The sequence below is a fragment of the Triticum urartu genome, chromosome 3 (assembly GCF_003073215.2).
Source record: "Triticum urartu cultivar G1812 chromosome 3, Tu2.1, whole genome shotgun sequence".
Lineage (NCBI taxonomy): Eukaryota > Viridiplantae > Streptophyta > Magnoliopsida > Poales > Poaceae > Triticum > Triticum urartu.
Genome location: NC_053024.1, coordinates 4855970 through 4928058, shown reverse-complemented (window position 1 = coordinate 4928058; position 72089 = coordinate 4855970). Strand labels below are relative to the sequence as shown.

The following is a 72089-nucleotide window of genomic DNA, read 5'->3' as shown; positions in this document are numbered from 1 at the left end:
TCGAGAGACAACGTGCTCGCAAGCGGAGCCTTCTAGCCTACCCAAACACCCTCCATTGAACATGATCTAATTTTGCGCATTATTAAAATGGCCTCAACTTTTAAAAGTAGGAATGTCCATTATATGCATTCGTGCTAGGTTTAAATGATTTCTGAATCTGTAGGCAAGTTGCGATACTTCCGACCATTTATCAATCTTTTTTGACCGAGAAACTCTAGAAAATGCAGAAATTATCAAAAACCAAAACAACTTGGCATGTTGCCTTGAATTTATCATCAAAATCAATGAAAAAATTTGGGCCATTTGACGGATGTCGAGAAACAACGTGCTCTCAAATGGATCCTTCTGGCATATTGGGACACCATACGGTGAACATGTTGTCTTTTGGAACATCCATGAAATGACCACAACTTGCAAGAAGGTGGGCATGCCAATGGTAGACATTCACGGTAGATTAAAAATATATTTTAAATCATAATTTAAACCGATACTTAAAATTATTATTTTAAGTTTTTAACATAATTAATAAATACAAAGTGATAAAATTGCAAATTGAAAATGGTTTCTTAAAAAAGCATTTAATAAATGTTTGATGGAAAAAAGAATTTAAAACATTTCCTTAAAAGTGTTATTTTTCTATTCTAAACAATATTTTAAAATTTTGAATTGGTTTCAAAGAATAATAAAGTTCAAAAAGGAGAAAATGAATTAACAAAAAAGTGAATAATAAAAAAAAATAGAAAACATGCTACCTTTTCCCAGCTAGGCGACAGTATCGCACACGTCGGGGCCCTATTAGGAATTTCTAAAAGTGTTTGCATTTTTTGAAAATTGTTCATGTTTTCAAAAAAGGTTTGTAAATTTCAAAAATTGTTCTTGTTATCATTTTTTATTCAAGTTTAATACAATGTTTGTATTTTCCAGAAAAATTGTAATTTCAAAAAATGTTGAGTAAAATAAAAATTCCTGCACTTTTTAATAAAATCTTAAGTTAAAAAATATTATTATATGCAGTTTTTGTTTACAAAATAAAAAATCTGGGTTTTAATGGTTTCTCCCACTTTAAAAAATTCTTCAAAAATCCAAATGGTCGGAGTTTCTATAAATGTTTTCAAAAACTATTCGTGCTTTTGCTTTTTTCGTGTTTTTCTAAAAAGTTTAAAATTTGCATTTTGTTTGCATTTTTATAGAGTGTCTACATTTGTTTTAAAAATGTTTGGAATCCCAAATTTCATCAAAGTTTTAGAAAAGTATTCTAGAATTTCGAAAATTATTCAATTTTTTAAAAGTTTGCTGTTTCATAAATTTTTTGCTTTTTCCAAAAACTATTTAGCATTTTTAAATTGCTCACATTTTTTTCAAGAAAAGTTTCGATTTTTTCGGAAATTGTTTTATATACGAACGACGTTGTGTGGTTCATATATAGTTCGCGTTGTGTGAAATCTCAACAAAGTGCCTAGGTCGAGTGGCAAGCAGCATTTTTCTATAGTGTGAGGTCGTGAGGTCGAGTCCTCACACAGGAAGTCTCAAGTATACATACAAAAGTGGGGTATGATTTGTCAAAGGTCTATATTACTCGAGATTCAGAAAATGAGACCGATTACCTTTTATACGTTTAGTAAGGGGTTTGTATAAAAGCGGGACTCGAGATTCAGAAATATCCTCAGTTGTTTCCAGTTATACACAGAGCACGTTGTTCGGTTCAGACAAGTTACGTGCATGGACTTTGAGGGCGCATTGTATGGAGCTTACTCGCAGAAAGTTACCTGCCACTTATTACTTATCAGCGTCGTAATGCAAATATTCCATGCGTATTGTCCTTCTCCAAGGGATCCGGGGACTTTGCTGCATCCTGGCAAATATGCCACGGTAAAAATATCTAGTGAGCTGCCACGCACCGCCACCTCTACTGCCTCCCACCACACAAGCTGCCCTCTCCTTTCGCCGTCCCTCCCGAGCCCACCCACCACAAACTACTCTATATTGTAAAAGAATTGTCATTTTCCATATTTTATAGTTCACACTGATCGCAACATGTACTTTCTTCAATATCGAAGCCCGGAGCTAGTGGTGTTTTTGTCCGGCGTGGATGGTTTTTTCTATCTAACGGATATCTATATGCGTCTGTGTTCTCGGTTGCAGATTCTGGTTTTTGAGGTTCCCGATCGTCGTCAAGGAGCACAGACCCGGCAGGGCAGCAATAATAGGTACGCTAGTCTTATATTGATTTGTTGTTCCTTGGCACAATAGTCGGTCGTATACATGCATAGACATGGTATAAATACATATAGTATAAGCTAGTGGGCATCAATCGTAGCATTGCCAGAACTCAGAAGTATGGGACAGCCTGCAGTGTCTTGCGGTGCGGCGTAGGCGACCACGTCGGCCGCGGCGGTGGATGCATGTCGAACTCGTCGTGGGTGTGCGGCATCGGCGCAGGTGGCGTAGGAACCCTTGGCCCACGGTTACCTGCGACTGGAATAACTACACATAAGTATCACTTTATCAGTGTGTCTGTGTGTATACATATACAATACACCCTCCGAGTTCGAAAATACATGACGTGATTTTAGTTCACCGTTGGGAAATATATGATGTAGTTTTAGTTCATTTCGAAACCCAGGGCTACATGGGATTACCTTGGACACCTTCGCCGAGCACATGAGGTAATATAATATAACTGCATGCATGCACAGATAATATATTGAGAAAACCTAGGACTATATGGGATTACCTTGGACCTCCGCCGAGCATGCCAAGGAGCAGCACATGAGAACCAGCACTGCCGCAGAAAGCGCAATTGCCAAGGAAGAAGCAGAACAACGCTCCATGATCAATTCTGTCTTGTTTCTCAACTAGGACTATAGGATTATAAATTCTCGATCTCTTTGTGACTTACTTATGGGAGAACTACTGCTGCCCCTGCGGCGACGATTGGTTGGCCAGGATCCCCTCGTGTAATAACTGGCTACTCGGATGGGATCCTTACAACTGGATATAAAAACATCTACAGCTGGATACACCAAATCTGACCTCTCAAACGTTTGTGGACGCGTCCTTCGGCACTGACCGGGCACCTCTCATTTGGCTGCTTCCACATCCGTGTCTCTCATATCCATAACCTTAAATCCATGCAATCCTTACAACACTTTTAAAAGCAACAACTGTACTAAAAGATGCATCTGATACAAAAGGATCATAGTTCACCGCCAGACAAAGGAATCAAAGTTTGATGCTGGACGGTGCAAATTCATACTAAAAGCATAGATAAAACGGAGAAGGGTGGAGGAAATCATTATTTCCGCATTGGCCGCTTCATCTTGCGGTCACCGGTGCGGCTGTGCCCCTCCGCGTAGGCGTCGGCGTGCGGCCGTGCATCGTCGTCGGAGTTGGAGCCGTCTGTGACGTTCGAGTCATCGTCGGAGCAGATATAGCCCGTTAGCCTCCGACGCCGGCGGTCCTGCACCATCGCATGGCAGACCGCCTTTGCATTGGCAGTCGCCTCCTTAGATGCCTCATGTTCTGACAGCTCAATGGCGAGCCGGAGTGCCTTGGTATTCTTGCGGAGGAGCTGCCGCGCATCCGTTTCCTCTGTCGTAAGGGAGTAGCAGAGGACCAAATCGAGGAGCGCGTAATCAGGATCCACCGAGCGCTCGCGCATGCCCGGCTCGCGGCCAGCACCTTCCCCGTCATCGCCCTCTCCCTCGCTCGCTGCCGCTCGCGGTGGCATGGCAATGCTTCAGATTCAAGCATCCTTGTCCTTGCCGGCGCCGGCGCAGGCACGAGGAACCAGCGGTGCCCTGGTACGCCATCCAGAGTAGATCCAACTTGCGGTGGTGGGCGACATATATAGACGAGCGTGGAGCGGCCAGAGCTGCGCGACGGGCGGTATGGCCCGGCGACATCGCTGGCGCTGCATGGCCGGGCGACACAGGAGGGAGCGGAATCGAAGTTGCCGCAGCAGCCCTAGTCCAGTCACGGCCGCTTTAATGCAATGCGGAGGGCGATCTCCACATCGTTCGGCTCCCCTTCGCGCAGCAAGCTCGCCCAGTCGTCGGAGCCGCCGGATCCACCACCAGAGCGAGCGTTGCTGCCGTCGCTGGCCATCGATTGGAAGTGAAGGGGACTGGAAGGGGAGGAGACATAGAGAGAGAGAGAGAGAGAGAGAGAGAGAGAGAAAGATATGACTGGTTGACTCCAGTGCATTGTTTGTTCGCAGGTTGTTGTTTGTGGTGACAGGGTAGGCCAAGGTGGTCAAGCCGACATGATGGGCGCGTTCGAGCGCGTCCGGGCCTTCCCGTACCTGCATCAGATTTGGGTGGGGTATAAGAGGTTTTTGGAAATATGAGCAATTTACCAAATGATTTTATTAACAGAAATACTAGATAAAGCATGACTAATATAATAGAGATAAAACAAGTCAAGCGTTCTGACAGAGAGAAGGTAAATAGCTTCTGCATATATGAACCGTAGCCTAGCATATCTATAGTAGACAGTAGAACTAGTTGCATATATGAAGTAGAACCTAACATATCTAGAACAAGTATTAGTACGATAAACTGTGGCAGGACATCTAACAGAAAGAAGAACACGTACGGGACAATAGCAGCAGTAGCACTGGACTTGGGGTCGGTGTCCTCGCCAGCCATGTCGTCGAGGAGGTTGTCGACGTCGGGGAAGAAATCCTCGTCGGGGAAGTACTCGTCGGAGTCCGGGGCGTCCGTGACGAAGGAGTTAGTCAGTAGTCGCGCAGAGCGCTCCCCAAAAACCTTATCACCCTTCTCCCGTACAGGACTCAAAGAGGTGCGGTTTTGGAGGCCTACTGTCCCGTCCTGCGGTGCACGCCGCAAGCGGGATGGGGAAGATCGTAGCAGCAACGCAGTGCTCAGGAACTTGTGGCGAGAGGAGGAAGAGATTCTGGTGCATCTCTCTGGGAGGAGCGACCTCCCTTTTATAGGCGCAAGAGAAGGAGGCGAGAGGGCAACGACGGGAGGCGAAACGAAGAGACGGAGGCAAAAGGCTGCACCGTTCGCATTCGAACTCCACTTTCGCAAAAATCTTTTCAGCTTCTGTGTGACCTTTCGTATACCCGTAGTGCGTGGCAAAAAATTTAGATATCGGCTCGGCTCATTCCCGCAACCCGCGGCGCGGCGCGGCGAGGCGGGCGGCGGAGGAGGAGCACGCGTGGATATCCCTCTTGTTCTCATGCTCGTACAAGTGGGGAAAGAACCTCCCTTATAAGGAGGTCCAACTCCCACTCAACTAGCAATGTGGGACTAAACTTTAGTAGTATCCCTTGCCTTGCACAAATGGGCTAAGTGGGCCTCTAGGATTTATTAGGAATTTCTGAAATAGTTATTGGGCTGCCCAAAATAGACTAAATTCCAGCAATCCCCCACCAGATCCCAGAGGCACACAGAAATTTGCCTTTGGTTCCAAAACACTGTTTTATATACCTGTACTATAGTGGAGACTGTTAAGTTGAACTTCCACCTAGAACTCTATGCTACACTAGTAAGCAACTTGAACAGTGGACTGAGCCTTGAACTGCAAGTTTTCTGCGAATCTAGCTTCACATAAAGCCTTGACCGATACGTGACTACCGTGGGTCTTCCCCGCGGGTGGAGCTTGTGCGTCATACTCCGTGACCTTTCATGAGGTTACTAGAGAGAACCCTACTCTCATAGATTGCGACGTTTGACAATCAGACTCATATAGGTGTGTTCTTCAAAAGATGTTCTGCAGGATAACATCTCTGCTTAAATAAGCCACTTAGAACACATTAAGATATACATCAACCTGCCATGCAGATTAGGAGAGTATTGCATCTTCATGGAGTGGTATTGTGAACAGTAAGGATACTCTCCTCTCAGTTGACCAACAGCTTGTCTTCCACATCTAATTCACAGGATCTCCGATCACAAAGAATAGGTTACCACTGTGAACAACTCATATTGTGGGTCTCATACCCGTCTCCCTCGATGCATTATCTATCACATTACGTGATAGACCCTTAGTAAAAGGATCTGCCAAATTTTTAGATGTTCGGATATAATCCAACGTAATAACTCCGGAGTTTTTCATTTTCCTGACAGACTTTAACCTTCTCTGAACGTGTCTTGATGACATCATGTTATCCTTTGAGCTGCTCACTTTCGTGATCACAGTTTGATTGTCGCAGTTCATAAGGACACCCGGTACAGGTTTCTCAACAACCGGCAAGTCATTCAAGAGCCGGTGAAGCCAATCTGCTTCAACCATAGCTGTATCTAGTGCTGTGAGTTCTGCTTCCATTGTTGACCGCGTTAAGATGGTCTGCTTGCAAGACTTCCAAGAAACAGCGCCACCTCCATGAGTGAATACATAACCGCTCGTGGCCTTTATCTCTTCAGCATCTGAGATCCAGTTTGAGTCACTATACCCTTCAAGCACCTTTGGATGCCCGGTGTAGTGAATTCCATAATTTCCAGTGCCTTTCAAATAACGCAAAACTCTCTCTAGAGCTTTCCAATGCACATCTCCTGGTTTCGAGACAAACCGACTCAGTTTGCTAACAGTAAAAGAGATGTCAGGTCTTGTAGCACTTGCTAAGTACATAAGCGAGCCAATAATCTGAGAATATTTCAATTGATCTCTAGGAATTCTTCGATTCTTTTGAAGTAACACACTCGCATCATATGGTGTTGGAGAGGGCTTGCAGTCACTATAGCCAAAGCGACTCAAGATCTTTTCCACATAGTGAGATTGAAGCAATGTAATCCCACTATTATCGTCTCTCAACAACTTGATGTTCAGAATGACATCAGCCACTCCTAAATCCTTCATCTCAAAAGAACGAGATAGGAAATCCTTGACCTCCTTAATAACATTCAGATTTGTTCCGAAAATCAGTATGTCATCAACATACAAGCACAGGATAACTCCCTCGCCCCCACCATGGCGATAGTACACACATTTGTCAGCTTCGTTCACAACAAAGCCTGCAGCTGTTAAAGTTCTTTCAAACTTCTCATGCCACTGTTTGGGTGCTTGCTTAAGTCCGTACAAAGACTACAACAACTTGCACACTTTCCCTTCCTGACCATCTAGTACAAACCCACCTGGTTGTTCCATATAAATTTTCTCGTCCAACTCTCCATTTAGGAAAGCAGTCTTAACATCCATTTGATGAACGAGAAGACCATGCGAGGCAGCTAGTGAAAGTAGAACTCGAATAGTGGTCAGTCGAGCCACAAGTGAGTAAGTATCAAAGAAGTCTTCACCTTCCTTTTGGGTATAACCCTTAGCCACGAGCCGAACTTTGTACTTTTCAATAGTACCATCGGGCCTAAGCTTCTTCTTGAATACCCATTTGCATCCTATAGGTTTGCACCCATAAGGACGATCAGTTATCTCCCAGGTTTCATTTGCCAATATGGAATCCATCTCGCTACGAATCGCTTCCTTCCAGTAGTCAGCATCTTCAGATGCATAGGCCTCTGAAATAGAACTGAGAGTGTCATCTATGAGATACACAAGAAAATCATCACCAAAGGACTTTGCAGTCCTCTGTCTCTTGCTCCTAGTAGGAACTTCATTGTTCTCCCCCACAGGACTTTCAAAGTGTTCCATCGAAATGGCAGGTTCGGTAATTGTAACTGGTTCCTGATTCAATGAACTAGGCATCTCCTGATTAGATGAGGTAGCCATATCCTTCATGGGAAAGATATCTTCAAAGAAAGTCGCATCATTCGACTCCATGATCGTACCGACATGTATGTCAGGTACCTCAGATTTTACAACCAAGAATCTATGGCCAATGCTATGAAAAGCATATCCCAGGAAAACACAATCCACAGTCTTTGGTCCAAGCTTCCGCTTCTTTGGAATTGGAACATTGACTTTCGCCAAACAACCCCATGTTCGTAGATAAGAGAGTTTTAACCTTTTCTTCTCCCATTCCTCGAATGGAGTTATCTCTTTGTTCTTTGTGGGAACTCGGTTTAGAACATGACATGCAGTCAATATCGCCTCCCCCCACCATGCCTTGGAGAGACCCGAAGTGTCTAACATGGCGTTAACCAAATCTGTTAGAGTACGATTCTTTCTTTCGGCCACCCCATTTGACTGAGGTGAATAGGGAGGATTCCTCTCATGGATTATACCATGTTCCACACAAAAAGCATCAAATTCATTGGAAAAATACTCTCCACCACGCTCGGACCTAAGCCTCTTGATTTTTCGATCAAGTTGGTTTTCCACTTCAGCTTTATAGATCTTGAAAAAGTTCAAAGCCTCATCCTTAGATTTCAGAAGATACACACGGCAGTATCTAGTGGAGTCATCAATTAACGTCATGAAATATTTCTTTCCACCTTTTGTCAAAACACCATTCATTTCACATAGATCTGAATGTATGAGCTCTAGTGGTGCAAGATTTCTCGTTTCCGCAGTCGTGTGAGACTTACGAGGTTGCTTAGCTTGCACACACACTTGACACTTAGATCCCTTGACAGTGGTGAAACTAGGGATTAAGTTCAACTTCGCTAGTCGCCACATGCAACCAAAGTTAACATGACAAAGATGTGAATGCCACACATTTGATTCACTATTGTTGGAAATATGATTAACAACTTTATTGCAAACGTCTGATAAGGATAAACGAAACAGGCCTCCTGACTCATAGCCTTTACCAACAAAGGTTCCATACTTGGGTATTACAAATTTATTCGACTCAAAGACAAGCTTGTAGCCATCTCTACACAGAAGAGATCCGCTAACAAGATTTTTATTGACGGAGGGGACATAATGCACGTTCTTCAGCCGCACGATCTTCCCCGAAGTAAACTTCAGATCGACCGTGCCAACACCACGAACAGAAGCACTTGAACCGTTGCCCATCAGCACGGTTGAAGTCCCTGCGGTCTGATAAGACGAAAACATTGAAATATCACCACATACATGCACATTAGCACCCGTGTCAATCAACCAGCCAGGAGAATGACATACTGAAAGAATAGTGGGAAATATACCATACCCAACATCCTTCATGTCAGTGTCTCCAATGAAAACATTAGCGGTCTTGCCGCCTTTCCCAGGATGACGCTTGTCATAGGATTAGGGCAACTAGGAGCCCAATGATCAGGATGTCCACACACATGACAAGCACCTTTCTTCTTGTCATTCTTCTTCTTGAAGTTCGTGTGTTGCACAGCCTTGTTCTTCCCATCAAACTTTGCTTTACCATCAAACTTGCCCTTGTTCTTGAACTTGTGGGGCTAGAAGTTCTGCTTCTGTACCACATTGGCACTAGATCCTTCCTCAATACCTCGAGCACGTGTGTCCTTTGCTCTCGCCTTTTCTTCCACATCAAGAGTGCCAATGAGATCCGGGACGGAAAACTCCTGCCTCTTATGCTTCAGCAAGGTAGCAAAGTTCCTCCATGAAGGAGGAAGCTTAGTGATGATACCACCGGCAACAAACTTGTCCGGTAGCATACAACTGAAGTGCTCAAGTTCTCTAGCAAATGACTGTATCTCATGAGCTTGCTCAACCACGGAGCGCTCTTCAGTCATTATATAATCATAGAATTGTTCCATGATGTACAGCTCAGTGCCAGCATCCGAGACCCCAAACTTGGCCTCGAGTGCATCCCACATATCTTTTCCATTATCGATTGACGCATAAGCATCAACTATGTTCTCACCAAGAACACTCAAGAGAGCAGCTTTAAACAGAGTATCCATTTTCTGAAAATCTTGTGCTTGTTGAGCATCAAGCTCTCCTTCAGGTTTGCCGAGAGTGGCGTCATAGTAACTCATGGTTTGAAACCATAAGACTGCTCTCACGCGCCATCTCTTATAGTGGATACCCTCAAACATAGGAGGTCTCATGGAAGCAGCAAAACCACTCGGGGTAAATTGCCTATAATAAGGTTTTTGGATTGTTGGAAATATGAGCAATTTACCAAATGATTTTATTAACAGAAATACTAGATAAAGCATGACTAATATAATAGAGATAAAACAAGTCAAGCGTTCTGACAGAGAGAAGGTAAATAGTTTCTGCATATATGAACCGTAGCCTAGCATATCTATAGCAGACAGTAGAACTAGTTGCATATATGAAGTAGAATCTAACATATCTAGAGCAAGTACTAGTACGATAAACTGTGGCAGGACATCTAACAGAAAGAAGAACACGTACGGGACAGCAGCAGCAGTAGCACTGGACTTGGGGTCGGTGTCCTCGCCAGCCATGTCATCGAGGAGGTTGTCGACGTCGGGGAAGAAGTCGTCGTCGGTGAAGTAGTCGTTGGAGTCCGGGGCGTCCGTGACGAAGGAGTTAGTCAGTAGTCGCGTAGAGCACTCCCCAAAAACCTTATCACCCTTCTCCCGTACAGGACTCAAAGAGGTGCGGTTTCGGAGGCCTACTGTCCCGTCCTGCGGTGCACGCCGCAAGCCGGGATGGGGAAGATCGTAGCAGCAGCGCAGTGCTCAGGAACTTGTGGCGAGAGGAGGAAGAGATTCTGGTGCATCTCTCTGGGAGGAGCGACCTCCCTTTTATAGGCGCAAGAGAAGGAGGCGAGAGGGCAACGACGGGAGGCGAAACGAAGATACGGAGGCGAAGGGCTGCACCGTTCGCATTCGAACTCCACTTTCGCAAAAATCTTTTCAGCTTTCGTGTGACCTTTCGTATACCCGTAGTGCATGGCAAAAAATTTAGGTATCGGCTCGGCTCATTCCCGGAACCCGCAGCGCGGTGCGGCGGGCGGCGGAGGAGTTGCACGCGTGGATATCCCTCTTATTCTCATGCTCGTACAAGTGGGGAAAGAACCTCCCTTATAAGGAGGTCCAACTCCCACTCAACTAGCAATGTGGGACTAAACTTTAGTAGTATTCCTTGCCTTGCACAAATGGGCTAAGTGGGCCTCTAGGATTTATTAGGAATTTCTGAAATAGTTATTGGGCTGCCCAAAATAGACTAAATTCCAGCAGAGGTGCCAGGTCAGCCCGGGCGTATAAGACTGATCTGAGGAGCACATCTGGTTTAGTGATCGGGCACTGACCGGGTCTTCAACCTGATCATTTTGGGAGCCCGGCTATAGATGCTCTTACCTGATAGTGGTCGAAGTCGTCCGCCGGTCAACAGGGACACTTTGGAAAATTTATCCAGTGACGTGACATGTGCTCGATTTTCTTCTTCCTTTTTTGGCTAGTGGCGCTCTTCTACTGATTCATGTTTGTGATTGCAGACCTGCTATGGCCCAGTGTTTTTCACGTCAAGAAAGCTGCGTCGGAAGACGATGGAAGAATCGTTCATTTGAAAACTCTCTTCTATTTTTGAAGGAATTTTGTAAATTCATTTTCTTTGGGGACATTGAAAATTATCTGGAGGCAGAATTACTTTTTTAAGGGTATAATGATTCTTTATTCAAGCAATTTCAACGGAATCTTTATAATGTCATGTGGTTGAAGGAACCACACATGCCTTCCAACATCTGAAGACAAAGCAAATTTAGCTTGAAATCTGAAGACTTCAAAGAAATCTAGCTTGCTAGCACAAATCTCCTAGATAATAGCTACATATCTCCCACCTTGGTTTGCCTGAATATCTTTTATTACTGTAGCACAGTCCAAAAAAATCAAGACCCGGGAGATGTCTAGATCCTTGGCCAAAGCCAAAGCTTCACACCAAGCAAGGGCTTCCAACGTTGGAACGTCGGCAATACCCATAAAATTGACCGCTGATGAACCCACTCTGTATCACAGGATACTCTCCCATGAAAATAAATGTAGATGGCGCGGGGCATGGGTTGAGAGGTGCAGTGGCTGCAATTTGTCGGGCCATCGGATCTCAGATCCAACGGCATCTGAGAAGCTCCTATAGCTATTGTCTTGCGCATATTTTTTTGACCTTTTTGAGGCCTTTTTTGCAAAATGTTTGTCATCTCATGGGTGCTCTTGGATCTGAGATCCAACGGCCGAGCTCGCACGGGAGCATCTGAGCTTTGGTGCTCCCGGAGCACCAGATATTTTCCCTTCTTTTCATAAATCCTTGCGGTGGTCTAATCCACGGCTGCAAAACTGTAACACGAGTAGGTTGTGCCATTGTTCTCTGTGGACGTGCAGTGGCTTTGATCTCCTCCATGAAATGCTTTACAAAAAGATGAGTGGACATTGGGGACTGAAATTCCTGCTCATAGATCGCCTTCCTTCTTGCTTACCAAACCGCCAATAGGATCACCACCATCTCTTTAAAACCATCTTGCTGTAATGACTCATGCATAGTAGCTAGCCAAAGTTTTGCATCCGTGATTGTAGTCATTACCATATGTTCAATCAAATCCTCCTTTGCAAGAGCACATACTGACCTGGCCATCGTGCATTCAACCAGTGTATACATCCACGAATTACACATAACACATAGTGGACAAAGTAGGGTATCAGACATGTTTGTATGATTTAAAATGTCCAGGGTAGGGATTGAATGCCTCGCGAAACACCACAAAAAGACCTGAAGCTTCGTTGGTACCGCAATGCCCCACAAATTAGTCCATTGCTTTGCCACTAACTCCATGTCCGAAGTACCACTGTTACCATCAAGCCAACCCTCTCTCATAATTTTCATGTTTACCAACATGTGAGATGCAGAGCGAACTGAAAAACCATCCATTTGTTTCATGTGCCCAAGACCAGAAGTCCGAAATATTCTTTGTGCACACAGGAAGGCCCAGGATCAAGGCGACATCAAAATGTAAGAAAGAGTTTCTCACAAGTTCTTCCCGCCATCTAGCATTAGTCTCATCGATAAGATCTCAAACCCAAAAGACACTGTTATGTGAAGGACGTATAGGCTCATGGAGTTCTCCCATGGCAACCAGTTATGGTTCCAAATTTCAGTGGTGGTTCCATCTCCAACTCGCCAAATTAGCCCTTGAACAAGGACATCTCTTCCTTCAATTATCGGTCTCCAAATCCGTGAGGTGTGAGAACCCACAGTGGCATGCACACTACTGCAGGAATGCCCAGCAGTGGCGGGCGGGAAAAGCCCAGCAGTGGCAGGGCAGGCTCCCAGGGGCGCCCGCTGTTGGGGAACGTAATAATTTCAAAAAAATTCCTACGCACACGCAAGATCATGGTGATGCATAGCAACGAGAGGGGAGAGTGTTGTCCACATACCCTCGTAGACCGAAAGCGGAAGCGTTAGCACAACGCGGTTTATGTAGTCGTACGTCTTCACGATCCGACCGATCAAGTACCGAACGCACGGCACCTCCGAGTTCAGCACACGTTCAGCCCGATGACGTCCCTCGAACTCCGATCCAGCCGAGTGTTGAGGGAGAGTTTCTTCAGCACGATGGCGTGGTGACGATGTTGATGTTCTACCGACGCAGGGCTTCGCCTAAGCACCGCTACAGTATTGTCGAGGTGGACTATATATATGGTGGAGGGGGGCACCGCACACAGCTAAAAGATCAAATAGATCAATTGTTGTGTCTATGGGGTGCCCCCTGCCCCCGTATGTAAAGGAGCAAGGGGGAGGCCGGCTGGCCCTCTATGGCGCGCCAGGAGGAGTCCTCCTCCTAGTAGCAGTAGGACTCCTCTCTTTCCTACTCCTACTAGGAGGGGGAAAGGAAGGGGGAGAGGGAGAAGGAAAGGGGGGCGCCGCCCCCCTCTCCTAGTCCAATTCGGACCAGAGGGGGAGGGGCGCGCGGCCTGCCCTAGGCCAGCCCTCTCTCTCCACTAAGGCCTATAAGGCCCATTACTTCTCCCGGGGGGTTCCGATAACCCTCTGGCACTCCGGTTTTCTCCGAAATCACCCGGAACACTTCCGGTGTCTGAATATAGTCGTCCAATATATCAATCTTTATGTCCCGACCATTTGGAGACTCCTCGTCATGTCCATGATCACATCCGGGACTCCGAACAACCATTTGTACATCAAAACATATAAACTCATAATATAACTGTCATCGAAACGTTAAGCGTGCGGACCCTACGGGTTCGAGAACTATGTAGACATGACCGAGAAACGTCTCCGGTCAATAACCAATAGCGGAACCTGGATGCTCATATTGGCTCCCACATATTCTACGAAGATCTTTATCGGTCATACCGCATAACAACATACGTTGTTCCCTTTGTCATCGGTATGTTACTTGCCCGAGATTCGATCGTCGGTATCTCAATACCTAGTTCAATCTCGTTACCGGCAAGTCTCTTTACTCGTTCCATAATACATCATCCCGCAACTAACTCATTAGTTGCAATGTTGCAAGGCTTAAGTGATGTGCATTACCGAGAGGGCCCAGAGATACCTCTCCGACAATCGGAGTGACAAATCCTAATCTCGAAATACGCCAACCTAACAAGTACCTTCGGAGACACCTGTAGAGCACCTTTATAGTCACCCAGTTACGTTATGACGTTTGGTAGCACACAAAGTGTTCCTCCGGTAAACGGGAGTTGCATAATCTCAGTCATAGGAACATGTATAAGTCATGAAGAAAGCAATAGCAACATACCAAACGATCGAGTGCTAAGCTAACAGAATGGGTCAAGTCAATCACATCATCCATCTAATGATGTGATCCCGTTAATCAAATGACAACCCATGTCAATGGCTAGGAAACATAACCATCTTTGATCAACGAGCTAGTGAAGTAGAGGCATACTAGTGACATACTGTTTGTCTATGTATTCACACATGTATTATGTTTCCGGTTAATACAATTCTAGCATAAATAATAAACATTAACCATGATATAAGGAAATAAATAATAACTTTATTATTGCCTCTAGGGCATATTTTCTTCACCCGCCACTGACCTTCCACCACTGCTATAATGGCATCAGTCGCGGGCGCGCGCCTGCCATTGGTAAAAACTCTGCAGTGGCGGGCATGTCTTGTCGCCGCCAGTGAAGCATATCGTAGTTGTGGCGGGCAGAAAATATCGCTCGCCACTGATATAATCGTCATCACACAAATAGATTTTTTTTCCCATGAATTTACGGTGCTCGAATTTGTACACATGATTTATAAAGAGGAAACTGAGAAAAGTATATAATTCATAGCATTAACTGAATAAAGCTTAATCCACTATAGGAAAAAATTGATAAAGCTTCACATTTGTAACATTTAACACACCAACATCAATGTACCACATCTATGTTAACAAACACAATAACACGTCATGAGCTTACATAATGTTCATATCTGCAACTTATTTCTAAATGAGGTCAATGATAACTATCATCTGCCACTTGTTGTGGGGCTCTTCCTTAGCGTCATTGCCACTGGTTTCTCAACCATTAGTTTCTTTCCCATCAGAAACTCCCACCAATCGGCCTAATATAAGGCTATGTGCCCGTTTGTTTCAGTCTTGTACTTAATGGTGGCGATAGCCCCTGCTCCAAGGCGTACTCCAGCAGAACCAACCGCAGGGATGTTCAGCCCGGAAACTATCTTCGCGGGTAATTTCTATGATCACCGTGATTAGAAGCACAAACAGCACGCAATGTTAGTGTTACATGAACAAAAAAGAGAGGAAATAATACAAAACATACCATGACGATGTTTGTCTTGGTTAAACGGTGCATAAGGGGCACCCCCATGTAGTTCTCAGTTGGTGGTAGGATCGCCAAGAGATTGTTCCTCTCATTGTTTGCAAGCTTCTTCATTCTTTGAGAAAAAATGGAGAGACTGGAACGTCATCATAATCATCCTGACCATCCTCGTCTTCTTGGTCATTATCATCGTCATGGATATCCTCATCATCATGACTATCTCCATCTTCTTGGTCATCCTCATCGTCCTGGGTATCCTCATCATCCTCATCATATTCACCATCCTCATCATCTTGGTTGCAGAAATAGATAATCCTTAAACTGTTGACCCACTCTTCTATGTAAAATGCTATGTACTCTCCCCCAAGCAGCTTATTTTTTGAAATGTACTTCATTCATCCATCACCGCAGATGATGGTTTTATGCTTTCATTTCTTCATGTCAACTTGAAATGACTGCCCCTTGTCATCCTTGAAGAGCAAAGTAACACCTATTGTATTGTTAAATTTCACCCTTACGTTGGATGGGATACACTATGCAACAGTAAAGTAAAATATGAACCAAGTTAGCCGTAATGACAGTAAATGACTGCAAAGTGGTTATAATTGTATGCTAAAGTTAAAGACCATTACCACCGATTTTTTGAACCCCTCGTTCAAAAAGATCCCAAATTCCTTTGCAGTTTCCAAGCTGTCCGCACAATTGGAAGCACCATGATCCCTATTAATCATATGATGCACTTATTATTATTAACAAAGGTTGAAAATGAACGGAAGAATTTGGCATGACCTTTGCTAAAAAATGAACATATTGAGTGCCAGAAATTTGTCGAAACGGAAATTAATCAACGTTTCCCCAAAACGTTGGCACTCATTTTTGGATCCCTGAAAATAATGTATAATTGTCCAGCTTACTTAGCCCATGCACTTGTCATATTTAAGCTTTCTTTTTCTTAGCAGAAGTTCTAACACGAATGTACGCACTCACGGAAAAATAATAGCACCAAGGGCACGTCTCACACCACTTTTTGCTCTGATTATTTCTCCTTTCTTAACTCATGATACATCAAACACGCAGCCTACTTGACATAGGTTTTGCTATTTTACTACTCAAACTTGTCTTGGAATTGGAGAAGTACTAATCTAAGATAAAGTTATATACACATGAACATGAGAACTATATATAGAAAACATTTGATCACCACCTAATTAAAACTTGCTATTGTTTGGAATAGTCGAAGAGCTGCTGCAGCGACATAACCCTACCGGCGGCGGCACCCTAACCCTATCCCTAGCTAGCGGCGGTAAATACAATAGTAAAAGATCAATTTTATTTCGAGTGTGAATGCGACCTCTTGCTGTAATTTAGTTACATAGAAATCATAATTCATCTGACAAAAAAAGATAGAATCGTAATTCATAGAACTGACATAAATACACACAAGCAGCAAAAACCAATTGCTGATCCATATAATAAATACAATCTTCAATTCATAATATGTTCATTCACATATAAAACAACTCAAACATCATCGGACAAAATTCTATGTAATACACAACGAAAACCACAACTTTTGGGGCTGGGGTAACACAAAACCACAACTCTAGAGGATTTTAACAGGAAACCACAACTTCATGACTAATCGGTAAGAAAAAACACAAATTTGTTGTGATTAGTCAGTTAAGGAGAATTATGACATGTGGGTTAATTCTTAAATGATCAATCTGGGAAGCTTCCGGCCAATTGAGCCCAACCATTTTAAAATTTGGATAACTTCTGTAAGAATCAGTGAGTTTTTCTTCAAAAAAATCGAAGTTTTCAAAAAGATAAAAAAATCAGTGATTCAAAACATATTAAATGACCAATTTGGGGAACTTTCAGCTAATTTAGCCCAGCCATTTAAAACTTGGACAATTTTTGTAAGATAAGATTGGTTCATTTGTGTTTCTTGTTATCGATTAGTCCCGGAGTAGTGGTTTTCTGCCAAAATCCCCTAGAGTTGTGGTTTTGTGTTACCTCAGCTCCAGAAGTTCTATATTTGTGCAATTTCCTCTAAGGAGGTGTTTGGTTTGGAATATTTTGCCCGTCATCTGATTACACTGCAACCTATTACCGTTAAACTTGTTTGGTTGATCGGGCCCGTAAACGGATACCGTGTAAACAAATCCTGCCGCAAGTCACGGCCCATTACGCCCCCCCCCCCCCCCCCCCCCCCCCCCACCGTAATCTGATAATGATACCGCTTTGCTCTGGTCTTCTCTTCCGATGGCTTCGCTCCTTCCCCGATCCCCTCAGCCATGGATCTGTGTTGCAGCCCCCGTTATCTGCCGCTGCGGCAGCAGCTCTCGACGGCGGTTCTCCATGTTGCGCTCGTAGTCCTCACGCGTCTTTCTCCAAACTATGGAGAAACACTGATGTTTGCTGATTCTGGAAAACTAGGTGACAGCTCTGGCGTGGATCCGCACCGCCGTGATGCAAATGATTTTTTTGTTCTTCCCTTTGGTTTATTCTTTAATTTGCTTGCTGAATTTTTTATCGCTATGTGAATCTACTGATGGAATTCTGTGGTAGTCTCACTGTTTCAGTTCGGGACTACGCATCAGCAGACCATATGTCGCAACTGGTTATAGTTCGGTTTTGGAGTTGAGCCAAACATGTTTACAGCTTTGCTCATACTGTTTATAGTGGCGACGTGACCCCATTACGATTATGTATGCGTTACCATTTTCGAACCAACCACCTCCTAAAAAAGTCATACATAACCCTCTCGTAGGTTTTATGACCACTCGGGGTATATTTGTGAATTTAGGTGATTATCAATGGCATATTTGCAATAATGGGAAAAATGGGGTCTTCTTTTCCAAGCAAACAAAGTCTTTCCAAAGTTCCATTGCATCTTAACTTCTCAAGCAAGTAGCACACCCTAATCGATGGCACACACGCTCTATAGGTGGTTCAAGCATAATGGATGCTAAGGAACCTGCAGGGTCTCTTGGTGCGGCACAAGTGCCTACGTCTTGAGCGGTAGTGGTGGCGGCCCCCTTCTTGGAGGTGGCGTGTATGGCTTCCGGCCCGGATTGTATGATGGATGAGGAACCGGCGGGGCAGGAGAGGCCGTTGGTCTAGTGCCATCCAGAGCAACTGCATCTGCATATACGGCCGTAAGTTGCACACGACAAATACCCAATAGTCAGTACGTAAGCATGTAGAGGACGAAGCCGGGCACATGTTATCTGGGATTACTACGCGTCGTAAGTATAGCATACGTACCTTGCCTCGCCACCGAACATGTCAAGGAACAGCTGATGAGAACCAGCACTGCCACAGCGCGTGCGAGGGAAGAGGCTGAAGGAGAACGCTCCATGATCTCTGCCCAGCTTCTGGATGTCCTGGAAGCTCCTTTTGTACTTACTATATATTGCTCCTTCATAAAACGAAGATTTTGGTTGGCTGCTAGGACCATGCCGTTTCTGGCCACTCAGGTAGAAAGATAATCCAATGGCCCAAGTCGTCCCCCGGTCAATGGAGACATCTTCGATGTTTCATCTAATGAATTGACAGGTACTCTTGATTCGATGCTGGCTGCACAAATATATATGGCAGAGAATGAATGCATTTAGTTAAGCTCGTATGAAGGTATACTCCTTATCTCAGTCATCCGTTCACTTGGGGATCTGAGCTTATATCCGGGCATAAAGAACAAACATGCCAAGAAAAATGAGACGAAAAGAAACGAACCAAAGAAATATTGGTATTGATATACTGGTTTAATAGGCAGCGTGTAACGTAGAATACTTGAGCATTTTGGTAGCTATTCGTCAAATCACTATTAAAACATATCCCTTACAAAGGTCACTTCTATCTCTTTTAGTGGTGACAAGTGGTGTACATGTGGTGCGTCACTTATCGTAATTAGATAGTTTTGATGGCACTTTTTTTTTGGGAAAGATGAATGAGTTTATTTGTGCTTTTTTCGTAGATCCAATTTTCAAAATAACATATCTCTCAAAAAAGGTGTTCAAATCACGAAGCGTTCCACGTTGCGTTTCTTACGTCAAGCTCTTCAAAACTAGATCTCTTATTGCTAATTTTGATGAACCTTTTTGAAAGAAACCATGCTTCAAAACTGTACAAACCCGTCCTTTAAAATTGTAGAAAGATATGCTTCAAAAATTGTAGTAATTGTGCTTCGCTTTTAAGAAAGCACAAATTATGATTCTCATGGAAGCATACCTGTATTTCACTTTTCGGGAAAACAAAGTTGTGTTTTGCACACGAGAATCACACTTGTGCTTCTTGCATGGAAAGCGCGCCGTGTTTCACTTTTGGAGGGAGCACATAAGGACAACTGTACTTTCACAGGGAAGCACAATTGTGTTTCAAATGAAAGCACAGATGTGTTTCACTTTTGGGGAAGCCCAACTATGCTTTCAAGATAGCACATTTATGATTTGCTTCATGCTTCTAACAGACCAAAAAAACAAAAAATAACTGATAAATGAAAACAAAAAACAAACAAAAAGATTCAGACGTGAAATGCGCAACACATGTGGCACTAGGACACACTACATGACGCGCTAGCGCTCCCACTCTTGGAGAATGCTCCCCGTGGGATACCCTACAACTAGTTGCTCCCAACTATTTAACGCTACGAAGCCTATATCATTATTCAAAAAAGTCATAAGGTACGTAAGTCTTCTTCTGCACGCGAGCTCAAATAAGCTCGGGATGAACAGTAAATATGAGAAAAATGAATAAAAAACAGAATTCTTTTGTGACAAAGTTTGACAAATGTTTTGAGTGCTTGAAATTTTCATCGCGAAATGATATTCGTGAAAGTCACGGCAAAAAACAAAATCAGCACTCCAAAATTTCAAACATAAAGCATCAATTTTGATTTTTTTTTTCTCCACTACTTTCCTGAATGTCATTTAATGATAAAATTTTGCATGAGCACAAAAAATTTGCCAAAGTTTGCCACAAAAGAATTTCAGAATCTTTTTTATTTTTTACTATTTTTAAAATTTTACTATACACCATGGAGAATTTGACCTCGGGACTAGATAGTACGCTTTCCCTAAAGTAACACGCAAACTGAGCATACTAAGATGGTTATGTTAACATGTGGTGGGACGAGCCCACCAGGGCTTAAGTCATAGACCTGCCACTGGTTCCCGCACTTTCCTAAATTTCTTTCAGCCCTTTTTGCCGATGTTCATTCAGTGGGAGGAGACCTTATCGTCAATTACAAGGCGCCTATGGTGACTTTGTGAATCTTAAGATATTGTGTCAACTTAATAACTCGGAGGTGCTCATACGGTAGGTTGTGTGTACCTATGTTTATATGAATGAGTGTATGTGTATGTTTGTGAGCATCAGCTATTAAAATGTTAGCTATCCACAGACTCTGGAAATAAGACTGTATAGATGAAGAGTTAACCAATTATAAATGTTCAGGTGATGACAGAATTACACATATGAGTTGCATGGTACGTACCTCGTGGTGTCTGGTTCCCACAACAGAGGATGTTGGGTACATATCACCGGTGAGAGGGGATTCCCTCTAATCAGGAGCAGCTGATGGAACAAAGTAGATCCTCGTTGTATGCCGGTAACGTTACAGACACAACCCGAACTTGTCCCAGTCAAAGGGCCGAACCTGGCTAGTATAGTTTGTTGGACTTGATTTGTGCGTCCAGAAAACACTCTGGGTAGACATAGCCCACTTGGTCACCGTATACTTCAACTTTTTCTTTGTATCATACATAGCCCCTATCTGAACTGGGCTGTTCATTTTTTCTGTTCGGCCCATTTATTTCCCATGGTTCTTCGGCCCATTTACTTTCATACTGGGCATCAGTTTTTCTGATAGGCCATTCTTTTTTCCATCCAATTTTGCCGCTGCTTTCGTCTTGAATCACGAGGTAGACTTTCTAGGTTTTTTTTGAAGGTAACATCCAACTGTATTGAAAAAAGGGCTCAACCCTGATCACATTCATTTTAACACACAGAGGTAATATGTGAAGGCACACTCGTGAGGCATAAAACAAATGTGTCAGTGAAAATTCTAGTCCCGTCGGGACACTAGAGCGGGCGAGCAAGCCCACCCAATGATCAGAAAATCCATGCAAGTCTATGTGGGTGCCATTAGTCGACGGACAGACGCCGGTAATAAGTTCGGGTGGATGACTTGTCGCTTGTCATTCTTGTCGTCGACCCTTCTCTTTGTTTCATCATCTTATTTCTTCATCGTCATGCACACATCGGTTCGTCCTCCTGACATGTCAACGATTCGTAGGAGTAGATCTCAGCTTCTTTTTTCACGAAAATTAGACTGTAAAGTTTGACCAGGTTTATTTAAAAAATACATATGCACTATTATCGAACAAAGGTTTGTTCTCTCTTGATTCTAGATCATTAACATCGTGACTAGGATCCCCGAATTGACTGTGTGTCACCATTTACAAAAATAATCTTCTTGTTGAAACGTAAGAAAAAATGAAAATGGCAGAGGCGGCAAATCACAAATTTCAAGGAGGATTCCAACACGTAAATCCATTAATTTGTCCTAAATCAAATGTTTGACTACATATTAAATCCCTTAACTCTTCTACAACATGGTTTTAATTGCAAGGTCAGTACGGAGATGTGAGATTGGCATGTATACTCGAATTTCTCATATCACAAAATAAGCCTTGTAAACACAAATGGAGTGGGCAGCCCGAATGTGCATGCATCGCCATTGATCGTACATCTATAGCATGTGTGCCGGTCACCGGGGTCGCCTCACTAATCGAACTTTCATTTTTTTACATTAATTGCTTATGAAAAATAACAATCTTACAAGCGGCAAAAAACGAGGGATGAGGCAATAGCAAAAATAGTAAGCAGGCTTGCGAGTTGAATCACTAGTAAGAAACCCACTGTGAATGTTTGCTCTTGAACAATCACACTATGGGGGCGAAAACCTACTAAAGATACAAATGTTTATAATACTGGGGATCACCGCACAAATTTCAACCAAAAGCAACACTTGCTCTAGTGATAGTTCCAAGCCAGCTCCGGGAAGACCAGCAGCAATCAGCTTCGAGTAACTGCCCGGCGGCGCCTAATCAAGGCCATGCATGGCAGCAGCTGTCACATCACCTGTGCTTCCACGGCATTTTACCCCGCGGCGGCGGAGGCATTCGTCCTACATGATTTCCTTGTAAGTTCCCTGACCCATCGTCTGACCACTTACCATGCTTTTCTTCTCCCCCCGGCCTTGCCTCCCCATACAGCTGACCAAATTGGTATCCTCCTTGTCCCACTGGCCCACCCCCACCCCCGTCATGGAGATCACTAAATGAATAGCCTCCTGGCGCTTCTCCGCCACCCCCCTGATCTAATTGGTGACCTCCCCTTGGCCCGGCCTCAACAGGGGCGGAGCCAGGATTTTAGTATAGGGGGGCCAAGTCAAGTTCCTAAACTTTTTCTAGACCAAAAAATAGCAATCATCATACTATAATTTATGCTACGCGCTACAAAACATTGATGCAGTTGTATGAGTTCAAATTTACCTTTACAATTGCCAATAAGATGACAAAAAAATAATTTCACTGAAAGAGAACTTACCTGTTGTAAAAAAAACAACGTTTATGATCATGCACAAGCCAAGTAAGTCTCCAGTTTCACAATGTCCGGAATAGCCTGATCATGAGTGTCAATTGGACCAGATTTGTGACTTGCACATCAGCCTCATCAACAATTTCAGTAGTGAACTTGAAGCAACCGGCTTTAAAAATGAATTAATTTTAATAGTGTTTGACAACGATTTTCTCTTCATAGCTGCTTTGCAGTATCACAATTAGCTATATTGGATAAATTTGACATGGGGAAATTTGCATCACAAATAATTACTCATACAAGATAGTCGGCATCACGGTCACACTAATTTTTAAGACATGTACAGGATAGGAATTCTTCATAGAATCGTAGCATTACAAATCAGACAACCAAAACATGTAAACTAGTAAAATCTGATGTATATGTTCAACAATGATACAAGATGAGAATTGAGATTAGTAGATGCCTGCAAAAAAAAAATGCATGGTCTGATGTGCCGATGTGCTAAACCTTGGGTCCTTGGCTAGTTTCCGTTGGTTGGAAATCAATCCTGCGTCGCGCCGTCGCAGTTGTGACGTATGAATGGAATTGGGAGCAGTAGGGCAGGGAAAAGAAGCGGCCGGGCGGGCGAGGGCACGGAACGACGGCGACTAAGCCACGTACAGGTTTTTTTATAAGCCTAATCCACGTAGAAGCTATCCACGCGAGAACGCAGAGCCCAGACCATGGGACTAGAGCGAAACCTGGCCGCTAGTGTGGGCTTCACATGGGCCTTTTCAATTTTTTTCATAAATTCACGCTGTGACATAGGGGGACCAGAAACGTATAAGCCTATGGAATAGGAGCGTTCGTATCGCTGATTGCATAGCACCATTCGATCATTAGGGGGGAGCCAGGCCCCTGCTTGCCCCCCCTTGGCTCCGCCACTGGGCCTCAGCCCCCTGACCAAAGCCGCCAAATGCACGCCCTGATGCCATCGCAACAAATTATATGTCAAAAATGCGCATCAAGTTCCAAAATATAAGAACTATAACTGACGTGTGGTTATGTACCTTTACAAACGGCACAGCATGGGCATGGCAGCAGGGAGCAGCAGCAGGCAATCACCAGGGTGATTGCCATGGCGCATGCGAGCGAGGACGGAGAAGAAGAAGACCGTTTCATGTTCTCCCAGCTTCAGCTCTGAAGAAATGATTCGATCTCTCTTTGTGGCCGGGTTACTCCTCCTAGCTAAATAGTGCCCTAACAGCCACGACAAGTGTGTCAAGTCAACAGATTGTCTGGACATCTAGATTAACCTAATGTAATCACGATCGAGTCTAGCTAAATATATAGCTGCTCGGAGACCCCAGGTCAAGTCAACTGCTCAAAGTCGTCCAGGCCGACACTTAATCTTTGTTGTCAGTGCATCTTAATCATGGTTGCAGGCTCGAAACAGTCAAGCAAAGCTTCTGGCAACTGTAACATACAATTCCTCCGCGTTGTGAGCGATCGAGGCATGGCCATAAAAATGTACGTGCTAGAGATGCTCACTGCATCCGCAACTCTCAACTTAGTCGCACGTTTTGATCTGTGGCATGAATCGGACTCATGGGACCAGCATGCAAGTATACTGCGAGTCTGCGTTGCACTAAGCAGAACAGTGTGGCAGTTCACCGATAGGCAAAATGGGCATCACAATTTCAATAAGAAGATCTGAGTGCCGCAGCGGAAGCGTAGTGGGCCCATAATGCATAGGTCCAAACCTGGCTCTGGTAATATGTTCCCCATTGGGCTGAATTGTTTTTGCTGGGCTGCGATATTTTATGCATTGTTCCGCCAATTTTCAATGTGATGAGTTTTGAACTGGACTTCAGTTTTCCATATTGTCGATTTCGATTTTGCAGGATCGTTTGGCCCGTTTCTTCTATTCATGCATCTTTCGAACTGATTCTTTCCCTGAAAGAAAGGTCTTGGATCAATCCGTTTGACTTTCTTTTTTCCTGGTATTGTAGATTCTTTTTTTTTTTGAACCGGGCAAACCCCCTTTCCATTACTTAGAACGGAAATACAAAGTTCGACAGTAGATTCTTTTTATGGTGACATTGTAGAAATTTTCAAGCCATGCATTTGTCGCTGCGTCCACGAATAAGTATACTTCTATCATATGGTACAACAAATTGCTTTTCTTTCCCCTCTAGTAAGGCGATTAGGAAAAGCCTTTCTCCCCTCGATTTTCGCCGCCAAGCCCATGGATCCACCTCCACTCTACCTGCCGCTCCGACTGCCGGTGGCGGGAAAAGGACCTTGTCCCTCGGCTCCGGCTAGGTAGGGTTTTGGTCCTTCTTTTTCTGTTGCATCCACTTAATTTCAATCAGGTCAAAATAAAAAAGCTGAAGACATTTCTTGACCAAAGAATCAATGGGAGGAAACAAAAATAATATAAGGATAGACTATAGTAAAAAGTAATAGGAAAAAACCAGCAAATCTTTCATGCTTAAATACCCCGTGAGGTGCTTCAGAAGAGCATAGAATCATTCTAAGTATGGGAGCGGTGATATTTAAGCATCGGCGGCTTGTTCTGGCGGCGGCAAAGGTCGTTCGGTGGTCCATGGACCTCGATGTATTTTTTTTATGTTTGTGCTGCTTTGTCCTTCCGATGAATCTTTATTTTAGTATAAACCTTTTCGCATAGAATCATATGTCATGCAATAAAATTATAAATTTACATTTAATTTCCACGTTGACGTGCAAAAGAAGAAGGCTCATTATACTGTGAACAAAATTCAACTTCAAATTTTGTCGAGCTGACTGACTGTTTTTTCCTTTTCTTTTTGAGTCAACTACAGCGGGCAAAAGCCAACCTGAACATATTATTTATCTTTTGAAAAAAAGAGCAGGATCAGACACTGTTGGATCAGTGGATAGGAGATCGGCCGCCAAGAAGATATACAGAAGAAGTCATTGGCTTGCCGAGTCACTGGAATAGCCTTACTGGCTTGCTTGGTTTTACAACCGAGCTAAACCCATTTGCATTAATAGCTTATGAAATCCAGTGAAGGCCAGAAAAAGGCCATTTGCATTAATAGCATTAATTTGCTTGGTCGTACAAGCAGCAAAAAAAGGGAAGGCCGGAAAAACAAAAATATTATAGAGATTGCCAGGTGGAGCACCAGTAAGAAACCCATTCTGAATGTTCGCTCTCGAACAACAACTATGAGAAGGAAAAAAAACTACTAGCACGTGATACAAATGTTTTAAAAATTGGGGAGAATAGCACAAATTACAACCGAAAGGCAGCACCTGTGCCAAAGATATGCATCATCCCAAACCATCGGCCATCAGCTTCCAATTAACCGCCGGAGGCGCCAGATGAACGTCTTGGCAGGAGTCGCCACATCACCTGTGGTTCCTCGGTGTCTTGCCCCGCGGGGCCGGAGGTGTCCGTCCTACTTGCATCCCTCCTCCCCCATTTCCTGCTGCCCCGTTATCTCCTCCCCCTGGCACACCCCCCCTGATCAAATTGGTTTCCCCCTCCCCTTGTCCCGACCCCAGCGCTCTGACCAAAGTCGTCAAATGTGCGCCCTGATGCCATCGCAACAAATTATATGTCAAAATGGGCATCCACCTCCAAAAAATGAGAACTAGAACTGACTCGTCGTTGCGTTTGCATACCTTTGCAAATGGCAGAGCATGGGAATGGGAGCAGGGAGCAGCAGCATACGATCACCAGGAGGATTGCCACGGTGCGTGCGAGCGAGGATGGAGAAGAAGAAGACCGCTTCATGGTCGATCAGACTACCTTGTCCTGCTTTCCCAGTTTCAGTTCTGAATAAATGATTCGATGTCTCTTTGTGATTGTGGCTGGGTCACTCCACTCCTCCTAGTTAAGTACTCTAACTGTAACGACAAGTGTGTCAAGTCAACAGATTCTCTGAACGTCTTGATTAACGTAATTAACTTAATCACGATCAGTCGATGCTGCCATTGAAGAAGTGAATCTAATAGCTGCTCGAAGACCCCAAGTCAAGAGCTCAAAGTCGTCTCTGCCGACACTCAATCTTAGGTGTCAGTGCATCTCAATGGCAGTTGCAGGCTTGAACCAACCAGTCAAGCAAAACTGCTGGCAAGTGCAAGTAAAATAGAATTCGAGGCATGCATGGCCACCAAAACGTACGTGGTACAGTGAATGAAAATATTTACTGCTACCACTCCGCCTCCACTACAAGCTTTTTTTTTTGCCCGAATACACAAAGTTTGCGTTTCATTCATTGATAGATGAAAAATAGCATGAGTACATAAGAGGGTACAAGACATGTCACGAACAAATACAGAGGCGTGAACATGGTGCCCAACATAGAGAGACATGAGGAACTCAACCCAAGCAAAGAAAAACACAGCTAAACTCGCCAACCAAAGAAACAATCTGACCAACAACAAGACAACCGACATCTCCAAAGTCAGCACCGAGGACGCCGCGAGCAAACAAGACAACGCCTTCAAGAAGGAGAACGACACCAAGACGCCGCCACCGCTGTCCGATCTGGAAAACCGGATCTAGGGTTTCCCCTGAAGCTCGAAGAGGGGCACAATCATGGCCATGACAGCGCCTTCAAGAAGGGAACGACACCAACAAGTATCGCCGCTGCCAGCACAGAATGCAGGATTTTGCCCTGGCCAAATTGTAAGCAATCCCAAGCCGTCGGAGCATGAGTCGGAGAAGAGGAAGTCAAGTACAGGCCGGAATTGTGACTGCAGGAAGGGGAGCCACGCCCGACGCCGAAGGAGGCATTGGGCGCCGCCTGACGTACGAGCTCCAAAGGAGGGTAAGGTTGCATGGCTGAGCGGAGTGAATGGCGGCAGGTTGCGTGGCCTCCACTACAAGTTGCCAGTGCACGAACTGCAGTCGGGTGATAGGTGATCCTGAAGCCACAACCCTGAAGTCGGCCGCACGTTTAGTAAGTCTGCATTGCACACTTGACAGTTGGCTGATAAGTAAAGGTGGAAACCGCAACAAGAACAATGTTATCAGTGTAGCACAGCGGTAGAGTGGTGGGCCCATAACCCACGGGTCCCAAGATCGACACCTGGCTCTATGCTTCATTTTCTCGCGTGGTCCACATTTCCCCTTGTAGGATTGTTTTCACTGATTCTTAACCTGAAGAGGAAAGCAGATTCTTGGATCAATCCACTTGACTTTGTATTGTCGATTTTTTTACGGGTACATTGTAGAAATTTACAAGCTGTTCATGTACCATTGTTAGTGGATTGGTGATTGTGACTTTGTGAGTGGCCATCGAGACAATGTAGCACAAGACACACACAAACACACACGCGCGCGCGCGCGCACACACACACACACTCAAAACCCTACCAGTGGTCGAAACGGTAAGGCCTTCGGTTCAGGCTTTTACTGGTCGGACCGCCAGTTCACCAGTTCGATTGCTAGTTTTGCAAACAATGATATATTTAGAGTAATAATATATGCTAATATAGAATTAAAAATAGGGTCAAATAGCAATGATTTCCTCTATTGGAAAACAAAGAAACACAGCTAAGGTGATTATCAGCCCAAGGATAGGTCAATGCCCATGACCTAAGATCGAATCCCTTGAATCCATCTACTTGCAACACTAGTTCAACAACTCGGTTTATTAGCCAGTTTCACGGGAAAAAAAAAGACTTATCGGTTCTCGTCGGTCTAGTTGCATATCGGTCCTTTGTGCTTAAAAAACCATTGGGATTGTTGGTTCTTCTTTTTTCTGGTTCGACTCAAAGTCCGGTCCGGTTTCTTAAACTAAGACACATGCCAGAGATGATCGATGACAGAAGAATAGAACACACATGTGTGCGCACATGCACACACAGTGAGAGAGAGGGGGGGGGGACCAGAAACGAGTTGCGACAAGCAGCCATCAGCAAGAACATAACACTCATCAACACTAGATCAGACTGTGAAGAGCAGGGGCTACCTTTGTTGGACCAATCGAAAATAGATCCTACATCAAGAAGACATAGTGAAGAAGTCATCATCTTGCCTTGCAATCAGTCTGCACTTTGTAGAGTAAGGAGTGCCGTAGCCACTATAGAATGGTCTCCCACCGCCTAGCCACATCGTGACAAGGACAACCGCAAACTGTGCCGTAGGGCAACACATTTCGCTGAGACAGCCCTTGCACCTCCTCTTAGCCTCACCGCAAACCACCATCACTAAAAGAGTGCACCTGAGCACTATGCAAGGTAACAGACCCTCAAATGCCGTAAAGGGCACCGAACACCAAGACCTCGTCATCCCACAAGCACGCATGCGAGTAGGTCGACCAACAGAACCAAGACCAAGGTATCGGCGGTTGCCACAGAGCACTTCCACCGCCACCACCAGATGCCTCCAAGGAGAGCCAACAAACCAAACGCAGCCCAAAAGAGATGCCAAACGACTAACAAGGATCAATGAGTCCAAAACAACTCCCCAAGGGGGCAATGACAATGAAGACATCATTGTTGTCCGGTCCAATATGGAGTTAAGGCTTTTCCATGAAGCATAAATAGAATGAAGTACGGGAGGTTCAAACTGCGCCTGGAAGGAGGGAAATAACACCCGTAGGCCGTCAGAAGCATTGCATCCCAGACCTAACAACATCATGTCGGTTGTCGACACCAGAAAAACACATGAGTGCGGGACCTCATCATTCTTCAGCTAGTCAGCGGCGAGCATCCTTGCCAGCCCCAGTCCCCCCCCCCCACCGATGGCATAGTCACTCATCCCGAGCACCATTGTTGATGAAAGGTCGATCGATCATGCCTGTCGCACGAACCGAAACCAAAACCGCCGACCAAAAATCAGTACCCCCCTCCCCCCGACAACAACCGAGTTGCAGCATTGAGCCCAGGCCGCCACGTCGTCCAGAGCGTGCGCACTCGTGCCACGGGCAAGCCCCCGCGGAATCAAGCGCCCCACGCTACCCCATCCCATGCGAGAGGAGGATCCAATGGCAACGAGGAAGAAGGATGGGGAGGAGTGACGGTGGCAGGTAGGGTTTCCTCCTGGGCCCCGCGCGGGAACAACACGAGGGACAAATATTGAGGTTATTTGCTAGAACCTTGATTGACTATTAGAAATGGCAAATTTTAACATGGTCCCTCTTATCCCTTCTTTTTACAAGTGAGGTAAAAAGGTAAGAGTTAATCAGACCACTAATTAATGAGATCAACAACTCAAATCTATTACATACTCTTACCTCTCATGTGACATGAGGGGGTAAGAGGGAGCATGCTAAAATTGCTCGTTAGAAATAGTATATGTTTCTTGGGTTTTTTCCAAAAAAAGAAGAAGATTTGGATGTGGTTTTATTTTAGTGCGATACACATACAGATATCGTGCTTTCTAGTCCGTACAAAACTTCGCTGCATATTTATGTGTAGTTCCAATTTCACGACATGGCACATCTGCATTGTTGCTATTTCTCTTTCTTGACTGTCTAATGGAAAATAATTGTAAAAACACAAACGAAAAATCACAAAACTATTGCTTTGGCGAAATATGAGAATGTCCATTGGGATTGTTGGTTCTGGTTTTTTCTCGTTCGACCAGCAGTCGGGTTCGGTTACTTAAACTAAGACACACAGCGGAGATGATCGATGATAGAAGTGGCACCAAGCAGAAGAATGGAAAACGCACGCATGCGCGCGCGTGCACACACACACAGAGAGGGGGACCAGAAACGAGTTGCGACAAGCAGCCGTCAACAAGAACATAACACCCATCAACACTAGATCAGACTATGAAGAGCAGGGGCTACCTTTGTTGGACCAACCGAAAATAGATCCTACGTCAAGAAGACATAGAGAAGAAGTCATCATCTTGCCTTGCAATCAATCTGCACCTTGTAGAGCTAGGAGCGTCGTAACCACTATAGGATGGTCTCCCACCGCCTAGCCACGTTCTGACAAGGACAACCGCAAACTGTGCCGTAGAGCAACACATTTCGCCGAGACAGCTCTTGCACCTCCTCTTAGCCTCACCACAAACCACCATCACTTAAAGAGTGCACCTGAGCACTATGCAAGGTAACAGACCCTCAAGTGTCGTCAAAGGACACCAAACACCGAGACCTCATCGTCCCACAAGCACCCATGAGAATAGGTCCACCAACAGAACCAAGACCAAGGTATCAACGGTAGCCACAGAGCACTTCCACCACCACCACCAGATGCCTCCAAGGAGAGCCAACAAACCAAACGCGTCCCAAAAGAGATGCCAAACGACCGACAAGGATCAATGACTCCAATACAACTCCCCGGTGGGCGGGACAATGAAGACATCATCGTTGTCCGATCCAATATGGAGTTGAGGCTTTTGCACGAAGCATAAATAGAATGAAGTACGGGAGGTTCAAACTGCGCCTAGAAGGAGGGAAACAACACGAGTAGGCCGTTGTAAGCATTCATCCCGACCTAACAACAGTTGTCAACACCAGAAAAACACATGAGTGCGGGACATCATCATTCTTCAGCCAGTCAGCGGCGAGCGTCCTCACTAGGTCGATCAGTAGGCATAGTCACTCATCCCGAGCACCGGTGCTGATGAAAGGTCGATCGATCATGGCTGCCGCACGAACCCAAACCACAACCACCGACCACAAAAGCGCAAGCCCCCGCCGAATCAAGCGACCCACGCTACCCCATCCCAAGCGAGAGGAGGATCCAATGGCAACGAGGAAGAAGGATGGTGAGGAGTGTCGGTAGCAGGTAGGGTTTCCTCCTGGGCCGCCCGCGGGAACAACACGGGGGACAAATGTTGAGGTTATTTGCTAGAACCTGCTGAGTGACTATTAGAAATAGTATGTCTTTCTTTTTTTCTCGTTCGGTCTGGGAGACCCCCAGACCGAACAACTCGTTCGCTACCAGAGGGAGATCGACCGAACCCACTCGCTCGGAAGGAAAAAGCCCTAGCCCGAACGCCCCACCCACCGATCCCTACAGGCCTTTTTCCTGCAAAAAAGAAAACCAAAAATAAAGCCCAGATTAAATCACTAGTAAAAGCCCCAGTTTTTATGTGACTAATAAACACTGGTCTTTTGCACGACAAAAAATGCCATGATCTTTTGCCATTATATGGAAATAAAATTAGCATGCTCAAGTTTATGGTTTCAAAAAAATAACGCAAAAAAAGAAGAAAGTCATGGCAATCTGCTTCTTTACACTACAAAAGATGCCATCACTACAAAAGTTTACACTACGAAAAAGTTGCTGTGAAGTTTACATACATATAGATACAAGATGGCAAAAAAAGAGGTTTACAATACGAAATTTGCCATCATGGCAACAATGCGGTGAAAAATGTTTTTTAACATCTTAACTTGCCATGGCAAGTTTGCCATGTTTTTGAACATATTAATTAAAGAAAATTGCCATGGAAATTTTCTGAGAGATGGAAAATGTTGTGACATGGCAAGTTTGCCATGTTTTTTAACATCTTAACTCGCCATGGCAAGTTTGCCATTTTTTGAACATCTTAATTAAAGAAAATTGCCATGGCAAATTTTGATAGATGGAAAAATGTTGAGACATGGCAAGTTTTGAGAAATTTTTCATGGCAAGTTTGACATGTTTTCAACATCTTAACTTGCGATTGCAAGTTTGCCATGTTTTTGAACATCGTAATTAAAGAAAATTTCCATGGCAATTTTTGGGAGATGGAAAAATGTTGAGACATGGCAAATTTTGAGAAATTACCCATGGCAAGTTTGCCATGTTTTTAACATCTTAACTTGCCATGGCAAGATTGCCATGTTTTTATACATCTTAATTAAAGAATTTTGCCATGGCAAATTTTGAGAGATGGAAAATGGTGAAAAATGGCAACTTTTGAGAAAATGACAACAAATAACAAAAAAACAAGTAAATATGTTTATTCCCTACAAAAGAATGGCAAACTTGCCATGGAAAAATCTACACAGCATAATTCCTCTCTCAAATTTGCTATGTGATCAGACCACCAATTTTACAAAAGTTGCCATGTGTTCTAGAAAATGTAGTACTTCTGCCATCGAAAAAAATTAAAAATAGGCATGGCTTCACAAGTATATTTAAAGATGCTACAAAGTAAAATTTGCTATGTTCTAGAAATGTAAAATTTTCCATCATATTTAAATTAAATTTGCCATCCTATTTACAATAAATTTTACATGGCAACTTAACTAAAATTTCTACATCAAGCATCATGTAGTTTGCAATGGTCTCTCCTCCATCAACTACATGATGGCAAATTAAACAAGCTAATTCAACAGGACAACAAAAAAACTGAACATCTGCAGAAAATTCAGTCAGTAGGTGCGTGCTGGACGGATGGAGTAGCAGGTACCGTTGCATTGGCGACCAGCAGCATGAAGAACACAACGGTGTGGTTGCCATCGTCTCCAGCATGAGGTATGCGCCGGCGTGGTCGCCCCATGTAGGCCCGACGAGGTCGCCTCCGGCTTCCTCGGCTCCGCCACCCTTGCCGCCCCGGCCGCCATGACCTCCGCCACGACCTCCGCGATCCTCGCCGGAGCCACCCCAGCACGAGCGCCTAGGAGCGCCGCGCTCGAGCTCCAGGAGCAGCTCCTCTGCCAGTCCGCCGCGGCTTCCGAGTACGTCGCCGGTGCAACCACCCGCACGAGCTGCTCCGCCGTGGTCTCTGAATACGCCGCCGGGGAAGCCCCGCACGAGCTCGAGATGGAGGGGAGAAAAGTGAGCGGCGGAGTGGAGGAGGGAGTGGATAGACTCAGAGACTCGTTGGGGAAAGGGGGAAAAGGATAAGAGAAGGCAGGGCGTTCACGACGACGGGTGTTCTTTCCGTGATTCGTGTCAGAAAATCGTACGATAGAAACAGCGTTCGGGTTGGGCATCTAAAAATCTGACGTTTGGGCGTTATCGATTCTGAAAACATATTTGGATGTGGTTTTATTTTAGTGCGATACAGATACCGTGCTTTCCAGTCCGTACAAAACTTAGCTGCATATTTATGTGTAGTTCCAATTTCACTACACTGCACATGTGCATTGTTCTATTTCTCTTTCTCGGCTGTCTAATGGAAAATAATTGTAAAAATACAAACGAAAAATCAGGAAACATTGCTTTGGCGAAATATGACAATGTCTAGGATGAAAAAAAATGAAATTCCAAACAATTAAAGAAAACTAGTTTGTGATGAGTCCAAAGATACAAGGCCACTAATAATAGCACAAAGCTTGCTGAATCGGGAAATCACTCATCTCCCAGTAGTAGTAGTGTGGCCGCGGGTGTAGGTTCCTGGGACGTTGTTCAGTACCTCATGCCAGGAAGTTTCTTACGCTGTGGCGCCGCAATTGCTACGGCATAGGCATGGTCACACCCCGGGCATTGATGTGGCCTGGGGGCGCTCGTGTTGTACCCGCGGGTGGCGCTAGAGCGTCTGCATAGCCACACCCCGGGCAGTTCGGTTGGTTCGGCGGCCGGGACGCTGAAACTGCCGTACCGGACGACGGTGGTGGTGGAGCGTAGGCATTGCTACACCCGGGGCATTTCTGTTGCTTCGGCGGCCCTGGCGCCACAAGTGCTGTATCAGCCAGCGGCGGTGCTGCATACTCATGGCCAGAACCCGGGTGGCTCATTCCCCTCAGCGGGCCTGGTATCGGTGAATTCCGCCATATTCTTCCTTGACGCACTCCCCTCGGAAAATTCAAGGTTGCACCTGCATGAACACCACCATCGCATACAAATCACACGAATAGCCCCAGTTGCCGCATGCAAGGACATCAATTCCAAAGACAACAAAACACCTGCAGGGCGGGAGGTTCCCGTTGGCCCTGGCGGCAGAGCATGGAAGCAGGAAGCAGCATATGATAATAGCCAGGAGGACCAAATCGTAGGATGAAGAAGATCGCTTCATTATCGATGTCAAACTAGCTTCTTGTTAGCCTTGTGCCTGTAGACAGTTCCCAATGGCTTCTTTTATATGATTATTAGTACTAGTATGTTGACGTATAATGTGCTGCCTAGTCTCTTCCATCAGATCGGTCTTTTGGTTGCATTGGCTAGAGCATGCACTTCTACATAGTATCAGAGACGTATAATATACTGTCTAGTCTCTTACATTAGATTGGTCTTTTGGTTGCATTGGCTAGAGCATGCACTTCTACATACTATACTCCCAAATCGTAGTGACATTAATCAAATTAATTAGAAGCAGATGACTTTAGGTCAAAGTCGTCTCTCGATACGCTTGTACTCGATACTCATCCTGGGTTCGATTCTTTGCCAAAATTGCCAGCCCGATGTCTTGGGAGTCAAGCGATGCTAGTCACCTGCTAGAACAGGTCAAGCAGGAGTGTAAAATAAAGAGGAAGTTCACTCTTGAGCTTTGTGCAATGGATTGTGGCACAGCCATAGTTTGGAATTTTTTTATTACAACCACTGAATATCAGAGCGACTGGATGGTACAAAATGATTATTATTATTGCGGGTATAATATTGTATTACTCATCTCATAATGTTCAAACGACCAGCAAGAACCAACTCTACTGCATCTGACGGGCAGAACCAACCCAAGTCATAGTTCTATATTCTCTATGCGCAAATTTATCTAAACTGTCGCTGGCCTTATTTTGAGTGCGACTAACATGAGTAATACAAGAATCACAAAGACAACATGAGGTGCCTAATATCCTTAACGAGCGAGGAGTAGAAAGATCTTTCCAGTTCACGAACATAAATCAACTTGACTGTAATAATAGAATACATCTCAACCATGATTGGCAAGTCACTCTGGATGGCAATCGACAAACCTTCCATGCAAGCACAGAATTCTGCTTCAAGAGCTTCACGGCAAGAAGAGCTCCTTGTAAGAAGAGAAGATAATGCATCCCTTAATTTTCCCTATATATTAATGTTGATATGTTTTCCAATAGATATAAATTCGTTGTATAATTCTAGTAAGCCCCCTCCGCTTGAAGATGTGTAGCAAGTTTACCAATAGATTGCAAAGGCTTCTCTGACCAAGTTACTGAAGATGCGTAGCAAGTCAAGTGGCCGAAGTCGTCCCTCTGCTTATCAGTGCTGCCCCCTCCATCCCAGCGCATGGCTTGAACCGGTCAAGCAAACCTGCTGGTAAATGGTAATAAGTGTAACATAGAGCTCGTACGTAGACGCTAATCCGGACTGATCCACGGATGCATATGCACGGCCAGCAAAAGTGCATGGTAGAGTAATTGTGCCATGCATGCAACCTACTACTTACCACTCCGTCTCCACTAGCTATTAGCTTTTTTTAGGTAAACCCACGCTCTGTTAATGTTACAGGTATGGTGACTGGATCATAAGGTAGATCAAGCCAAATGTGACGACCAGCACTAACGACGTTGTGTGCTTTGCAAGTATGAGCCTAGAAGTTACAATTCCTACTTCCGTACATGAAATAACAACTGGAAAATGAAGTTTGCCAAGCCTGAGTTTCCTGAATGATTGCGCCATAATGGGCATTCGAGCCCATCTGAATTTCTTTGACCAGTCCCGGGCAATCTGTGCCCATATGAACTCTTGCATTAATCAGATCTTCAGAAAGGGAGAGACCTTCCCGACATGCCAATGCCTCCATGCAAGTCGCATCTGAGATTGCATGTTGTAGGGCAGTGGCGGCGCCAACAAAAAACTCTATGGGTTCATTTGTAAGTTCTGGGGTCAATTTGCTCAACTTGCTAGGAGTGATAAACAAAATTTCAAAAACCAAAGGGGTGTTGTAGAGTTGTGGGGTTGGTTGAGCGCACAGCCTACATGTAGCTTCGCCGGACTCAGCTCCCCTGGCGTGCTGCAGGGTGCAGTTGGGTCACTGACATGTGGGCCAACCGGCAGACGGGCCCACATGTCAGCGACCAAACTGCACACTGCAGTACGTCAGACGATCCCAGTCCAGCTTCGCCACTGTCGTAGGTTCTCCACTACGGGTGGCGCCTTTAGCGCTGGCTAGAGGGACTGGCGCCCACGAACTGGGCCAGCCCAAGTTGCCTTGTTTGCTTGAGTGCGGTTGACCGGTCGACAGTTGACTAGTTGACCGGTCAACCATTGAATTTTGAAAAAAAAACAGAAAAAAGATACAGAAAAATAGAATTTTTCATGAATTCAAAAATGATCATGAATTTGAGAGATAAATAATTTTGTGAATTCAAAACTGAACCAGAAAAATAGAGAAATTTCTTGAATTTAAAAATGATCACAAATTTTGTACGCATCAGGGTCTAGGAAGAGGGAGGAGCTGTCCCTCTTCCTAGGCCCTGATGTGTACAGCTGAGAACGTATTGAAGTAGTGTAGTTTCAAGTTCCAGAATCTCATTTGAGTTTGTGTTTGAGAAAACCTCTTTTGAGTTTTACACAGGTTATAATCGAGAGGCAACAACTCCTCCACACAAAGTGGACCTCTCCGAAGCCATACAGCAGTAGTACTCTCTGTACGGCTATACAATGCCAACCGATGTGCTACCATATTTTGCTCACGCTTAATTTTTGACGGAATAAACTCTGGCTCAACCATGTGATGCCGAATCTCCGATACCAAATGTCCATACGCCGATGTGGTTAAACTCTCCCCAGTCATAGCCGCCAGTGCCACTGACGAGTCGGACTGAACGACGATAGGAAGGGTACAGTGCTGGAGAGCTAACGCCATACCCTGCATATTGCATGTAGTTCGGCCTACAATGCATCATTACATTTAAATATGCATCTGTAGGCTGCGAACATCACACTCCCGTCGTGCCTTCGCAGTATCATACCAGCCGCCGCTGATCCATCGGAGTGCATGAACGCTCCATCCACAAATAAAGCAGCTCGGTCAGCAGGTGGACGCGGCCACGGCAGTGGTCTGCTCAAACCACGCTGCTCGACGGCTGCCTCCTGAATCATTGGCATCTTTCCTTTGATTATTTCTTCTGTAGAGAATCTCCTGCACATATTCAAAGAGTTCATATAGCTCTGGAGAAAGTCAGCCGTTGTCGCCGAGGATGGAACCTCTTTCCCGTGTGCTAAACCTGAACACAAGGACCATATTCTCCAAAGCAGCATAATTGTGCAGTCACGCATGCTGTCATCACAATTCGCAAGGATGTTCAGGAGCCAATCCTTTCCTGTATCCTCAAGCAACTCTTGGTGCGGCAAAGTCCACACACTAGGCATCTGTGTCCAAACCCCTCTTGCATGCTCGCAGGATACCAAGGCATGGAAACTAGTTTCGTTCTCCCTCCCACACACTGGACAGCCATCCCGGATAGAGATATGCCTATATTTTTTGCACGCATTTGTTGCAACGGCACCAGACAAAACTTTCTAAGCCATTATTCTCAATTTAAGAGGAACTTGTGCACTCCAGATCCGCCGCCAAATTGATCTCCGATCAGTCGGATTACTGCTAGTCGAGCCCACACCAAGCGAGTACTGAGCCTCCGTTGCTAGGCGGTACGCGCCCCGGACTGAAAACTGACCGCTTCGTTCGGGGTACCAAGCAATGAAGTCCTGGTAACAACTTTGGAAGGGTACGGCTGCCTAATCTTTGCAAATTACAGTCCAGCAACAACTAGTAATCCCGGCCGGTACAGCTATTCTCATGTGCAAACTGCCGTTAAAGGACAATTTCTTCTCAACACCATCATGCACTGGTCACCAATCTGCACGGAAGTGAACAAGTCTCTTGTTCGGTGGCACATGTATGACTTATGTGAACTCAACATTAACTATCGCTCTCCTTCAGTAGCACATATTTGAACTTAAAAAGGAATTTCACCACTGACTTTAGTCATTTTGAGTCAAAATACGCAGCTATCTCACCATTTTTCTAGGTAGTCTTATACATTTTCCCTGTATTATTGCGCTCGGCCTGCTTCTGCATATCCCATCCATATTTTGTCATGTTTTTTTTCTTTTGAAAAGAAGGATGACCCCCGGCCTCTTCATTTGCACGATGCATGCAGCCACTTTATTAATGGGAAACCATTCCTATCATACGAAAACATCAGACCAATCGTGCGCCATTGATTTGTGTTCCATCCCATGGTCCTCATCTCCACAAAAACCCCGTTCTAACCGCCCGTAATCGACGCATCTACCTGCCATATATCTGTCACCCTGTTCCTCCCCCAAATCTCTCCTTGTTTTCAAACCCTCTTCGCCTCCGAGGTCACGAGCCACCACGCCACCATGTTCTGTCCGCTAGCGCCACCCAGAATTGACTTACTTGTTTCCGAAAAATAAGGAGATATTAAATCAGCCGGTAGTTAATAGCAATCCCACTTGATTAGCGCCCAGTTTTGGAAACAGCTCACGAGAGTTGCATGGGGCCTTCGTACTTATCAACGACTGCGACGCTTCTAATCTTGCGATCAGGAAATGGTCTTATAGGAAGCTAGGACGAGTAGTCTGATCCCTAGCGTTTTTTTTTTTTGCGGGGTTAAAAGGGATTTCGTTGCTCAAGATGGATGAAGATCCTCCAAACAAAGTAGTGGTACATTAGCAGGGCCAGACTTGAGCCAAATTGCCGTCCTGGCTTCTACACAACCAATTGAAGCTAACCTATGACTGACGGTATTTTGGTGCCTGCTAATAAGAACAATAGAGCTATCCCTTTCACCAAGGATTTTCCTCACTTCATTCACTAGCATCGCATGCAGCGATCTGTCCTGTGCATGTGCCTGGATAGAAGCCACAGCAACCTGGCAATCCATCTCAACATCAACTGGGAGCGGCGACCATTGCATAGCAAAATTGAGTCCCTCCAAACATGCAGCAAGCTCAGCTTGTAAAGGGCTTGGGCAATTAAGGAGATTCCGGCAGGCCGAGAAGATGATGGCGCCAGTACTGTCTCGCAAGACCATCCCAGCACCCGCCCCTCCTGTTGTTTCACAGAAAGACCCATCCACGTTTAATTTTACTCTCCCGTGGTCTGGAGGTTTCCATCTGGTCGACTGGTTCAAAGTGGCTACATGTAGTAACGATGCTGGTCGGCCTCCAACCTGTAACACCATTTTTCCTTTAATATGATCGCCTGATGGATGTTGCTTGATGGCCAGAAGTGATGCCTCATAGCTGAGCAAGAACCGGCAAGATGCTTCAACCGGGGGAGGGTTTTTTTGTCATGGATGATTTCATTCCGGATGTGCCATGCGCGCCAGAGGACCATTAGTAGTCGCATGCGATCATCTTCTCCCAGCCCGTGCAACACGTCAAATAGCCATTCCATGCCCGTGTGTTGCACTGTAGCTATACCGGGCAGGTTCCAGTGCTTCGCCATGGCTCGCCATAGCGGTTCACTGGGAAATAACCTGATAGTATTTTTATATCTATTTCAAGAAAAGGGGCACTCTGTAGGTAAAATAATGCGGCCCGCACTGTCTAGCCACATTCTTATAGTATTAGTTTTCGTTGCACGAGCAGCGCGTGTGTGTTGCTACAGCCAACCATTTTAGCAACATTATATAAGTTGGAGTAGGTAAAAGATCGATGCTCCCTTTATGCAAAAGTATATATAATTGTCAATAATACTAGTACTACTTTATCTACCATCTGCTGCAACCACTATCTGAATGATGTGCAATTATTCGTCACAGTGGAGGTGGGTGGAGCACTGCTCGTCCCGGCCTGGCGGACTCCAACATGGTTACTTAAAGGACGTGAATATATATGCGGCACAACATTCACACCTCCCCGGCCGTGACTTCTTGCCGGCATGGCCGGGCTGGCCGCGGCGCGCGAGCTGCGCCGGGAGGGCCACGACGTGACGGTGCTGGAACAGAGCGGCGACGTTGGCGGGCAGTGGCTGTATGACCCGAGGACCGACGCCGCCGACGCGCTGGGCGTCGCGTCGCCGGTGAAGGTGCACAGCAGCATCTACGCCTCGCTCCGGTGATGGCGCCGCCTCCTGGCAGCGCCGCTTCTTCTTCTACCTCTCGTTGTCTCTCACAACTCTCTCTTCTCTCAAGAGAACAAGGCCGCACACATGGAAGGAACACACACACACCTCACCGTGGAGGAACCAGCTTTGCTTTTGTTCTCCCAGTAAGATACACATATGCTACATCTTTTCTCTGCTCAGCCCTCACGGCTCCTTCTTTCTCATTGACTCAAAGTAGCACATATATACAGGAGATCAGCCTCATGCCCGCACTAATTAGCCGGACCACTCGGCCTCTAACACCACGACTCTAACTAACCATTAACTCATGCACGCCCATGCACAGCGTGTGCACCTATCTCTCAACGGCCACACACGACTTGGCCACCAGCTAGCATGCAGCTAATATCAAACCGATGCATGCACTAACTAACTCGCCCAATTCTCTTGGTCATCCAGCCGGCCGTTTCTAGCTTCTTGTCCGGCTCGCCGCATCGCACGACGATGCCGTATCACACGGCACCAGCATCACGCCTACCACACCGCATCTCACGGTCACCGGGCATCTCGCTTCCTTGCACGCTACAGCTAAGACTTCGCCGGAGTACAACTCGCTAAACTAAGCTACATGCAGAACGAAAATAACACATGCAGATACATGAATCAAGATTAAACCTAACATCCGGCTCATCAGCCCCCGGCAGACCACGGGCTTCACCGACTTCCCCTTCTGCCCCAAGAGCGGCCGCGACGACCGCCGCTTCCCGGGCCACCGCGAGGTGCACCTGTACCTCAAGGACTTCTGCGACGCGTTCGGGCTCATGGAGGCCGTGAGGCTCAACACCAGGGTCCTGCGCGCCGCCATGACGCCGGCGCGTAAGTGGGCGGTGAGATCCATGGACCTCGGGCTCGGGGAGAGCGATGGTGCCGACGGGAAGGGGTTGGACGCGTACGTGGACGAGGTGTTCGACGCCGTCGTCGTCGCCACCGGACACTACTCGCAGCCAAGATTGCCAAGCATCAAAGGTAAGTAAAGCAATGCAAGCTCCACCCATGCATAATCGTTTACTATAAAGAAGAAGATGTACGTACAGGCATGGAGACGTGGAGGGGGAGGCAGATGCACAGCCACTCTTATAGAGTGCCGGAGCCGTTCCGCGGCGAGGTTGTGGTGGTCGTCGGGTGCGGGGATAGCGGCAGAGACATCGCCATGGAGATCCGCGGCGTGGCCAAGGAGGTGTACATCGTCGCCGGGTCCATGGAGGCGGTCACCCCAGGCTTGTCCAAGGTGCTGGCCAAGCACAGCGCCAACCTCCGTCTCCGACTTGAGGTACGTACACTATAGTACTACACAGAGGGAGTAGAAGAGAACCAATAGTACTTATAATGCACCGTTCATCGATCCTGGCCGGCCCGTAGGTGGAGCGTCTCTGCGAGGACGGGCGGGTGGCATTCAAGGACGGCGGTGGCTCTCAGCCGTAGCCACGTGTCGTGCTCTGGGCGCTTTTTTTGGATTTTATCTTTTTATTTTTCCACACGTGTTTTCGGCTATTTAAACGTTTTTTTAGGTTTTTTTTGACGTTTTGATTTTCCACCGGTTTTCCTTAGCTTTTCGACAAAAAAAATTCAAAAAAAATTGTTTGCGCAAAAAAGCGCGTTTTTTCCCCTTTGCGAGAATCACGTTTTTCCTTCCGTGAGAAGCACGGTTTTGCTTTCACGAGAGTCACGGCCGTGCCTCTCAGAAACGGAAAAAAAACGCGTTTTCTACGTCTTTTTCTTTTTCTTTTCGGTTGGCAATAGTCTTCCCCGACCGACTGTTAGTTGAGGGAAGTTGTTTTCCCGACCAACTAGGCTGTTGGGAATGTAGTGTTGTGGTGTAGTGTTGTCGCGGGTTGCATTATTGCAAGACTCCCTCCTGGATGGAGGAACTTTGCTACTTCTCTCAAGCACTTGAGACGTGAATTCTCTGTTGAGGATGTCATCGGTCATCTAAGTGTTGAGCAGAACTCGAGAGCAAAGGACTCACACGTGAAAGGGGCAGAGGGTTCTTTTAGCGCCAATGTGATGCAGAAGAACTTCCACAAGTTCAAGGGAAAGAACTCTGTCCAACAAAATACTACATTTAAGAAGAAGGGTAAGAAGAAAGACAAGAAGAGAGATGGGTGCTTTACTTGTGGTTCAGATGAACATTGGGCAAATAAGTGCCCAAACAAGTATAAGAAGCCAGGACAGGATGCAAAGTCTGTCAATGTGACTCTGAGCAACAATGATGCGGCATCAGGGTATGGTAATTTGTTTACCATACTTTCAGTTTGTCAGTCCACCAATTGGTGGGTTGACACTGGGGCCAATATTCATGTGTGTGCTGATGTGTCTTTGTTTTCTTCCTACCAGGTCGCACGAGATTGTTCTGTCTTGATGGGGAATGGCTCGCATGCTTCTGTTCATGGTGTTGGCACGGTAGATCTGAAGTTTACTTTGGGAAAGATCGTGCAACTGAAGAACGTGCAGCATGTCCCCGCCATAAAGAAGAATCTCATAAGTGGCTCCCTTCTATGTAAAGAAGGGTTTAAGTTAGTATTTGGGTCTAACAAAGTAGTCGTATCTCGGTATGGACTATTTGTTGGAAAAAGGATATGATTGTGGTGGTTTGTTCCGCCTTTCCCTGGAAGATTTCTGTAATAAAGTCGTGAATCAAATTCATTCTAATGTGAACGAATCTGAGGTTTGGCATTCACGTCTTTGTCACATAAATTTCAGTTGTATGACGCGGCTAGCTAAGATGGATCTAATCCCGAGTTTATTTTTAGACATTTTCAAATGACACCAGATTTTGCAAGCAAATGAGCATGCCGATGCTAGGCATCCATGTTACTTTTAATGATTTCCGATACCATGTGTAAGTTGCTACACGTACGGCCATTTATCAATCTTTTTGATCGAGAAATCTCCAGAAAATGCAACATTTGCTGAAAACAAAAATAATTTGGCATGGTCCCTTGAATTGGTCATACAAGGCCATGAAAAAATTGGGATCAGTTCAAGATTCTCAAAAAGCAACATGCCTTAGACGGACCCTTCTGGCCTACCCGAACACCCTGCGTTCAACATGGTCTATTTTCAGGCATCTTTCAAATGACCCCAGCAGGTCGGTATGCCCATGTTATATTTGGACCATTTCCGACACCATATGCAAATTGCGACACGTCCAGCCATTTATCGGCCTTTTTATCAAGAAAACACCAGAAAATGCAAAATTTGTCAAAAATTCAAACAACTTGGCATGGTGCCTTAAATTGGTCATATAACCTCGTGGAAAACATTTGGGGTCATTGACTGATGCCAAAAAAGCTCAATCTCAAACGGACCCTTCTGGCCTACCCGAACATTCTCCGTTGAACATGGTCTATTTTTGGACGTGCACGAAATGACACCAAAATTTTCCAGTAGGTGTGCATGCCGATGGTAGGCATCCATGTTAGGTTTGAATGAATTCCGTCACCGTATGCAAGTTGTATCACATCTGTCCATTTATTGGCCATTTTCACCGATAAAACTTCGGAAAATGCTAAAATTGTTAAAAAATCAAACAACTTAGAATGGTGACTAAATTGATCATATGAGCTCTTGAAAAAACATTGGTGTCATTTGACGGATGTCACAAAAAATGTGTTCTCAAACGGACCCTTCTGGCTTAACCGTAGACCCTCCATTGAACATGGTATATTTTAGGACATGAATGAAACGACCCCAACTTTTGATAGCAGGTGTGCTTGCCTATAGTAGGCGTCCATGCCCGTTTGAACAAATTCCAATGCCGTATGCAAGTTGCTTCACGTCTAGCCAATTATCGACCATTCTTCACCTAAAAAACATCCACTACAAGAAATCTGTTAATACGTGACGGATCTAGTCCGTCACAGATTAGTGAAAAACTGTCATGGGTGTCCATCCTTGACGGATTTGAGATCCGTCATGTATATCGCGTCATAATTTGATATCGTACCAGTCATGACGGTTCTTGGCCGTCATGGATCTGCCCCAGGCCCGCCCAGGTATAAAAACGGGAATAGGAACGTGTCACGCTGTTTGGTGGCCCCCAATCCCGGGATGGTGTCGAAAATTAGGGGCGAAAAGGACATTCCTAGGTTTGTCCCGCGCAACATAGGATGGCATCGCGGAGGACAACGCAACTGGGGCAAAGGGGCCCCGGCCGTCAAAGAGGCATGGTGGAGACGACAATCCGAGAAGACTACATTCCGCGCCCCGTGCGTGTCCGCACTACGCATTGTCCCAAGCCAAATCGCAAACGACCTCATCTCTCTCTCTCTCTCAATCAATCAAAATTTCGTTTCCCGCGCAAAGTTTCGTGTCCCACTCGAAGCATCGTCACGCGCCCGTTCATCATATTTGGATCCCTCCCTTTAGTATTTTGTTGTTGTTTTTTTATGCCGTGGCGATGGTGAACAAGAACACAACCTATTTTGGCATGACGAGGAGATTTTCCCGCCAGAAATAATGAAAAAATGACCGCGACCACGAGTGTGTCAAAGGGCTCCCGGAGGTATAAAAACGGGTATTGGAACATGTCACGTTGTTTGGTGGCCCCCAATCCCGGGATGGTGTCGAAAATTAGGGGCGAAACTGAAAGTGCGTTATATCGACTAGAGGGGGGGTGAATAGGCGATTTTTATGAAAGTCTTCAAAACGTGGAAGTTATGAAGACAAACGATAGAAATCAACCTAATACCCTGCAGCGGAAGGTAGACTACACTAGGCAAACCATAGTCAAGTATTTAATAGAGTGAAAGCACAATGACTAATAGCAGCAATGTAGTAAGGATCAGGTAGGAAGATATTGTGAAGCCAGACAGAACACGCAGTCACTCAGTGAAGACAAAAGATAGTGCAAACATACAATGACTTCACAAGGAGTAACGGTAAGTAAAGGGAAGGGAAGATGAAACCAGTGACTCGTTGAAGACAATGATTTGTTGGACCAGTTCCAGTTGTTGTGACAACTGTATGTCTGGTTAGGGCGGCTAGGTATTTAAACCTTAGGACACACAGTCCCGGGCACCCAGTCCTGAGCACGCAGCTCAGGACACCCAGTCCTCACCGTATTCCCCTTGAGCTAAGGTCACACAGACCTCGCCCAATCACTCTGGTAAGTCTTCAAGGTAGACTCCCAAATCTTCACAGACTTCGTTCACCGGCAATCCACAATGTCTCTTGGATGCTCAGAACGCGACGCCTAACCGGCTGGAGGATCACAGTCCTCAAGTGTAATAAGTCTTCAGATCACACAGACAAGAAGACTTAAGTGATGCCTAATTCTCTTTGGCTCTAGGTGGTTAGGGCTTTATCCTCGCAAGGAATTCTCTCTCAAAGGCTTCGAGGTGGGTTGCTCTCAAACGACAAAAGTCGTACTCTGAATCTGAGCAGCCAACCGTTTATGGTTGTAGGGGGTGGGCTATTTATAGCCACTTGGCAACCCGACCTGATTTGTCCGAAATGACCCTGGGTCACTAAGGAACTGACACGTGTTCCAACGGTCAGATTTCAAACTCGCACGACAACTTTACTTGGGCTGCAAGCAAAGCTGACTTGTCCGACTCTGGACAAGATTTGCTCTCATAGTCTTCACTCGAAGACATAGGTTTTGGTTAGGCATCACTTCACTCATTCTGACTGGTTCTCTTGGACCCCACTTAACAGTACGGTGGTTCCTATGACTCAACACAAAAGAAAGAGAACTACGAAAGATCTAAGTCTTCGAGCTCCATAGGCTTCATGTGGTGTCTTCTCTTGTCATAGTCTTCAATGTGAATATCTTCATATACCACCTTTGACTTCAATGTCTTCATACATTTTTAGGGGTCATCTCTGGTAGGAAAACCGAATCAATGAGGGACTTCTACCTGTGTTATCCTGCAATTCTCACAAACACATTAGTCCCTCAACTAGGTTTATCGTCAATACTCCAAAACCAACTAGGGGTGGCACTAGATGCACTTACAATCTCCCCCTTTTTGGTGATTGATGACAAACTAGTTGAAGTTTTCAACGGGGAATATAATCTGTGAAATTGTAAAGGATAAAGAATTGTCTTCATAATTTGCAAGGGCTCCCCCTGAAGATATACATATAAGTAATTTGCTTTTGGAATGCAAATGCACATGGCAGGTTGTACTTGTGGAGATCCACTTCAACTTATGATGACAATCCACTATGCATGTGAAAGTTTATGAAGATAATGACATGCATAATGGAAAATGGACGTCTGCAGAATGATCTAAGTGCGGAATTTATCGTCGCACATGCGGAATTTATCATCGCAAAACAAGGTGGCAGATAAGTAGCAGACGACCATCAAGTTTAAGTGTTACAACTCAAAGAACCAAATGTAGCAAAACGAGAGTTGTAAGCACGAAGCAAAATATAAAGCACCCGCCCATATGGACACGCTTGAAGACTATCAACCTCATATGCTTCTCCCCCTTTTGTCAGTAAGGACCAAAAAGGTTCGAAGACATAGAGCATCTACTCGTTCTCATGAGGAGTAGGTGAAGCAGCAGGGTCGTTGGTGGTGTTTGGCGGTGCCGAAGAGCTTGGAGCAGAGTCGAAGCGTGCTGAAGGAGGTGGCGGTGAAGTAGCATCGTCTTCATCCTCGATCACTCTGGTAGTCACAGTTGCAGCAGAGGAAGAGAACTCAGAGTCTTCAAGGGATGGAGTTCGTCGCAGCACTGCCCTTCAAGGAGGTGTGGAGTCAAACTTGAAACGCTCAGTGAAGCCATCCTCTTGAAGATCATCTTCAGAACACATCAGCGTCAGCCCTTTCCATGTGCGGCGAGAGGTTTCATGGGCAACAAAAGCATTCTTGGTGGCAAGATTGCGAATGCGATTAACATCCACCAAGAGGCTTTTCATCTGATGCTTTAGCCAGTCATGGTGCCTATCCTGTTTCTGATGAAGAGCCACAAGAAGCTCTCGGTCATTGAGAGCACGAGTGCGCTTCTTGGGTCGTGGAGGAGTTGTACTATCAGTGGCTTCAGTGAGAGCAGGATGTGGTGCACGTGTAGTGCCAGCCAAAGGATACACACGAGTGACTGCTTCAACTCCTTCAATGTTCTGAGAGAAACTCTGATGCTCTGCATTCTGAAGACTTAGAGGTTCCTTGGCAGGCTCAGGATAGATGGCTTCAATAGACATATCCACATCAGGCAGAAAAATCCGATGATTGCGAGCAGATGGCTGATATGAGATCGCAGAGTGAAGTTTGATCAGCCGCATTACCCATGGGGCGTAGAACTTCAAGCCAAACAGATCAGAGCCTGATGCAGCAAATTGGTGAATGAAGAAGTCCTGTGCATTGAAGCATTTTCCATGAAGAATATAGAAGACTAAAGTCTTCATTGCACCCTCAAGCTTGGCATGTGGAGAGTGCCCTTTGATGGGCCAGAGAGTTCGCCTGATGATGTGATAAATGGTTCTTGGCAGATACTCAAGGTCTTCAACGAAGAACTCTGTGGGATAAGCAGCATCTTGGGGCAATGACTTCATCATACTGAGCATCTGACTCATATCAGGTTCAGTCTTCTGAAAGATGCTCTCAATGGCTTCACTATGAAGCTGACAGCCATGCTCGTAGAGATCGCCAGGAGTGGGCAAACCAGTGAGCTCAATGATGTCAAAGGCTTTGGCTTCGTGATGAACGTTTCCTGTCATCCACTCCAGGACCCAAGTCTTCGGATCTCTGCTATACCCGCGGATGTGAAGTGTGGCATAGAATTGGAGCAGCAACTCTTCATTCCAATGCTCTTGGTCAGTAATGAACGGCAGCAGTCCAACTTCCTTGAAGCAATCCAAAGCTTCTTCCAGACAGGGCAGACCAGCTATAGCTTCAATGTCAAGGCGCTTGTGTGGGAAGATGCGACCTTGGTTGTAAAGAATGCATGAGTAATAGCTTCGCTGCGGATAGCTCCAGAACCGATCAGATGATATCCTTTCCCTTGAGTAGGGGTTCCTGGAGCTATTGAAGAATGTGTTGTCTGCTCTGAAGCCATTGATATTGAAGGAGCCAGGTGCTGATGCAGGACCTGGGAACCTTGGCAATCTTGGGATTGATTTCTGTACCTGAGGCCTGTGCTCAACATGATAGTCGAACTGGGGACCGGCAGCAGACTCAGGAACAGAAGTGACGGGATCAGTGGCTTCGCTGTCTTCTTCTTCCGTTGGGGAGGGCTCCACATTAGCAGTGGCTTCATTGGTGGTGGTGGTGGCAGCTTCAAGATTTTCATCCTCCACTTGACGAGCTGGAGGGTCGGTCACAAGCACGTTCTCCTTGAGAACTGCTTCTTGGTGGGACAGGGGAGTGGCAACCTGTGGGACTTCTTCTTCCGCGGCTGATGCAGCCGGATTGTCTTCAGCAGAGACTTGAGGCCTTGGACCTTTGCGAAGCCTGCGCAACGCAGGTGACGCGTATGTAGTTAGAGTTTGCTGGGCCTCAAAGTCTTCTTCCTCTTGTGGGTGATCTGCCCATGAAGCATCCTGTGCAATTGGCGTCAGTGGACGACCAATGCTGATGAGTTCGCTGTTCTCGAGCTGAGGAAGGACTGCACCATCTTCTACATGGTCATGTTGACCAATGTCTTCAGCAGCGATGGGATCAGCTGCTGGAAAGTCTTCAGCTTCATGAGCCTCTGTGAAAACAGGCTCATGGATTGTCAGTTGGCGTTCAGCGTCAGGATAGACCATAGAAATGGGTTCAACTATCAAAGGCTCTGTGGGAGCAGCCCGATCTTTCTTGGTCTTCCTCTTCTTCTTGGAGGGGGCAGTAGGAGAGGCTTCAGGATGTTTCCTCTTCCTGGCTTCAGCCTCAGCAGTCCTCGTCTTCTTGAGCTCTGAAGCGGTTGACCGGCTTTTTGGCTTCGAGCCATTCATTCTAGTTGGGAAGACAACAGGAACTGCTTCCTGCCTTGGTGCGTCGGGTTCAGCCATAGCGGGCTTCTTCTTCTTTGCGGCCATCCTGGGGTCGATGCCAGGACGCCCAAGGGCCTTGCGCTTCTCAGACTCATTGTAGGCTTGCACACATCTGTCAGCCAGAACCTTCATGCGCTCACGCAAACCCTGAGCTTCTGCACGTTTCTTTACAAAGGCTTCCTTGAGCTCGTGCATCATAATCTTGAAGTTCTTCACTTCTTGCACGCTGAGCTTGGCCATATGCTTCTTGAACTGAGCCTTTTCATAGTCAACCTTTTGCTTTAGTTCAACAATGCGCTGGGCGACAGCTAGCTCTGAAGCAATGGCGCCTTGGAAGGCGACACTGAGGCCAATGGGTAGTTGCAGATCTTCAAAGATGATGTTTGGCATGTCAAACCACTCATCAATGAATTTGTGGATGATGGTTACATCAAAGAGAGGCAGATCATTGAAGATTTCTGCTTCTTCTTTGCTCTTGATGAGTTGCTCAAGAGCGTCATCTGCAAGATCTTCATCACTTGACAGATCAATGGCATCATTGTGCAGAATGGTAGCAGCTGTTAGCTCTTGGCCGGTGTGTGGCAGAGGTATCTTGACCTTCTGGGGCTTGAAGATGCGTGATAAATCTTCGGACTGCACACTGTCTTCAGGAGGTGCAGTTGCCAGTGGCTTCGCCCGTGCTATTTTTGGTGAAGGGGCAGGCTTTGAAGCTTTAGGCTTCTTCATCTTATTTGGCTTCGGCACTGCAGGCGCTTCATCTGATTCAGCGTCAGCTGCAGGCTCATTCACTGCAGTCCCTTGAACCAAGATATGGGTGATGAGGCCTTCAAGGTTGTAGAAAGGACCGACGATATTGGGTTCTGCATCACGTGTGCCATCTGCCCTTGGTGCAGAGGGACCAGGGTTGAAGTCTAGTTCCAATGTCTTCTTGTTTTGCTTCGCTGAGTTCTGGGCAAACTGGAAGTTGCGCTTGAACAGATTGTCATCACGACACCATAGTAGTGACGATGGGTGTGCATCAGCAGGCTGTGGCCCACGGACCATGCAGGGATAGAAGCCTTGTTCAATGGCTTCATCTCTGGACCTGGGTAGAAGATTCTTGTATAGGATGTCTCCCCACGGTCTCTTGATGGCATTTTTCTCAGCATATTCCTGGGTTACAAATCGGTATTTGAACCATTGTTCTGCCCAATATCTTCGAATCCATTGGATTCGGGTCTTGCGCTGATTGTAATCCTCTTCAGGATCTGTCTTGTACAGTTCTGAGAGGTCATCTGGCAGATCTCTAGATGTTTCTCCATGACGCTTTCTGCCACCCTTCCTTGCTGATTTCTCTGAAGCCATAAACTTTAAACTGAAAGGCTTCAACACGTTCAAAGGCTTCAAAGGTTTTCGCTTGCTGGACAAACAGGAACTGGCTTCGGGAGAATTTATGTGATGCTGTAAGAATTCTGCAAATGAATGCAGACTATGAGAACCAAAGGATTCTCCCACGGACATGTACCTGTGACAGCATTAAGGTGCGAGGGAAGGGAAAGAGGTCATATGCATTCTCAGAAGATTTTGAAAATAAATCAGTTTAGAAGACATTGACCTCATCGTGCGAAGACATTCACTCATAGATAAGGAGTTGGTTCCAGATTTGTACGAATCCACAGATCAGTACAAGTGAGGAATCTAACTACTTTGTGAAGCATAAGTGAATATATTAGGCATGTTATGAGATGTAGTATGAGAGAGATCTAACTTGTGTGAATAGAAACTGCTTGTGGTAGAAAGTGACAAAGCCATAGGATCAACGGTGCTGTAAAAAGGAAGTTTTATTTACCACACTAAGAACTGCTAGACGGAGTGGAAGATGAGGCCGAGCAGTTCGATCTTCCCTGCCCTAACTTGGCGATGGAGGACACCTACGGCGACGGTGGAGAGGACGATGTCCGCGGTCGGCGTGAAGACGGCGTCGGAGAGGTTGCGGCAGCGAAGCGCTTCGTCGCCGACGTCGTCGAGGGCTAGCGGTGGCGCTAGGGTTCGTGCGAGAGTGGAAGAAGAGATAATGACCGCTGTGAAGTGTGTATTTATAGGTACAGGGGTGGCACTGCGTTATTACACAGGTGCCCCTGGCGATTCGCATCTGAGGAACAGGTGGCCATTATGCGAAATTTTGGGCTTTGTTCCACATCCCACGCACGCCTGGATTGTCGGGTGGTCGTTCCTACTTCTCCGGGTTTCATGTGGAGGAATGAGCATTGAAAACGGACTTAATGGTTGTCTCTGTATCTTCTGCTGACAAGGACGCAGAGAAGACATTCGATAGTTTCAATAGAATGCATATGATTTGGAGAGTTAGAATTTGAGATAGAAAGTATAGAGAGGTTAGGGTCCGATCACATTCACTTAGTTCAAAAGATTCAACAAGAAGACATAGCTATAAGTGAATGTTGTAGAGGACAGAGCACTAGTATATATATATATATATATATATATCTATATAATCAACATAGTGAAGATAATCATGAAGATATGTTGATGATTGAAGCCAAACCAAATGTGAAGACATAACAAATGTAACGCCATGAGTGAAACACTTCAAACAGAACATTTGGTGGTGGCGTTACCCACCGTATAGGAAGTATTAGACCCAGACACGGCGCACAATTATCGTGGCGCTCCGAAGTCAAATTCCACATTAATGTATTCACACTTAGAATGTATGTCTTCATTGATTGAAGATATACTTTACTTCGTGTGTTGCACATCTAAGTCATCAATATGCATAAGGGTTAGGATGTGTGCCTGATCACAGGACATTTGAGGATTTCAGGATATTTAGCTCACACCGTAACTTGCAAAATCTCTTCTCATCCAAGGGCTTGGTGAAGATATCTGCCAATTGCTCTTCAGTGTTAACGTGTATGATATCAATATCTTCCTTCACAACATGATCTCTGAGAAAGTGATGACGAATTTCAATGTGCTTTGTCTTCGAGTGCTGAACTGGGTTGTTGGCAATCTTGATGGCGCTTTCGTTGTCGCAGTAGAGTGGCACTTGTTTCAGATGAATGCCATAGTCTTTGAGCGTTTGCTTCATCCACAGAAGCTGAGCGTAGCAAGATCCAGCAGCAATGTATTCAGATTCAGCAGTGGAGAGAGATACACAGTTCTGCTTCTTTGAAGACCAACATACAAGTGATCGTCCCAGAAAGTGACATGTGCCTGATGTAGACTTGCGATCAACTTTGTCACCAGCATAATTAGCATCCAAGAATCCAACCAGATCAAACTCTGAGCCCTTTGGATACCATAATCCTAGAGTTGGGTGTGAGCCAAATATCGAAGAATTCGCTTCACAGCTAAGTGATGCGACTCCTTTGGTGCCGCTTGAAATCGAGCACACATGCAAACACTAAGCATAATATCTGGCCTAGATGCACATAGATAAAGTAAAGAACCAATCATGGAGCGGTATACCTTTTGATTGAACTCTTTACCATTGTCGTTGGGACCCAGATGATGTTTGGCTGGCATTGGTGTCGTGAAGCCTTTGCAGTCTTGCATACCAAACTTCTTCAGGCAATCTTTGAGATACTTTTCTTGAGATATGAAGATGCCGTTGCGTTGTTGTCGTATTTGAAGACCGAGGAAGAACTTCAGCTCTCCCATCATGGACATCTGATATTGCTCTTGCATCATATATCCAAACTCTTCACTGTACTTCTGATTGGTGCAGCCGAAGATAATGTCATCCACATATATTTGGCACACAAACAGTTCACCATCATATGTCTTCGTGAAGAGAGTGGGGTCTAGGGAACCAGGTATGAAGCATTTGCTCTTCAGAAAGTATTTGAGTGTGTCATACCAGGCCCGAGGGGCTTGTTTGAGGCCATACAGTGCCTTGTTGAGCTTGTAGACCATGTCAGGATGTTTTGGATCTTCAAAGCCAGGCGGTTGTGCAACATACACTTCTTCTTCAATCTTGCCATTGAGAAAAGCACTCTTCACATCCATTTGATATAGAAGTATGTTATGATGATTTGCATAGGCTAGCAGTATGCCATGGCTTCAAGTCTAGCCACATGAGCAAATGTTTCATCGAAGTCAATGCCTTCCACGTGAGTATATCCTTGAGCAACGAGACGAGCTTTGTTTCTGACAACTTGACCATGCTCATCTTGCTTGTTGCGGTATATCCATTTGGTGCCTATTATATTTTGCTTCCATGGATCAGGACGCTTAACCAGTTCCCATACATTATTCGGCTCAAACTGTCGAAGCTCTTCTTGCATAGTTTGAATCCATTCAGGTTCCATGAAGGCTTCTTCAACTTTCTTGGGTTCTATTATTGAGACGAATGCGAAGTGCTCACAGAAATTTGCTAGCTGAGTTGCCCTTGAACGAGTGAGTGGACCGGGTGCATTGATGCTATCAATTATTCTTTCAATCTGCACTTCATTGGCAACGCGAGGATGTACAGGGCGAAGATTTTGCTCTTGCTGATCATTGTCGTTGTTAGAAGGAATGTCTTCAATATGAGCATTGTCTTCATGTTGATCAGGTGCTGAGATGATGAGTTCTTCTTCAGGATGAGCTTCAGAAGGTATAATTTCTCCAGTTCCCATTAGCTTGATTGATTCACTAGATGGAACTTCATCTAGCACATTTGGCAGTTGCTCTCTTTGTGAACCGTTGGTCTCATCGAACCGCACATCCACTGTTTCAACCACTTTGTAATGAAAGAGATTGAAGACTCTGTAGGAGTGCGAATCCTTTCCATATCCAAGCATAAAACCCTCATGTGCTTTTGGTGCAAACTTTGAGGTGTGATGTGGGTCCTTGATCCAGCACCTGGCTCCAAATACTCTGAAGTAACTGACATTTGGCTTCCTACCAGTAAGGAGCTCATAAGATGTCTTGTACAGAAGCTTGTGAAGATAAACACGATTGATTGTATGGCATGCAGTATCAATGGCTTCAGGCCAGAATTTTCTTGGAGTCTTGTATTCATCTAGCATCGTTCTGGCCATCTCAATGAGTGTTCTGTTCTTGCGTTCGACGACGCCATTCTGCTATGGCGTGTACGGGGCCGAGAATTCATGTGTGATGCCCAAGGTATCAAGATATGTATCAAGGCCAGTGTTCTTGAATTCAGTGCCATTGTCACTTCTGATGTGCTTTATCTTGGCGCCATAATTGTTCATAGCTCGATTGGCGAAGCGTCTGAAGACATCCTGCACTTCAGTCTTGTAAAGGATTATGTGCACCCAAGTATATCTAGAATAATCATCAACAATGACAAAGCCATAGAGACAAGCAGTAGTAGTAAGAGTTGAGTAATGAGTGGGACCGAAAAGATCCATGTGAAGCAGTTCGAAGGGTCGAGTAGTGGTCATGATTGTCTTCGAGGGATGTTTGGCCCTCGTCGTCTTTCCTGCCTCACAGGCACCGCATAAGTGATCTTTCTTGAACTTGACGCCCTCGATGCCTATGACATGCTTCTTCTTTGCCAGGGTGTGGAGGTTCCTCATGCCAGCATGCCCAAGCCTCCGACGCCAGAGCCATCATTCTGAAGCTTTTGCTAGAAGACATACGGCAAGCAGTGGTCCTGTTGAGAAATCTACCACGTACAAATCATCTTTTCGATACCCTTCAAATACTAGAGACTTGTCAGATTCCATTAGAACAACGCAACGATATTTTCCAAATATTAAAGCATTGAGACAGACATTAAGTTGAAGCCAAGGGATTCAACAAGCATGACTTTATCCATGTGTTGATCCCTTGAGATTGCAACTCTACCTAGACCCAATACCTTACTTTTACCAGTGTCAGCAAATGTGATGTGACTCTTGTCGGATGGACGTAAGGTTGAGTCCATAAGAAGGCTTCTTTTGCCAGTCATGTGATTTGTACACCCACTATCAATAATCCATTCTGAAGACGCTGGTGTCGTACCCTACAGTGCAGTTAGGGGGATAGGCTTCACCAAGAGCATTGTGAAGCAAAAACATTTGACGAACCAATGGGTTATGAAAGCTTAGATCCAGATTAGGACTAATAGGGAGAGTAGCAAGCGATTCAGGAACGAAGTACATAGTAAGACCATTCGGGCATTTGATCTTGCGCCCTACAAGATGTTTAAGGTCCCCAGCAATAGCGTCAGACGATTTTGGTTTTCTGCTGGAGACCTTTCCCTGCAAAAGAGAGTTGAGCTTTCTTAGCCACCCACATCTTCAAGGGTGGCTTAGAAGCAATAAGTCTAAGTGTAGCATCTGAGAATTTTGGCTTTGGAGCCCTAGCAAACAGTCTTGTAGGCGGACAATAGTACTCATAAGAATAAGCAGAATAGTTCTTGGTCTTATGAACACGGCGGTTTGATGAACCGCTCTCATATTCATATGCCTGAGTATGGTTTCCCTGCAAAGCATTTGCGTTAGTGCGACTCAGGTGAGTCCTCTGTCTGTATGAAGCCTTTGGACCGTATGAAGCCTTTGGTCTGAGGTTTGTCTTCTTCACGTGAGGTGTCATGATGAAATTCACAGGAAGATTCTCCAGACACCTTTTCGGAACCCAGATCTTCTTCATAGGCGGTCCATTCCTGCAGTTAGTACCAATGTACCTGGCAAACACTTCACCATTCTGATTCTTAAACAGTTTATAGTTTGCATCAAAGGATTCATCAATGATAATGGGGTTAGCACAAGTGAAGCCAGATAGATTGGATGGATCTGCTGAAGGTTTCTTTGAAGCAACCCACGTGGTTTTGGGGTACTGCTCAGGTTTCCAGTAAGAGCCATCAGCATTCATTTTCCTTACGAACCCAACACCCTCTTTCCTCGGGTTTCGGTTCAGAATCTGTTTTTTGAGGACATCACATAGTGTCTGATGCCCTTTAAGACTTTTGCACATTCCTGTTTGAAGCAATGTCTTCAACCTAGCATTCTCATCAGCAATAGCAGTGGTATCCTCAGCAGAGGGGTTAGTTACCACGTCAACAGTTGAAGATATTGCAACAGTAGTAGCAGTAGAACATTCAGCAACCGAAGTAGCATTATCACGCTCAATGCATTTAAGACATGGTGGTTCAAATCCTTCCTGAGTGGGACTGATCTGTTTGGCGCGAAGTGACTCGTTTTCCTTTTGAAGATCTTCATGAGCCACTCTCAATTTCTCAAGATCTTGCTTTCTTTGAAGATAATCATAGGAAAGCTTTTCATGAGTTGTTGAGAGAGTTTCATGACGACTTTCAAGTTCCTGATACTTAACATGAAGATTTTTTATGTCTTCAATTAAGGATTCAGATCGAGTCATTTCAGCACCTAACAGATCATCGCTTATGTCTAACAGTTTTTGAATATGTTCCATAGTTTTCTGTTGTTCAGTTGCAATTTTAGCAAGTGTTTTGTAGCTGGGTTTTGAACCACAATCAGAGTCATCGTCACTAGATGTTTGATAGTGAGTAGTGCGTGTGTTTACCTTGGCACCGCGTGCCATGAAGCAGTAGGTAGAAGCGGAGTAGTCCTTGTCATTTGCATCGGTGTCGATGATGAAGTCATTGTCTTCAGTGTTGAAGATGGACTTGGCAACGTATGCTGTAGCCAGACTTGCGACGCCTGAATCGGACTCCTCCTCAGACTCCACCTCCGCCTCCTCAGAAGCGGACTCCTCCTCTGAATCCATTTCCTTGCCAACAAACGCACGTGCCTTGCCAGATGAGCTCTTCTTGTGTGATGAAGACTTGGTTTCTTGCACTTGTGACATGTTTTCTTCTTGTAGTCGTGAGCAGAAGCTTCATCATTCCTTGAGCTTGATCGGGAAGACTTTCTGAAACCTTTCTTCTTGGTGAATTTTTGGAAATTCTTCACAAGCATAGCAAGTTCCCTTCCAATGTCTTCAGGATCATCCCAACTGCTGTCAGATTCTTCTTCAGATGAGGAGACAGCTTTTGCCCTCAAGGCACGAGTTCGCCCATAGTTTGGACCGTAGATATCTCTTTTCTCAGAAAGCTGAAACTCATGTGTGTTGAGCCTCTCAAGTATGTCAGACGGATCGAGTGTCTTGAAATCAGGACGTTCTTGAATCATCAGGGCTAGGGTGTCAAATGAACTATCAAGTGATCTCAGTAGTGTCTTGACGACTTCATGTTTGGTGATCTCAGTAGCGCCAAGGGCTTGAAGCTCATTTGTGATGTCAGTGAGTCGGTCAAATGTGAGCTGGACATTCTCATTGTCATTTCGCTTGAAGTGGTTGAAGAGGTTGCGAAGGACACTGATTCTCTGATCTCTCTGGGTTGAGACGCCTTCATTGACCTTTGAGAGCCAGTCCCAGACCAGCTTAGATGTTTTCAAAGCACTCACACGGCCATACTGTCCTTTGGTCAGATGACCACAGATGATATTCTCGGCAGTAGAGTCCAGTTGAACGAATATATTGACATCAGCAGTAGTGACACCTTCTCCAGCCTTGGGAACGCCGTTCTCGACGACATACCATAGATCGACGTCAATGGCTTCAAGATGCATGCGCGTCTTATTCTTCCAGTAGGGATATTCAGTTCCATCGAAGACGGGTCACGCAGCGGAGACTTTAATTATCCCTGCAGTCGACATAGCTAAAACTCCAGGTGGTTAAACCGAATCACACAAAACAAGGGAGCACCTTGCGCAGATATCAATTGAAAGTGCGTTATATCGACTAGAGGGGGGGTGAATAGGCGATTTTTATGAAAGTATTCAAAACGTGGAAGTTATGAAGACAAACGATAGAAATCAACCTAATACCCTGCAGCGGAAGGTAGACTACACTAGGCAAGCCATAGTCAAGTATTTAATAGAGTGAAAGCACAATGACTAATAGCAGCAATGTAGTAAGGATCAGGTAGGAAGATATTGTGAAGCCAGACAGAACATGCAGTCACTCAGTGAAGACAAAAGATAGTGCAAATATACAATGACTTCACAAGGAGTAACAGTAAGTAAAGGGAAGGGAAGATGAAACCAGTGACTCGTTGAAGACAATGATTTGTTGGACCAGTTCCAGTTGCTGTGACAACTGTACGCCTGGTTAGGGCGGCTAGGTATTTAAACCATAGGACACACAGTCCCGGCCACCCAGTCCTGAGCACGCAGCTCAGGACAACCAGTCCTCACCGTATTCTCCTTGAGCTAAGGTCACACAGACATCGCCCAATCACTCTGGTAAGTCTTCAAGGTAGACTCCCAAACCTTCACAGACTTCGTTCACCGGCAATCCACAATGTCTCTTGGATGCTCAGAACGCGACGCCTAACCGGCTGGAGGATCACAGTCCTCAAGTGTAATAAGTCTTCAGATCACACAGACAAGAAGACTTAAGTGATGCCTAATTCTCTTTGGCTCTAGGTGGTTAGGGCTTTATCCTCGCAAGGAATTCTCTCTCAAAGGCTTCGAGGTGGGTTGCTCTCAAACGACAAAAGCCGTACTCTGAATCTAAGCAGCCAACCGTTTATGGTTGTAGGGGGTGGGCTATTTATAGCCACTTGGCAACCCGACCTGATTTGTCTGAAATGACCCTGGGTCACTAAGGAACTGACACGTGTTCCAACGGTCAGATTTCAAACTCACACGGCAACTTTACTTGGGCTGCAAGCAAAGCTGACTTGTCCGACTCTGGACAAGATTCGCTCTCATAGTCTTCACTCGAAGACATAGGTTTTGGTTAGGCATCACTTCAGTCATTCTGACTGGTTCTCTTGGACCCCACTTAACAGTACGGTGGTTCCTATGACTCAACACAAAAGAAAGAGAACTACGAAAGATCTAAGTCTTCGAGCTCCATAGACTTCATGTGGTGTCTTCTCTTGTCATAGTCTTCAATGTGAATATCTTCATATACCACCTTTGACTTCAATGTCTTCATACATTTTTAGGGGTCATCTCTGATAGGAAAACCGAATCAATGAGGGACTTCTACCTGTGTTATCCTGCAATTCTCACAAACACATTAGTCCCTCAACTAGGTTTGTCGTCAATACTCCAAAACCAACTAGGGGTGGCACTAGATGCACTTACAGAAATGGGCATTCCTAGGTTTTTCCCGTGCAACGTAGGATGGCATCGGGGCCGACAACGCAACCGGGGCAAAGGGGCCCCGGCCATCGGAGAGGCCTCATGTTTCTAAGAAAAATATTACTATTTTTGATTTTGTGATTTCGCTTTGGTAGTTACTGCTTTTCTTTCTTCTGAAAGGGTAATACCAAAACCACTAATTCACTCTTTCGTACAAAACATCATTATTTCATTTTAATTTAGTTTTTGTTTTATTTTATTTCTTCTTTATTGGTAATACCAATGTCACTAATTCATTACTTCTTAGGAAACTTTCTTTCTAGTGAGAATTCTACTATTATATACTTTTCTTGCATATATTATAAAAAAAGTGCAAATTATGTGTAAATTGTGTGCAAATTTCTCATTGTTTTAATTTTTTGTTTTCTTTCTTCTTAAATGTTAATACCAATGTCACTAATTCATTCTTTCTTAGAAAACTTCATTATTTTATTTTTGAACTTTTTAATTTCTTCTTAAAGGGTAATATCAAAGCCTTTAATTCATTCTTTCATAGACACAATTCATTATTTTATTTTTCATTTAGTTTATATTTTATTTCATTTCTTATTTAATGGTAACTCACATGCCACTAATTCATTCTTTCTTAGGAAATCTCTTTTATTGTGAATATTTCATTATTATATGTGTGTTTTTGCATATTGCAAGAAAACACAATTTCTGTGTAAATTGTATGGACAAAGCATTGTTTGTTTAATTTGTGTCTATGTTTTTCTTCTGCCACAAATTTATTCTTTCGTAGAAACCTTTTTTTCTTCATTTAATCTTTAAGGCACACCAGCACACATATTAAAATTTCACGTGATTGACCTTTTTCTTCCTTTGGTTATTGGGTTAATAGTGCACACCTCATCGTCAGTTTGCAGTTGATGTGCAGAACGACGCAGTTTCCTCAGAAACTGATTTAATATTTTCTCCATTTGGAAGTTCTGGGCATTTTGTTAATGTACATGTTAGTAAGTTATATGTAGCAGCATCACACTTTTTTAGATAATGTATGTAGCATGTGTGTTGAATTTTTTTGTATGCAACACATTTTAGTAACTCTGAAGGTCTAACTTCTTTTTCAGGGATCTCTGAAGTTTAACTGTTGGAATGAAAAAGATGACCGTCAAAAAGCCTCAAAGCATTGCAAATTTGGAATACATGGGACTCATCATGTGCAGAGCCCGGCAGGCTATGTGCTTGCTCGCTACATTTTTTTATTGTGTGGAATGCAGAGCACTTGAGATGCTACAGGACACTCGCTAATGGCCATCATGTTGGGAGACTTTTGTTAACGGACCTATTACATTGATTCCTTGCTAAAGAACCTGCTAAGCAGCTGCCCTAATCTGTACTCTCAGAACGGAATTCCGTATTGGACGCACGTTGCGTCAAAGTGTCGACCTTTCGCACAAAGGTAGCATTCGAGTGATGACTTGGGCCGGCCCATTAAAGTGTTGTAGCATTTCTGGTTTTGGGAACCTTCTAGACTTTCCTAGCCGGTTTTCTGGTTTTGGATGGTTCACCAGACGCGCCAAGGCCGGCTCTCGGAGCAGCGGTCCGTTAATGATGGGCCGACGCTATAGTGGCATGGTAAAAAGAACCTAGCGATTCTCGGTGGGAATGATGAGATCATCAAAACGTTTAGCAAGCACTTCGGACAATCCAGGTGTCAAATTATTTGGGGAATCCAAGGTAGCTCAGTTTAACTGCTTTTTTAATAACCATAACATCCATTATTCCATAATCAAGAACAATTAGGATTTCTAAAAAAGAAAAAGAAAAAAAATAAAGGGGCCCCTCATAGGAAAACCCAATCTTTCCCGCATCTGGCACTAATCTATTTTTAAAGTTTGACAAGAGCGGGCAATCATTCCAATTAGGAAGTTAAGCTCGTTGGTTTTTATTTTACCAAAATTGGAGCCAGGCTCTATCCATTTATTCACTAGATTCACAAAATATTAATTTTCAATTCCATTAAAAAAGGTTGATTTTATTACGGCATGCTATTTTTTCCATTCATTGCCTTTGAGGATCAGTCGTGGTCTCCTGGACTCTTGGCCATTGATGACATAGCTAACTATTATATGAGTCGGCTATTGGATTGACTATACATGATGTGACAAATATATATAGCCGGTTGTTGGGATGTACTGTTAACCTTGCATTAAAGAGGATTTCTTCCGCAAATCTAAAAACAAAGCTAAGAAGTTGTGTGATTATTTGTGTTCTCTTCAAAACCAAACTGTAAAAGATAAAAGCTAGCCAAATAATCTGCTTAACCCCTACTCCTTTTCCTCTATAGATCTCTTAATGTCTCCTAGCTCCGCATAACCTAGCAGACCACACCGGAGATCTCCATAAATTCCACCGTTTTGTTCTCACTTACACGCGGGCAAACTGAATGACTAGTGCCTATTTGTTGAGTCTCAAGTTAATTAATATTTGCCTGGTGAGTGATCTAATACTAGCAACTTAAGTTTCGTTCATTGTCATAGAGAAGCTAGCATGGTTGTAGACGAGTTCACTAAATGTGCTTGATGCTCGATCATAACAAAAATGTTGATAGCTAGCAAGATGAACCCCCTGAATTTTGTGAACGCGCAGTGGATGATGATGGATGTAACTATTCTCTCTTGAATAAATTTTTATTTTACCACGCACGTGCGTGCGTGCGTGCGTGCGTGCGTGTGCTTGTTTAAATTGTGAAGGGCATTATTAAGATAAAACTATCACATAATGGTTAGGGTTACGACAAACTACATGTTTTTTTAATTTCCCCAAAAAAACTACCACATAATTGGTTGGCTGTTCTAGAAAACTCAAATTACCGTGTTGTTTAAAATTGATCCTGATTATAACAAGTTAGGGCCACTCCCAACTAAATCATTTGTTCACTGTTTATGTGAACGTTAAGACATGCGGGACTCACATGTTAGCTCTTTCTTTCTTCTTCTTTACCTTGTCTCCTTGTCCTTCCTTATATCTCTCTCGAAGGCTCCTCGTCTCCCGGCACGGCACCTCTGGAGCCCCGCTACCGTCATCATGGGCTGCTGCCCAAGGCCTCCTCCTCTCCTAGCGCAGGTCATCTGCAGTTCGACCGGCGGCGCCACGGGCCACTGCCTGATGCACACGCCCACAACACACGCAACAGCAACAGCGGCAAGGGCAGCGGGCAAGCAGGAAGCACACGCAGCGCTCCCGCACTCGTCCAAGCACTTGGCAGGGCACTACGGCTGCTGGCAGGACCTTGCCGCTTGTTTGCAGGACCACGCAACCTTGAGGGCACGGCAACCCGAGCTCCTAGGGATACTCTAGCGATGGCGGCCTGAGCGCAGAGGGAGGTGACCGCTGCTCCAGCGGCTGACAACTGTGGCTTGCCTAGAGCATGGCCAGGCATGGGGAGTGGCCAAAGCTAGGGAGCATGCCCGACCACCACCACGGTCGGCGCACAGGACCTGAATGCTTTAAAAAAACACGGACCCGATTGCTATTTTTGAAGTTACAAGGACCTGATTGTTTTTTATGTTATGGGGACCTGATTACTTTTTTTGTAAGGGACCTGATTGCCTTTAAAAAAAATATGTGGGCCCCATCTGTCATAACTTGCCAACAATCAACCTAACGGCCAAAGCTAATGATCAACCTGATGAGTGGACCCGAGCTATCATAACCACGCTTAAACCCTAACTTTTCAGCCACTTCGGTTTTTTGGAACAGCTAACCATTTCTGTGGCAGCTTTTTGGAAAATTCAGAAAATAGGTAGTTTTTTTATAACCCTAACCTTTAATGTGGTAGTTTTTTGTTATTTACTCGCAAGAATAGCAAGTTGGTAATACAGATTCTATAGTCATGAGGTATATATAACGAAACCCTACGCAGCTCATTCCCGAAGAAAAAAACATAGCTCATTTCTCCCATCCTGTTGCGCATCGTCGTTGCAGTAATATTTCTCGTTTTCCTCGTTCAGTAACGTACCCGTGCCTGTTGTCGGAAAAAAATACACGTGACAGAGCCACGTGTTACCGGTTGTAGTTTCAGGTATTTTGCTCGCTTGTTTCAATCGTCACATGCACAGGCACACAAGAACAAAGAGCTACACACATAATAAGTTAAACAAAATATGTACGTACAGTGCTGATCCTCCGGGGCTGCGCATCACTCGGGGTAATCCTCCTTTTGTAGAAAAACGTACAATCCTTTATTCAAATCTCTGGCAACTACGGATCGTGCGTGCGTGTATCTATATACACATGGGTATATACGGAGTGAGGCGCTTCATGCGTAAGGGTCGACGTTCGCAATGGCCTCCAGCATCCTCCGGTGTGGCGCAGGGGCAAACGTCCCCGGCGGCGGCAGCAGGGATGAAGTGGTGACCTCGCCGTAGCCGCAGCCGGGGCAGCTCGTGGACTTGTTGACTGAGGCCGTGGGCGAGGGAGGGCATCGTCCGTGATGACTTCCGTCCAGAACAACTGCATGGGAATATTACTGCATGATTTCGTGTTTCTGGGTATGAAGAGAGTGGGTACTCCCTCCATTCCTAAAGAGATTCCACTATGGACTACATAGAAAGTAAAATGAGTGAATATACACTCTAAAATGCGTCTATATACATCTGTATGAGGTTCATAGTGAAATCTCTATAAAGACTTATATTTAGGAACAGAGGGAGTAGGAAGCAACAAGAGATGAGTAGTCGTTTACCACGGCCCGCCGCCGCCAAGCATGCCAAGGAGAAAAACATGATATCCAGCACGGCTACGGGGCGAGTGAGGGAAGAAGAAGGCCGCTCCATGAATGATCCTGACCCAAGCTTTCTCACTCATTCTCCTTTTTTTGAAAAGGGGGACACCCCGGCCTCTGCATCAGAACGATGCATACGGCCACTTCTCACTCATTCTCCTTGTGCGTCGTTTTATATATAAGCAAAATGGTAGATAGCTAGTTGTACTAGTGGAGCACCAGTGTACTACCCCACTAACTTCTGAACTGAGGACTTTGGTATACCTAGGATCTATTCTTAATTGGCCACGCGCGTGGAAGAAGCATATTCTCCTCACATGGTCAAAGTCTCTCGTCTATCAACAGAGGACGTCTGTAAATGAGCGAAAAATCGAGTAGGTATTTGTCTCTGTTGTCTAATACATAATTCATGCTTTCTTGAATAGGATTTGACCACATTGTAATTTTCAATGGAAAGTCTTTACGCCTTCACAATTTTCGGATATACAATGCCCGTATGCCTTTCTACCAAACGGTCATGTACTGAGTAAATGTACATGTCTTACACCGACAATCCCTTTAAGTGCGAGTTCAACGTAGTATGGTCTTCTAGCGTGATCCGAGCATGATTTGAGTGTGACTGTGGACCTTCTTCTTGCAGTCCAATTCCACCACGTGGAGAAGTTGCTTGGAATTTCTGGTAAGGTGCCATTATCAATTAACATGTCCAGAGAAATATAGTCAAATACTCCCTCTGTAGCGAAATATAAGACGTTTTTTGGGTGTAGTTGGCTACAGAAAATGTCCTACATTTTGTTACAAAGGGAGTATCTTGCAATGCTAGCAAGGGGGGGGGGGGATTAAAGCTCCAACTTTTTGTGGAATTTTCAGTAGGAGTTTGGTCATATTGATGATACATACAGAAGTTATTCGGAATATTCGGCTGACCAGAAAAATTATTAGGTTTTTGACAGATAAATTATGCTCTAACATTGTCTAGGTGATTCACAAGTCTGTTTTAGATGCAACAGTGACGAACCATGATATTAGGATAGTGATGCCCGAAAACAGTGAGACCAGTGGGTTGATCAGGGAAGGTCTGCAGCCTCACTGCTAAGCTCTCATCCTTCTCAATCACTTCGGGAATGACGTAATTTTTAACAGACAAACCATCACAAATCTTTTGCAGGTCATCTACCGGGCAACAGGCTGAATCCGTTCATGGTCATTACACAGCCGTTCGGAAGTCAAGTAGCATATGGCTTATGGGTGCAACTTTTGAGAGACGGTAGCATGAGATACGTACAACCGGTTTCGATGACGGTCCAATAATAGGATAGGTGTATAGTCATCTTGTCCTATTTTTGCTGGTTATGACAATTTTTAGTTTATTTCAGCTTGATTTGCGAACTTGTATCAAAACTTTGTATTCGGTGAATACTTTGATAGGATAGAGAAATAGCGTCATGTGGATGAAGACAGGTCAAAAACACGTTGAGTCAGTACCGATACCAGGTCAGTAGAGCAGAAACAAGGGACAAAACTTGTCTCGTTTCATGAGTTGGGGGTGCAAGTTGTCCGGTTTTATAGTTGAGGGACCAAATCTAGACTTCGCCAAGAGTTGAGGGACCAAATGAAGGAGTTGATCAATTCTTAATTGGCCACTTGTGTAGAAGGAGTATGCATGTAAGTGACTAAATGTGACTAAATGTGCATGTCTTACACCGACAATCCCCTTTAAGTGTGGATTCAACGTAGTATTCAACATAGTACGGTCTTCTAGCGTGATTAGGGCATGATTTGAGTGTGACTGTGGATCTCGTTGTTGCAGTCCACTTCCATCACATGGAGAAGTTGCATGCAATTTCTGGTAACGTGCCATTATCAATTGACATGTCCAGAGAATAGTCAAATATCTTGCAAGCTAGCATGCAAGGGGGAAGTTAAAGCTCCAACTTTTTGGGGAATTTTCACAATGAGTTTGATCATGTTGATGATACTTAGAGTAGTTATTTGAAATATTTGGCTAACCAGAAAAATGATTAGGTTTTTACAGATAAATTATGCTATAATTAATACTGTCTAGGTGATTCACAAGTTTGTCTTAGATGCAACAGTGATGAACCATGGTACTAGGATAGTGGTGCCAAAAAACATTGAGACCAATGGGTTGATCAGGGGAGGTCTGCAGCCTCGATGGTAAGCTCTCGTCCTTCTCGATCGCCTATCTCAACATCCAGGTAAGCGACATGTATGAAGGATTTTGACCCGCTAGTAGAGTAGCTTAAATCCAAGACGGAGCCCAATGGTAGTCGAATAGTGGTGCCAAAAAACAAAATCACATTGTTTTTTGGCACCACTATCACCCGCTAGTAGAGTAGCTTAAATCCAGGTGGGGCTAGTTTGTCTCTAATGGGAGCAAAATGGTTCTAGTAAACCAATGCCTTTCCAGCCTCCCTGTGTTTATGATGGGGCTTTATCTCCTCCCCAAACCATGTGACATTGGATAAATAATTTTGTGGCTTCTTTTCACAGGAGCCCGGTGAGAAGCATAAGTATTAGATGGTGAAATGGGCTAACATTTGAAAACCGAGGGATCAAGATGGCATGGGTATCCTAGCGTCTCGCAGGATGAATTTCACCCTTCTCCTCAAGTGGGTTTGGAAGATCCTCTGAGAGATGAAGGTGCTCTTTGGTCTAGTTGAATAAATTAATGTACTTTCAAGATCAACTTCTATTCCGTTGCTCTCTCATTGGGAGGGGTACCGATTCTGGTGCACTATCCAGCTACTTAAACAATGGATGCATCGGGAGCCTGTTCTCTATGGGGGATGGTGCCAATACCCTGTACTGGCTTGACATTGGCAGGGTGCTAGATCACACAAACATGAATTCCCCTCTTTGTTTGCCATTTGCGTCGACCCATTACACTATGTTGCCTCCATCATCCGTCATCATGGTTTTAAATAGCGGGCTATGTCAAATAGCGAGAGTTATCCAAATCAGCTATAGTGAGATTATAGCAAGGCTATAGCCCGCTATTCTGCAACTTTACTGCATAATTGTACTTGAATTCCATTTAGCAGCACCATGCTCAAACCTCTATAGAGGGTCTATAGTGAGGTCATAGTCGGCTATTTAAAACTCTCTCCATAATAGACTCTGGATATCTCATTTTGAAGGATGTTTGGGATAGAGGAAATGAGAGGGCATCTTTGAGGGCCTCGGCGATGCCAAACTTATCACTTCAGCTAGATAGGATCTATTGGTCCCTTGAGCCAATGGGTATCTACTCGTCGGGCTTGACCAATTGGAAGATTACCACCTGCTGAAAATAAAATTCGCCAACAACTGCGGCTCTGGGGCGCTGGTCCTTAGGGGCACGTGTACGGAGACTTCACGACTGTCATCGATAAGATCAGGTCAACTTCAGTATGGGAGCAGTGATAGTGGCGCATCGACGGCTCATTCTGGGGGCGGCAAAGGTCGTTCGGTGGTCCATGGACCTCGATATATTTTTCTATTATGTTTGTGCTGGTTTGTGCTTCTAGTGAATCTATATTTTTTATAAACCATTTGAAGGAAATATGCCCTAGAGGCGATAATAAAGTTATTATTTATTTCCTTATACCATGATAAATGTTTATTATTCATGCTAGAATTGTATTAACCGGAAACATAATACATGTGTGAATACATAGACAAACAGAGTGTCACTAGTATGCCTCTACTTGACTAGCTCGTTAATCAAAGATGGTTATGTTTCCTAACCATGGACAAAGAGTTGTTATTTGATTAACGGGATCACATCATTAGGTGAATGATCTGATTGACATGACCCATTCCATTAGATTAGCACCCGATCGTTTAGTATGTTGCTATTGCTTTTTTCATGACTTATACATGTTCCTATGACTATGAGATTATGCTACCAAACGTCACAACGTAAATGGGTGATTATAAAGGTGCTCTACAGGTGTCTCCAAAGGTACATGTTGGGTTGGCGTATTTCGAGATTAGGATTTGTCACTCCGATTGTCGGAGAGGTAACTCTGGGCCCTCTCGGTAATGCACATCACATAAGCCTTGCAAGAATTGCGACTAATGAGTTAGTTGCGGGATGATGGATTACGGAACGAGTAAAGAGACTTGCCGGTAACGAGATTGAACTAGGTATAGGATACCGACGATCGAATCTCGGGTAAGTAACATACCGATGACAAAGGGAACAACGTATGTTGTTATGCGGTCTGACCGATAAAAGATCTTCGTAGAATATGTAGGAGCCAATATGACCATCCAGGTTCCGCTATTGGTTATTGACCGGAGACGTGTCTCGGTCATGTCTACATTGTTCTCGAACCCGTAGGGTCCGCACGCTTAAGGTTTCGATGACAGTTATATAATGAGTTTATGAGTTTTGATGTACCGAAGAAGTTCTGAGTCCCGGATGAGATCGGGGACATGACGAGGAGTCTCGAAATGGTCGAGACGTAAAGATCGATATATTGGACGACTATATTCGGACATCGGAAAGGTTCCGAGTGGTTCGGATATTTTCGGAGTACCGGAGAGTTACGGGAATTCGCCGGGAGAAGTATTGGGCCTTATTGGGCCATACGGGAAAGAGAGAGGGGCTGCCTAGGGCAGCCCCCCCCCCCCAGGCCTAGTCCGAATTGGACTAGGGGGAGGGGCTGCGCTCCTTCCTTGTTTCCTACTCCTACTTCATGGAAGGACTCCTAGTTGGACTAGGAAAGGGGGAATCCTACTCCCCGGTGGGAGTAGGACTCCCCTAGGGCGCGCCATAGAGAGGGCCGGCCCTCCCCTCCTCCACTCCTTTATATACGGGGGCAGGGGTCACCCCATAGACACACAAGTTGATCCACGTGATCATATTCTTAGCCGTGTGCGGTGCCCCCTTCCACCATAGTCCTCGATAATATTGTAGCGCTGCTTAGGCGAAGCCCTGCGACGGTAGTACATCAAGATCGTCACCACGCCGTCGTGCTGACGGAACTCTTCCCCGACACTTTGCTGGATCAGAGTCCGAGGATCGTCATCGAGCTGAACGTGTGCTAGAACTCGAAGGTGCCGTAGTTTCGGTGCTTGATCGGTCGGGCCGTGCAGACGTACGACTACATCAACCAAGTTAATGCTTCCGTTGTCGATCTACAAGGGTACGTAGATCACACTCTCCCCCTCTCGTTGCTATGCATCACCATGATCTTGCGTGTGCGTAGGAAATTTTCTTGAAATTACTAAGAAACCCAACAATGGCATCCGAGCCTAGGTTTTATGTGTTGATGTTATATGCACGAGTAGAACACAAGTGAGTTGTGGGCGATATAAGTCATACTGCTTACCAGCATGTCATACTTTGGTTCGGCGGTATTGTTGGACGAAGCGGCCCGGACCGACATTACGCGTACGCTTACGCGAGACCGGTTCTCCCGACGTGCTTTGCACAAAGGTGGCTAGCGGGTGACAGTTTCTCCAATTTTAGTTGAACCGAGTGTGGCTACGCCCGGTCCTTGCGAAGGTTAAAACAGCACCAACTTGACAAACTATCGTTGTGGTTTTGATGCGTAGGTAAGATTGGTTCTTGCTTAAGCCCGTAGCAGCCACGTAAAACTTGCAACAACAAAGTAGAGGACGTCTAACTTGTTTTTGCAGGGCATGTTGTGATGTGATATGGTCAAGATATGATGCTAAATTTTATTGTATGAGATGATCATGTTTTGTAACCGAGTTATCGGCAACTGGCAGGAGCCATATGGTTGTCGCTTTATTGTATGCAATGCAATCACACTGTAATGCTTTACTTTATCACTAAGCGGTAGCGATAGTCGTGGAAGCATAAGATTGGTGAGACGACAACTATGCTACGATGGAGATCAAGGTGTCGCGCCGGTGACGATGGTGATCACGACAGTGCTTCGAAGATGGAGATCACAAGCACAAGATGATGATGGCCATATCATATCACTTATATTGATTGCATGTGATGTTTATCTTTTATGCATCTTATCTTGCTTTGATTGACGGTAGCATTATAAGATGATCTCTCACTAATTATCAAGAAGTGTTCTCCCTGAGTATGCACCGTTGCGAAAGTTCTTCGTGCTGAGACATCACGTGATGATCGGGTGTGATAGGCTCTACGTTTAAATACAACGGGTGCAAAACAGTTGCACACGCAGAATACTCAGGTTATACTTGACGAGCCAAGCATATACAAATATGGCCTCGGAACACGGAGACCAAAAGGTCGAGCGTGAATCATATAGCAGATATGATCAACATAGCGATGTTCACCAATGAAACTACTCCATCTCACGTGATGATCGGACATGGTTTAGTTGATTTGGATCACGTAATCACTTAGAGGATTAGAGGGATGTCTATCTAAGTGGGAGTTCTGAAGTAATATGATTAATTGAACTTAAGTTTATCATGAACTTAGTCCTGGTAGTATTTTGCAAATTATGTTGTAGATCAATAGCTCGCGTTGTTACTTCCCTGTGTTTATATGTTCCTAGAGAAAATTGTGTTGAAAGATGTTAGTAGCAATGATGCGGATTGGATCTGTGATCTGAGGTTTATCCTCATTGCTGCACAGAAGAATTATGTCCTTGATGCACCGCTAGGTGACAGACCTATTACAGGAGTAGATGCAGACATTATGAATGTTTGGCTAGCTCAATATGATGACTACTTGATAGTTTAGTGCACCATGCTTAATGGCTTAGAATCGGGACTTCAAAGACGTTTTGAACGTCATGGACCATATGAGATGTTCCAGGAGTTGAAGTTAATATTTCAAGCAAATACCCGAGTTGAGAGATATGAAGTCTCCAACAAGTCCTATAGCTAAAAGATGGAGAGGAGAATCGCTCAACTAGTGAGCATGTGCCCAGATTGTCTGGGTACTACAATCACTTGAATCAAGTGGGAGTTAATCTTCCAGATAAGATAGTGATTGACAGAATTCTCTAGTTACCATCACCAAGTTAGTAGAACTTCGTGATGAACTATGATATGCAAGGGATAACGAAAACGATTCCCAAGCTCTTCGTAATGCGGAAATTGACGAAGGTAGAAATCGAGAAAAACATCAAGTGTTGATGGTAGACAAGACCACTAGTTTCAAGAAAAGGGCAGAGGAAAGAAGGGGAACTTCAAGAAGAACAGCAAGCAAGTTGCTGCTCAAGTGAAGAAGCCCAAGTCTGGTCCTAAGCCTGAGACTAAGTGTTTCTACTGCAAAGGGATTG

The 72089-nt window shown here is 44.9% G+C and overlaps 2 long non-coding RNA genes and 1 pseudogene across 2 annotated transcripts; 1 reads left to right on the top strand and 2 right to left on the bottom strand.

The window, feature by feature from the left end:
* Positions 1 to 2201: 2201 nt before the first annotated feature.
* Positions 2202 to 2948, bottom strand: LOC125547507. Its single transcript, XR_007300689.1, has 2 exons — positions 2735 to 2948; positions 2202 to 2475 (listed from the first exon to the last, which is right to left on the bottom strand). It is a non-coding gene; the product is annotated as an uncharacterized LOC125547507 (long non-coding RNA).
* Positions 2949 to 18404: 15456 nt separating this feature from the next.
* On the bottom strand, positions 18405 to 18929 carry LOC125547506. The gene is made up of 2 exons (XR_007300688.1): positions 18819 to 18929; positions 18405 to 18695 (listed from the first exon to the last, which is right to left on the bottom strand). It is a non-coding gene; the product is annotated as an uncharacterized LOC125547506 (long non-coding RNA).
* A 14718-nt stretch (positions 18930 to 33647) lies between these two features.
* On the top strand, positions 33648 to 42507 carry LOC125546439 (annotated as a pseudogene).
* The last annotated feature ends 29582 nt before the right edge of the window (positions 42508 to 72089 follow it).